This window comes from Cucurbita pepo, chromosome 12 (assembly GCF_057944985.1).
Source record: "Cucurbita pepo subsp. pepo isolate OVF chromosome 12, ASM5794498v1, whole genome shotgun sequence".
Classification (NCBI taxonomy): Eukaryota; Viridiplantae; Streptophyta; class Magnoliopsida; order Cucurbitales; family Cucurbitaceae; genus Cucurbita; species Cucurbita pepo.
Genome location: NC_141809.1, coordinates 8,633,256 through 8,705,344, shown reverse-complemented (window position 1 = coordinate 8,705,344; position 72,089 = coordinate 8,633,256). Strand labels below are relative to the sequence as shown.

Here is a 72,089-nt window from a genome sequence, read left to right as displayed (position 1 = left end):
GCAGTATCAAACTTTATATTCCAGGATTGAGATGCTTGCTTCAACCCATAAATGGATCTTTTAAGCTTGCAAACCCTTTGCTCGTGATCTTGTTCAATGAACCCCTCTAGTTGAGCCATATAGATACTCTCTTCAAGATTGCCGTTTAGAAAGGTTGTCTTAACATCCATTTGCCAAATTTCATAATCATAAAATGTGGCAATAGACAAGAGTATTCTAATCGATTTAAGCAGAGCAACAGGAGAGAAGGTTTCTTCATAGTCCACCCCCTCTCTTTGGGTATAACCCTTTGCTACTAGTCGAGCTTTAAAGGTTTGTACCTTACTGGTTTGGTCTCGTTTCCTCTTATAGAATCATTTGCAACCAATAGATTTTACTCCATCTAGTTGATCTACAAGTTCCCAGACTGAATTGAAGTACATTGACTCCATTTCAAGATTCATGGCTTTAATCCACTGATCTCTATCTTCCTCATTCATTGCCTGTTTATAGGTCAATGGATCCTCAACGCCAACATCAAGTATGATGACTTGAGTTTCTACCAAACCCAAGTAACGATCGGGTTGAGTTATAACCCTCCCACTACGTCGAGGCATTCTCAACTCTTGAAGAATGTGATTGACCAGAAGTGTCAGCTCCATCAACAACTCTTGTTGAAGGACCAGCTTAATCAACAACTCTTGTTGTTTTATCAGTAGCTTCTTTAGAAATCTCACTTAATACTAGTTTGCTGCAAGGTTGATGATTTCTTACGTGGTCTTTGTAACGACCCTAAATTTCCACATACTCAGAGTCGCTACTAACGTCTCATGCCCATCTATAATGCGGAAATATAACTCTTACATGAACATAGTTGATAACGTTAACTTCAAAAAAACGTTTAAAAACAACTTCTTCTCTGGAAAACTGAAATTTAGAGAAAACAAAAACAAATACAAAATAATTTAAAACAATGAAATGCAAAACAACCTATTCTAACTTAAGACTAGAAATTTAAATATGAATCTACCTTATGCACGTGCCACAGTCTCTGCTCGCGATGCCGCCGTCCTCCGTACAAGTGCGCCTTGCCTTTACCTGAAAAATGATGTGGCACACGGCCTGAGTATTTCAAAGAATACTCAGTAAGTGGCCCCACTATAGGGGTCATGCAAATGCAAACACATGCAATCATGATTTAGGGACCTATCTCTAATCATCTTAGGGGTGGCCTCCAGTCTTGGACAAATTGGATGTGTAGTACTTCCCTACACACGACTCACACGTACGAGTGTGAATCCCTAGGGCGCTCGCACACCCCCTGGACCCTCTGGTCAAGCTAATCTGTAGCGACGTCCGGAGGTCAGCTGAACCCCAGAGTGTCATGCACCTCATGAACGCCCTCATCTGTGTGCTTTTGCACCTGTGCGCATACGCGCTCATCATACGATTCGCGTCCGCACTCATCATCTCTAGGGGAAGTAGCCCTATGCTTATGAACATACAATATGCATGAGGTCCCTCTAAATCCATCATAATGTCTCTTCTGACACAACCCTCTAGTCTCATCTCTTTGTTACTCTAGGTAACACATACTCGTGAATATTTATATTAATATCATTTTCACGCTCTTAGGGTTGTGTCCTATGTCGATCTAACGACATGATGCAATATGGCACTCATCATCATATAGCATGCTCAATATGAAAAATGTCATCATATTAAGGTAAACGTCACGCAATCATCATACTCATCATATTGCCACAAAGTGCATCAAACATATCAAGTACGACATTCATCAAAATATATATATACTGAGCACATCATCAGGTATCATAACCCACACATCATCATAACTCATACATCATCAAAGTCATACATCATACATTATCATAACTCATCTACCGCATCGTACGACATAGTTCATACATCATCGTAACTCATACAATTTTTAGCCTATTCTATAGTAAGGCCACTTACCTGGTTGGCCTCAGCCGAAGTATTCCCTAATTTAATTAACGTAAGCACCCGTTCCTCGAGAGCTGCTCCAAAGGTTGCTGGAGTTCGCTTCATATCCCATCGTTCGTCACCTTTTGTTAGTATTTCACATTTTAATTAATAATCCAACTAACAATGTGAAATACGGCTCTAAAACGGTCTGAGTAAAAATCGAATTCCAAGTTTTCATTGTTTCTAAATTTTCTAAAACTCAAATTGAAAATATGTCAATATTATTTCATGCTGCTTCGAATCATTCAATCCAACTATGGTTTGTTATAATATTATATTCTCTGGATGCAAACAATAATAATTTTTCACATCTTCCATTTTCCTTCTCTTATGTTGTACCTCTTTGTTCTCTTCTCTCTGTATTTTTTTTTTTTCCTATAAATCATTTTGCAATTATAAAACAAATTTCAATCAGTTCTGTTCTCCTCTCTTTCCACTCTCCAATTAACAGAAAAATATTTTCAATCTATTCTGTTTTCTTCTCTTTCCTACAAACTACTATTATTAACCGAAGCCATTTTCAATCTATTCTGTTTTCTTCTCTTTTGCAGATGACTATCCAATCAAATAAGTCATTTACAATCCATTCTTATTTTCCTTCATAAAACTGACTATGCATCAATCAATTATGATTTTCTTCTCTTTCCTAAAAATGATGATCCATGCAATTGACAAAACCATTTTTCAATCAATTTTGATTTTCAATAAGATATCCAAAAATCTAAATAATTGAAAAAAGAGATCTAAAATAACTTTTCTATTTCGTGCAAAAATAAGAGAAGAGGAGATCTAACTTACCCATAAGTTTTCTCTCTTTCCCTTCCTATCAAATCTCCTTGGAGTGAAGCCATTGGATCCAATTTTTCTCTCCCAAAATCTTCTATCTTTCTTTTGTTTCTTTCTCCCATTTTTCTCATTCCCAAAATCTACCATTTTTTTTGTTTCTGTTTTGTTTCTTTCTTTTGCAGATCATTTTGCAGTTGGAGGTGTTGGGGAAATATTTGGGGAAGGTGGAGAGAGGGTCGATAATTTTTTTTTTTTTTTATAATTATTATTTACTTATTATTATTATTTTTTTTTTTCGGGTCGTTACAGTCTTCCTCTAAGAATGTAGCATTTGTTGATACGAACACTCTATTTTCTTGAGGGTCATAAAACAAACCACCTTTCGTCTCTTTGGGGTATCCTACGAATAGACATAATTTTGAACGACGTTCTAATTTTTTTGGGTTTTGCAACAACACATGTGCCGAACATCCCCAAATTCTGAAGTGACGTAAACTACCTTTGCGCCCTTTCCATAACTCATAAGGTGTTTTTGAAACACTCTTAGTAGAAACCATGTTCAAAATGTATGTAGAAGTCTCCACTGCATATCCCCAAAACGGATCGGGTAATTGAGCGAAACTCATCATAGACCGAACCATGTCTAACAGAGTTCTATTTCTCCTTTCTGTACACCATTTTGTTGAGGCATACCAGGGGCTGAGAGTTGAGATCTTATTCCATGTTCTATCATATAGTCCTGAAATCTTAAGTCCATGTACTCTCCTCCTCGATCTGATCGAAGTGTTTTAATAGTTTTACCTAATAGATTCTCAACCTCAGTCTTATACTCTCTAAAATTTTCAAGAGCTTCGAACTTGTGACGCATTAGGTAAAGATAGCCATACCTTGAATAATCATCAATAAAATTGATGAAATATTCATACCCTCCTCGTGCTTTGACATTCATTGGACCACAGAGATCTGTATGCACCAGTTCTAAGGTTTCTTTGGCTCTATAACCTTTTTCGGAAAACGATCGTTTAGTCATTTTACCCTCAAGACAAGACTCACATGGAGGTAAAGAGTTGTCTTCTAACTCATTTACAAGTTCTCTTTTAACCAATCTCTCAATCCTATTGAGATTAATGTGGCCTAGTCTTAAGTGCCAAAGATAGGTATTAGGAGAAATCTTTTGTCGTTTATTTTGAGTTTCAGCTGTTTTAAACATCTCGGTATTTAAAATAGCTTTTTTTTCACTCGGTTTTAACATATATAACTTGTTTTCTAGTTTTGCAGAACAAATATGAATACCTCTTTTGCAAATGAACACTTCATTGATTTCAAAAGATACTTTATACAATTGCTCTAATAAACAAGAGATAGATATTAGATTTCTTTTTATTTCAGGAGCAAAAAGTACATTATCTAATATAATGAATCTATCTCCAAAAAAAACAACTTTAAATTTCCTACTGATCTTGCTGAGACAACCTCTCCTGTTCCAACCCTAAGTGTTATCTCGCCGTCCGCAAGCATTCTCCAGGAGCTAGTTTCCTGGTAAAAAGAACAAATATGATTAGTTGCCCCTGAATCTAGTATCCAAGTTGAGTTGTCATACTCTACTAAAAATATTTCTACAACGAGTAAATCATATTTACCTTGTTGTGTCTTTTCGACTTTCTTCTCTGTAAGGTATTTTGGGCAATTTCTCTTCCAGTGCCCATTTTCGTTGCAATGGAAACATTTTCCTTTATCTTCTTTTTGAATCTTGTGTTTGCGGTTAGTAGGAATCTTATTTTTCCCTTTACCCTTCTTCTTCATCAAAACACTTTTTAGAAGTTAAAAGGTCCAGACTTATTTTTGGAGGACGATCCTCGTAGTAATTTCTTTGAGATAACAACATTTGCTTCTCCTATTTGTTCCTTGTTCGTTAAGAGGGACTGATAAGTCTGTAGCTCATTGAGAAGAGCAGTCAAGTTATATTCTATTTTGTTCATTACCACATTGGTGCGGAACTGGAAGAAGCCCTTCGGGAGAGACATCATGATAAAACTGACTTGAATCTTCTCATCAATGATAGCTTCATTTTCTTCTGCCACATTGAAATGGATCATCATGTCCAGGACATGTTCTCTAATTGAGGTCCCTTCTTTCATACGGCAGTTGTAAATGTATTTTATGGCTTCATGTCTAAGGGAGAAGGACGGTTGTCCAAACATCCCTTTTAGAGATTCCATAATCTCTTTAGCAGTACCCATAACATCGTGTTTCTTAGCCAAAACATCAGATATGCTGGCTAGAATGTACACTCGGGCTTTGTCATTTGCCTTTATCCATCTGTCATACGCATCCCGAACTGTTCGGTTTGCATTTGAGCTGGGGTTTGGAGGACACTCCTCAGTTAAAACAAACCTTAAATCATCAATTACCAGTATTGTGTTTAGGTTTGATTTCCAAGTTGCGTAATTGTCGCCGTTTAATTTCTCAGAAGCGAGTAATTGTACTATTGAGTTATGCTGTGATATAAAGAAAATTCTATTAGTGATTTGACTTAATCCTGTTTAATCCAATCAGTTTTAGCAAATGTAATGTACCCAAAAATTATTAATTTGCAACGATACTTTAGTGAGTTAGAGCAACTGCTACCGAGGGGCAGTCAATCACTCATTCACTAAATCAAGACATTCTTGACTTAAACACAAGTCCCAGAATAACTCTTGTTTCTACAGTGTTTTTAGTTATCGTTATTTTGGTCAAGAATATACTAACTCTTAGTAATTCTTCGTAAGTGTGACCCACCATTTTCAGACCTCAAAGATCGGTCTCAACAATGCTATCGAATGAAAAAGCCAAAGTTGGGAACGGATCTAAGAAATCCTATCCATTTCTGGAGTTTGCGTTGTTTCGACTCCCATGTTACGACCCTCCGAATGGGTAGTTGCTCTAGGGCAACATGCAGGCGGAACATAGGAATCTCACGGTGCAACCTAGTGGTGGAGACCATAGGACGTGTTGATATACTTCCTTCTCCCACTTACTATAAATACTTTCTCTATTCACCTTGTTATTGACTCATGCAAATACCTTTCGAATGGAGGACGCTCCCAGGGCGACACGAGGCCGAGCATGAATCTCACGGTGTGAATTTTTCAGAGAGCGTGAAAAGGAAAACAATGTATCTTATATACCTTTTTCCTCCCACTAAGTATTTTAGACAGTTGGGTATACTCATTACTCAAGTATATTCCGGCTAATTAAATATAACCTAAGTCTAGGTGATTTTTCCAAAACTTACATCACTCAAGCATGCTCATAAAACTGGGCTAACTAAGCTCAAGTCCTGGTCCGATCTCTAAGTAGTAGGTGTTCCGTAAACCGTCAACTTAAGTACCTCAAGCCTTAGACAAGATCGTGCCAGGTGAGCTTTCTCGTAACCACAATTTTGTAAGACATCGACCTATTTTAACTTTTAAAATTGATCGTGCTCGGTTCTTAACCCTAAGTGAGCATGCACTTATCTTTATTATAGATTTAACGTCTATCTCGTTTTATGACGTTGAAAATAACCTATAACATGCATCTAACATGCTTTATATAACAATTATATAATCATCCATTCCATGCAATAATATAACAATTTATATCTATTACTCATGGAACCCTAAACATGCATACTATACATTATAACACTTATAACATACTTGGAATGCATGAAACATGCTTAGCCTATGGTGGGATTTTAAATCTATATGACATACTTTATGCATATACATTTTCTATTTAATTAAACCATACATTCATAATGCATAATTAATTAAACACGCTAAAGTGGATTGGTTTTGGCATTTTAAAACAAACAATTAACTAAATTATTACATTAATAATTAAAAACAACTTGAACCACTCGTGAGGATCACAAACTTGAAAACTAATTCCCTTCTTGAATAATCTTAAAAATCTAGCATTTTAAACCCTTTAAAATTAAATTTAATAGATTACTCAAAATTCTAATCATATTAGAACAAATCATAATCATATTAGGTAAATATCATGAATTCAATTTAAGAAATAAATATCCTAATTTAATTTCCAAGCATAACAATTATACTCGAATGCATAAAGAAAATACATCCTAATTAAGAAATCATCTTATTTCTATAAGAAAACAACCTAATAAAAAAATTTCAAATATAATATTTATATTTAAAAAAACAATTAAAATGCATGATTATGCTTAACCTATAATGGGATTTTAAACTAAATGACATACCAGATGCATTTATTCAATCAATTTAAAACATAGAACATATGCATAATTAAATTTTAAAAAAAAAATCAAAATTGACCGGCATATCTGGCATATCCTAGAAATTGAAAATGAATTAAATTACAATAATTTAGATGGAAGACATATCTTGATGTTCAAGATCTTTTATGTTTGGAACAATTCCAAATTTAATAAAACTAGATTTTAAGATCTTTCCTATGGTAACCAATTCCAAATCTAATAAAATTAGGGTTCGAGATTTTGTCGATTGATGGTGTTAATATAACACATGCGCAAGCAATTTGGATCTTAGGCACTTTTAGAACATAAATTATAGTAAATAACTACCATGTTCATAAGTATTAAAACTTAATGAGTTTGAATACTAACCTTTTGTAGTTCAAATTTCTTTTTCATCATGAATAGGTTTTGAACCACCACTAGTGTCTTCTCCACTATCCTACGGTCTTAGAACGGGATTGTGAAATCCGGTGAGTGACTAAACTTGGGAGAGATTTTGTATATATGAAGAGAGTGTTTGTGAGAGGTTTTTCTCAAGGTTTTTCACCAAGAAGAAGAAGACCTTCCATGTACCATGATCACTCTATTTAAAGAGTCATGTTTGCATGTTCATGCAAATTTGAGATCACCAAATTTTGACACTCAAAATTCCACTCAAATGTTTCGGATTATGTGGCAAGCATGCATGTTTCAGTTAACCAAATTTTGACACCTCAAAATTCCACTCACATGGATTTTTCCATTAAATGAAGTCAACATTTTACATTTCTTCATTTTAATTCAACAATTAATTTGAATAATTAATTTCAAATTAAAGTAACATTAAATGATTAATTAAAGTATTTAATTAATATTTAATATTAATTCAAATGCCAATCCCAATCAATTCCGACACATAATTTGATTATCAGATTCTCTCGTTTTGTTTAATTCGTAAATAAAACAAAACTGCGGTTAAATATATCGTATATATGTAGTATATTTCCTAATTTGAATTCAAACACTTCGAACTCACTCGTCACACTGTTCTATGGTTTAGTCCGATATGAGCTAGCAGAGGGACCTAATGGACCTATAGATCATGGGCTCCAACGATCCAAGATTAACCGGTTAAACTCATTAACCATGTTAACCAACACTCGTTAACTACTAGGACAATCCACTATAGACTAGTAGTTGCACTCCCCTCACTATAGATATATTTCTGTCCATTTGATATAACCATGATTAGTAAGTCGATCCTTCACAGGTTGTTCATAACTAGAGCTGGGTCAATTTACCGTTTTACCCCTAAAGTTACTTCTTGTTCCTTATGTCTCACTGATCCTCTAATGAACAATTGGTTTCTGGTCCAACAAGTAAACCGAATCCCTCTCAGGCCAATGAGAGGGTGGGGCCCCTTGTTCAAGACCTGGAGTCAGTGCTTAAGGGAACTACCTCTCTTCTATCCCTGAAAGTGGGTAAGAGTGAATTCCATCTTGCACCCCACGTCCTTAGCCATTCACCCAGTCTTACCCCTGAAATGGGAGGCCTATTGAGTCGGCGAACTAGAAACACTCTCACCCATGCAAATCTAAGGATAATTCCGAATAAACAGGAGTTTATGGTTAGCTCAGGATTAAAACCGAGTTACCTAGCTTATCGAATGAAAAGAAAATCAGTCTCAACAGTAAACGACATTATAAAGTGAGAGTTGTTTTCTTCATGGTCCGATCTTATGCAATACTCATTGCATAGGACGCCCCCACTCACATGTCTCCATATGTACAATTTAGTGATCACATTGTTTATATCATATACAAAAGTGGGTCGCATCCATAGTGTCCCTAAAATAAGGTACTCAACCTTATCCTTATACTATAGATTATTTTGACTATATACTTGAACTTGATCCACTCTTATGTCTCTACATATAGTTCAAGTAATCATACTATAGCCAGAGTGTTCTTTGTTTATTGGATTTAGATTAATAATCGTAAAGTTCACTTTATTCAATAACAATCTTTATTGAATAAACAACAATAATAGCTTTATTGAAAATATAATATGTTTTTGTTTACAAACTATGAGTTTTAGGACATAAAACCCAACACCGATATGTAACTATTCCATATGTAATAAAATTAGGGTTTGAGATCTTTCTCTCGTATGGAACTATTCCATATGTAAAAAAAATTAGGATTATTTCGTGGTTGGAACAATTCCAAATAGAGAACTTTTCCTATTCGAACAATTCTAAATATACATATTTTACTTTTAGAATAATTCTTAAGATAGTTTTTTTAAAAAAAAAAATTTGGAACAATTCCAAATGTAGTAAAATTAGGCTTTCAAAACTCTAAATTGTACTGCGAATGGATGAACGTGGTCATGGCCGCCGCTGTCACTTTTCAATTTACAATGAACCTAACCGTATACATTTGTCTAACAAATCGGTAAATCTAATGCCACACTGATATGCCAAAAACAATCAATTTTACAAAACAATATTACATATATCTTATATATGAGAAATCAAATACCCACTATACTACTTTTAATTCAAAATAAAAATCAACAGGCTCTATACCAATGGAAGGGAACGAACTCTTCAATGTTCCCCCAATCTTGTTCACTCGTTACATGAACTAGGCATATGTAAATATACATTTTGATTCTTGCTTCGAGTTTATCACATTGCTTGTAAAGTTTTAAACTCGCACAAATTTTTTTGTAACTGTTTTTTCTGTTAGTTGTTCTTTCATTTTCATGCATTGCATAGTGTATTTGAGTCACTCTCGATCTTTCGATGCCTCAAAATTTGGGGTGTAACAAAATAGGTCTCTTAGGTATGTATTTCATAATACAATTTTACATACAATGTATATCCTAGTCGTTTTTCTTTTTTCCTTTCATAAAGTTAACATGGAATAAAAAACCTAAGATTTAGTGTTCGAGTATTTGTTTGGTTGTCGTTTTAGTCTTCGATACGTATTTTTTTCAAGTGGCACTCGTAACTCAGTTAGCTAGAGCACTTGTTTCGTAAGCAAGAGATCTTGAGTTCAACTCTCAACAAGAGCATAAATAAATTCAATGTTGTTAGACTGAATTCTAAAATTTTACCAAAGCTTTAGGTTCTAGGTAGGATACATAATATGTATTTCAAATGATGATAGAGGGGAGAATGAACGAAATAAGGTGTCTTAATTATGCCACAAAAACTTCTTGGTGGATCATGAGTTTATAAACGAGTTTTTTCTTTTCTCTTTATCCTTATGGTTTTGGGGTTTCTTGGATAATATTAGATTGAATTCCAAGAGTTTCACAACATATCTATTTTATAATACAATTTTATTTGATTTGGGTTTACATTATAAAGACAAATTAGTATTTTGCTTATTTTTCTCATTCCTATAAATATGTCTCTTTGGTTTGTATTTTATGATACAATTCTATGTACAGTGTATTGTAGTAGTCTTTTCTGTTCTCTTCCCTAGTTGCTTGGGTGTTTATTTGTTTTGGCAATTCAAGAATTAATATGTTTTTAGTTTCAAGTAGCTCTTGTAGCTCAGTTGGTTAGAGCACCCGTTTAGTAAGTGGGAGGTCTTGAGTTCAACTCTCAACAAGAGTATTATTGCCCTCTAGTATGTTTCCACCAAAAAAATACAATGCTTGTAACAACTTAGCCACGATAGGCAACAAAACATAACATGCAAAACCCACCCCACGATAGGCAACAAAACATAAAAAAATCCTATTTTAAGTGGAAGATAACACATTATTTTAGTCTTCGATACGTAGATTTTTGAAGTTGTTCTTGTAGCTTAGTTGGTTAGAGCACTTGTTTTGTAAGCGAGAGGTCTTGAGTTCAACTCTCATCAACAGCATAAATTCATTTGTTCTCTTGACTTAGCTTTCTTATTGTTTTTTGGTTCTTAGATAATTAAGATCTAAATATCTTATTTTTCAACAATGTTGTTTGATTGAATTCTAAAAGTTTTAGAACATTGGGTCATTTGGTATCATAGTTTTAGGTTCTAGGTAGGCCAGCAAACACAGTATATGGCCATTAGAGACAAAAAGTGAAGAAAATGAAAAATAAAAAGAAATATTTGACGCGGATAGAGACTAAAAAGAAAGATGATTCTAGTTTTTTAGGAGAACAATGTTTTGTATACAAAAGGTACATATACAGAAACTTGGAAGTAAAAGAATTTTCTTTCTAAGGGGAGCACTCAAACTAAGTGTATCTACCTTTTCGATTGAATTCTTGCAGAAAATTAAAATGCTTATTATAAAGCAAGTTTGAATAATTAATTTCAACTCGTGCCAATATCTAACTCATGGAAAAAAATAAGACCAATGGGCTGCACAGGAAGCGGCACTCCCATTTCACTTTTACATCCATGCATGACCTAAAGATAAAAGGGAAGACCTCGACAAGATTAAAACCACGGAATGAAAATAATTTTAAGTTTGCATTACAAGGAAATCAATTGAATTCGATGACGAATCCTCTTGAAGAATGGGAGAATGAACGAATAATGTGTCTTAATTATGCCACAAAAACTTCTTGGTGGATAATAAGATTGTAGGTTACGTGTTTGAATTTAGAGATGTTTTATAGTATTTTTTTCACTTTAGAATATTATATTAAAATTTTAAGTTAAAATTAATTAATGGACGTTATGGTATTGATGGACAAGACATTTACAACATTTCAATGGACTATATATTACTTTAAAGGTTTATTTTCAAGGTTATAAATAGTAAGTTATGTTATTAGTATAGTACAAAGATTTTGGATATTAGAATGAAAGTTGAATAGTATGTTTCTTTACCCATGAACTTGTTCTTTTGCATTTCTTGTGTTTAGATTTACGTGCTAGAGTTATGCAAGTAGTCTTGACCGAGTTATTCTGTGAAGCGATTCGAATCATGAGTTTATAAATTAGTTTTTTTTTCTTTTCTTTTTACTCTTTATCTTGATAATTGAGGTAATCGGTTCAAAAACTTTCTCTTGGATTGATTGCTTATCGTTTTGTGGTTTCTTGGATAATTTAGATCTAAACATCTTGTTCTTCAACAGTAATATTAGATCGAATTTCAAGAGTTTCATAACATATCTATTTCGTAATACAATTTTATTTGATTTGGGTTTACATTATAAAGACAAATTAGTATTTTGCTTATTTTTCTCATTCATATAAATATGTCTTTTGGTTTGTATTTTATGATACACTAGCTTGGGTGTTTATTCGTTTGGTGATTTAAGAATTGTTATGTTTTTTGTTTCAAGTAGCTATAGTAGCTCAGTTGGTTAGAGCACCTGTTTAGAGCATTATTGCCATTTAGTACGTATTCTCCATGATTGTGAACCAGTACATTAAATAGTATAGAGAATATTTCTTTCCGTCAACAAAAGAGGGTCGTTCCCCAAATGTCCATATACAACATGAACGTTATATGTCGTAGGTACCTGTTTATATGTTGAATTCTTGTAACAACTTGAACCCCAACAAAAGCCACAATTAACTTTATTATAATATAAGATTAAAGCCATTTTCGATCTTGCTTCCACTATTGGTACAACAATTAGTATCATATTTTTGTGGAGCATTTCGGCACACAACAAGTGGAATCAAAGCGTGGTTGTCGTATTTCGAGAATTCTAAAAGTTTTTTACCCCCATCAACCATGAAACGTGCTCACAATCGTGCTTATCTTCTTGAAAATCAATTTTCAAGAATTGTGTTTTTCTACTTTCATCCAAATTACTTGTTACAAATGGCAGAGTCATCTGATATTAAATCAGAACGTGAATCGAGAATTTTGAGTTCTAATCTTGAAGTAGAAAATTTTGATGGAATCAATAATTTTTGTGTTTGGTAAGGCGAAGTTACTGATTTGCTGGCCATGCAAGACCTTCCTGCTTCTCTCGTAGAGGAGATGCCTGAAAACATGACAGACGCAGAATGAAAACATGACAGACGCATAATTATATATGACTCAAATTTGATCTTGGTTATAACATCTGTGAAGATGAAGCTCAAAGATTAGAATTGAGAAGTTTGATCAATCCGATTTGGTTTCTAGAAGATGCAGATGGAAGATTTTCTGTACCAAAAAGATCTCCATGAATCCCTATTGGGGTGAAACCAAATATCATAACCACAGAGCAGTGAAAGCTCATGGATCGGCAGGCCTTAGGGTTAATTTGGTTGACACTGTCCAAAAATGTGGCGTTTAACATTATCAAGGAGAAGACAACGTAAGTTCTATTGAAGGCGCTATTGAATAGGTACGAAAAACCGTTGGGTATGAACAAGGTGTATTTGATGAGGAGATTTTTCAATCTATAAATGTCTAAAGGTAGTTCCAGTTGTGGATCATATAATGAATTCAATATGAGTTTAAGTCAACTAAATTCAATGAAAATTAATTTTTGAAGATGAAATTAAAGAACTGATTTTGATGTACTCTTTACCTGATTTGTGGGATACTATTGTTGTCGCAGTTCCCAAATCTCTAATAAGTTGAAGTTTTTTCTCGACCATGGTTTGATGATTCTAGCTTGTAATTTTTCTCGAACTATATGACAATCTATTTTTATGTGTTTCGTACGTTTATGAAAAACTGGATTGGCTGCTATCTGTAATGATGCTTGATTATCACAATACAATAATGCTGGTTTGGACAGTGGAACTTTCAAGTCTTGAAGAATGTATTTTAACCAAGCTAACTCTAAACAAGTATTTGCCACAGCTCGACACTCGGCTTCTGCTGATGATCTGGACACATTGGTTTGCTTTTTAGACTTCCAAGGAATAATTGAATTTCCAAGGAAAATGCAGAACCTAGAAATTAACGGTCTGGAAGTTCGACAACCGCCCCAGTCTGAATCGCAATATGCTTGTAATCTTAAGTTGTTTTCAGATGGTAGTACAAGTCCTTGACCAGGAATACCTTTGATGTATCTCAGAACTCGAAGAGTTGCCTCCCAATGTGGTTTTCTTGGTTCATGCATAAATTGACTAAGCACACGAACTGAATACACTATGTCAGGCCTAGTAACGGATAAACATATTAATCTTCCAATCAACCGTCTGTATTTACTTGGATAATTCAACTTCTCCCCTTCTGTTAAAGAAAGTTTCAGATTATGCTCCATAGGAAATCTTTCTGGATGTGCTCCTGTAAGACCTGTGTCTTGAAAAATGAATGCCTATAATATATTACAAATTCCCTAAATCTTTGATAAGGAATTTCTCGAGTAAACAAGTCTTGAGATGTTGAATTTCTTTGAAAAATGTCTAGAGCATACTTGCTTGATCCTCTTAATTTCAAGTCCTTGAATCCTTTGGATCTTACATGGGGCGCTTGTTATTTTTGGAGCTAATTTCCTTTATTTTTTTTGGGGTGTTACATCATATCCCATCACTTGGCTCCCCAAATCGTATTTATCAATCACAGTTTTATACATGATCCCAAGATGAATTGGTTAACTCTTTACTAGTCTCTTTGTCGTACATCTACGTATCATGAATACATGATCCTAAGATGAATTGGTCCTCTCTTTCTTATAACATTTTCCATACTACACCAAACATAATTATTTCATTCATAAGCGTCGTAAACAAAACCTTAAACCAAACCACCACGAAGAAATCTAGATCAGCTACATAGGGTTCATTTGAAATAGTTCTTACTTTCTTTCATTAAATGACACAACAATTTGATAACTATTTGACAAACCCCGTTTATTGTTCTTTATAATCTAAAATGGTTTAGAAATTTTGGAAACTCCTCGTTCTCAATTTGTTTAAAAAAATAATGACCCTTTAAATTGTTATTTTACCGTCTACGATCGAGTTGCGAAATGCCTTCTTAGGGTAAGTCCGTATTTTCCTCCTCTAATATGTCATTTCTCAAGGAAAATGTATATATTATTACCTTATGACATGATGTAAAGTGCCTTTTGTATCATATATTTGTTTTATCATTTCCTTATATAAACCCAACATTTTCTATTAATTTCTCCCAAAGTTGGGAACTAAAATAAATGGGACTACTACCCCGTGACTGTCTTCTAATAATAATTGGTTGTGAACTTGATTCGATGGACCTCCCTGTACATTGTGTTAGCATTTTCAAATATTGTCCCAGTCGTACATTTTCAACCATACAACGTCACGATTTTGTCACACTCATGAAAAATCTTTTTTTTGCCTGACTTTATGGCTACATTAGACTTTAGACAAGGTTGGTCACTAACCGAACATGACTTATATAGAAACTAAACTTTGTTCAATCATACATGTAACAACTCTAACCGACTTGCCTTTACTCTAGGCCAAGCCTAAGGCTCTACCTCACCTTTACCCTACCTCAAAATCCTTCTAATGCAATGTCCCATCTGATATAGTTGTTTTGATTATCAATCGTGACCAAAATAAGTTAACAAATGTTCATATTATAATTTATGTCGATAGGTAATTAACATCGTTTATATTTCACTCGTACTAATCATGTCAAGCTTTAAAAAAAAAAAAATAATAGTAATCCCAGATAAACAACATATCAAAAATATTTATTTATTTAAATATTAAAATCAAACTTTCAAATTTATGGATACATGAATTTTTTGCCTGACCAGTTGTAGCAAATATCATAATTATCGGTTTTATAGTTGAACATACAGACATTTTCCTCACTCATATGCCACGAACATAGAATACTTTCACAATTATCTCTATCTCTCTTATCTATGTAGACATTGAAGTAATGAAACGAGCTAGGCCATTTGAAAGGAACAGTAAAAAAATGTTGTGCCCCATAAGTTTGGACGAAAATTGAAGTCGTAGCTGGCCAAAGGAGTCAGCATGTGGACTCCCAAGTTATCATTGCTTGATTTGCAGTGAACAGCGAGCTGATTTTTAGATTTTAGAGCATTTGTTATCTTGACCATAATCTTTGGGTTTTGGAGGAATGATCCTTCGATGGTAGTCACTTGGTTAGCAAAGAATAATGAAATTAAGAGAGAAAGTGCAAGTGTTGAAAATAAACTCATGTGGTTGAAATGGGAGAGAAAAAGAGATGGGTATGAACACATTTGTTTGTGCATGATTTGTTTCACTCTTTACAGTTGAAAAGGAGTGTAATGGAAGATAACCGTTGATACGGTAATAACCCAAAAATAAATAAATAAATAAACTAACCCATTTGTTTGTATTTCTAATTCTTTCTTTTCTTTTTTTGTAACATATGGTTTTGTGAGAAGAAGTTAGTTGAGTATTTTAGGGTGGTAGGTATTGGGAGAGGGAAGGGATTAGTTATTATTAATTAATTCTTTTATTAATTATTTTTTTTTACTGTTGTTAAATAGTTTATAATAAAAATAGAACATTGATAACTGTTATTTTTTAAATCGAAAAATATATGATTGAAACTGCTATTTCTCTCTAAAATCTTTAATTAAAAAAGTAAAACTATAATATGAAAATTAATTTTATGTTATGGTCATTCGGGTCCTTCACCTAGACTAATTTTCATAGTGTTTCATGACCTAGCCCAACGAGGCTTTTATCTGGTCATCATATGTAAGGACCGGTCTGACTCGATACTCCAAAAAGGTGAGTAAACTTTCACGAAATAAAACAAACAGTATTTAAAACATAACATTACTTAAAACAAAACAGTGTTCATACATGAGTAATTAAAACACAACATAATAGTTAAAACACCGAATAAGGAACGAACACAAAATATTTCAAAACAAATGGGTTGAAGACGACGGGTGAGGCTTGTCTATGACACCTGCTTCGGAGTCCGCTCCCAACCTCGACTAGCTCCTTATTACCTAAAAAAAAATGCAAAATAAGGAAGGAGTACAAGACTCAGCAAGTAGCCTACTTGTAGGCTCTTTATCGTGTCCTTGATATGCTAGGACACCACACTCTTTCTTTTCTTGTTCTTGTTTCTTTTGTAAGTAATTAGGCCGGTTCTATTTCTGACTTGGAGTTATGTTAAAGAATGAGAAATAGAATTGGAACAGAAAGTTACATCTTCATTAATATTCACAATGTTTAAATAGGATACAAGCTACCGACGAATACCTAAAATTAAGGGAAAATATTAACTAACTAAATCTTGAGAGTCAAATAAAATATACTACTAATCAAATCATAAAATAAAAAAAATATTAATTAAGAATGTATAAGATATATTCCAACACTAATTATTATAATATATTCTCCTAATATTATATCTTAATACTCCCCCTCAAGTTGGAGAGTGTCTGTCAATCACACCGAACTTGTCTTTCAAAAATTCGAACTGACGTCTTCCCAATGTTTTAGTGAAAATATCTACAAATTGCATTTTAGTCGAAACATAACATGGTTTGATGATTACAGCTTGTAATTTTTCTCGAACTATATGACAATCTATTTCTATGTGTTTCGTACTTTCATGAATAACATGGTTTGATGATACTCAGCTTCTGCTGATGATCTGGACACATTGATTTGTTTTTTAGACTTCCAATGAATAATTGAATTTCCAAGGAAAATGCAGAACCAAGAAATTGATCATCTGGAAGTTCGACAACCGCCCCAGTCTGAATCACAATATGCTTGTAATCTTAAGTTGTTTTCAGATGGTAGTACAAGTTCTTGACTAGGAGTACCTTTGAGGTATCTCAGAACTCGAAGAGCTACCTCCCAATGTGGTTTTCTTGGTTCATGCATAAATTGACTAAGCATACGAACTGAATACACTATGTCAGGCCTAGCAATTGATAAATATGTTAATCTGCCAATCAACCGTTTGTATTTACTTGGATCATTCAACTTCTCCCCTTTTGTTAAAGAAAGTTTCAGATTTTGCTCCATAGGAAATCTTTCTGGACGTGCTCCTGTTAGACCTGTGTCTTGAAAAATGTCTAGAGCATACTTCCTTTGGGAGATAAAAATTTCTTTTCTAGACCTAGAAAATTCAATGCCTAGAAAATATTTCAAATTCCCTAAATCTTTGATAAGGAATTTCTCGATTAAACTAGTCTTGAGATGTTGAATTTCTTTGAGACCGAGTATGATTATGTTCCAAGGCTGCAATTTCATCATTCATAGCCTGCTGCCATAATGGGTCATCAACTGCCTCATCATAGGTTTTAGGTTCTGTCTGGACTGTAATAAGAGCTAGAAAACCACGTTGAGTAGGAGAAAAACGAGAGAATGAAAAGTAATCATGAAAGGGATACCTGGTGCCAATGTTCAGACTTGAGCTAGAGGTTAAATGATTGGCTCCAGAAGACATCTCATTATCATTATAACAAGCTGGAGGCTGTTTTGTACGAGTAGAACGTCAGAGTGGAACTGATGTATCAGGTGGGATAAGATTAGAATTAGTGGGTGTATCTGGAGAAGGAATAGAAGGCGGAGGAGACAACAAAGTAGTAGGTGAAGGAATAGAAGGTGGGGGAGGACTAGAATGGATGTTTGAGTAGGATGAATCATGAAGTGGTAAAATGGGAGTTGAAGGAGCTAACGTCAAAGTTTGTGAAGCTGATGAAAAAGGAAAATCATCGTCACAAAATTGAACATCACGACTGATAAAAAAAAAAATCTTAGATTGCATGTCACACAACTTGTAACCTTTGTGACCACAAGGATATCCTACAAAAACACAAGGAATTGCCCGAGGTTCAAATTTTTGCTTAGGGTGTGTACTACAGTTGCATAACACTTACAACCAAAAACTTTAAGATGGTGAAATGTATGTGGTTCTTTGTATTGTGCTTCAAAGGGTGTCTTGTTGGATAACAATGGTGATGGTGTTCTATTTATAAGATAAACAGCAGTTAAAATGGTGTTCTATGTAGAGTGCATCTAACTTTAACTCGGCCTGATATTTCTTCTGCAGTTGGGGTTATGAGTCGGTACATGCAAAGTCCAAAGAAACCTCATTTGGATGCAGCTCGACGGATCTTGAGATATGTCAAAGGTACAATCGACTATGATCTTTTGTACAAAAGAAAAAAAGGCTGCAAGCTAGTTACAGAATTGCCCTGCCACCAAACCTTGCCGTCGTGCACAATGTGTTTCACGTATCCATGCTGCAAAAGTACACTCCAGACCATACTCATGTAATCGAGCATGAGATGCTTCCCCTTCAGGAAGATCTGTTTTACGAGGAGAAGCCTAGCAGAATTTTTGCTTGAGACACTAGGCGGTTGCGCAACAAAGATATTCCCTTGGTAAAGGTCTCATGGGGTAACTATCGTGAGGAAGAGGCAACATGGGAACAAGAAGAGGTTGTGAGGAAAGCTTATCCCGAACTCTTCCAAGAGATAGCTACTTTCGGGGACGAAAGTTCCTAAGGAGGGGAGAGTTTGTAACACAAAGAAAAAAAGGGGGGGGGGGGGGGGGGCTAAGTCAACTGAGGGGCAAAAATGTCATTTTTCCCCTCCAACCCTAATAGGGGTCCAAGGATATCCCCGTCACACCCCCTGAAAAAGAAAAAAAGAGTTAGAGAGAACTTTGAGAGGAGTCAACCGTGAAGTTTAACGGACCACAGTCGGAATCCACCTTCGGAAGAGACTTGTACAAGGATTGAGAGGTTAGTGAGGCCGACGCTCCGTCAAGACCCAAGAACATTTCACGAGGTAAGGTTATGAACGACATTTCTCAGATCTGAGCTTTTCCTATGTGAATCGAGTCCTAAAATGCTAAAATATTCACCTAGGAACAACTCTATGCACGATCAGTGAAGAAGTTTGGCCAAGACCTCAACCCGAAGGCGGAGATCCGAGAATCGTCTGAGAACGGTGAGTGAACTTTCGACGCTCTTAACTCGTCCGATAGTCAAGAAAAAATTACAAAACAATACTACGATGTACCCCGTAACATGATCTAGAATTTTGCCTAAGAAATCATATTGATTCGATCTACAGATTAAAAGATATGAAAATCGGAAAAGGGGACTGTGTTACGGATTTCAGAGGACAGAGAAGAAAAAGAAAAAAAAAACAAAAGAGGTCGGTCGGCGAGTGGCGAAGGGTGGCGTGACAGGCGCCGGACACGCGTCGACCGTCGGCTGGAGCAACGCAGCTCCAGCGAGGCGACAACACATGTCACTTGCAAAGCCAAGCCAAACTGCAAACGCGAGCCGAGCCGAGCCGAACCGGACCGGCCGACCCTGTTAAATTAAGATTCGAAGAGAGCCTACAAGTAGGTGTCTTACTGAGTATAATTTTTATACTCATCCTTGCTATATTTTCCTTTTTCAGGAGCGCGAGGCGTCGATCAAGGGCGGGCGTGATGGAGACGGGGATTGTCACAGAGGAACGGGTTGTCCGGGGGCGTCAATCTAGTCTTTATTTTGTGTTTGGATACTTTCAAAATTTATTTCCAAACTTTCATGTGTTTTGTTGTTTGTCGTCCAAAAACTTTATTGGAATTTAAGGATTTTCTTTATTTCATATTTAAATCACTTTGTGCATTTGTGCGTTGTCGTAAGTCACGGGGGTTGCGACAGCATACAAACTACAATAAGAAATCAAGACATTAAAGAAGTTTAGATGTATTTCTGGTCTCACGAAGAATATAAACTCTATTGATTAGTTGGATAGCACATGTTATGCACCAAAGTTTGGAAAAAGTTCGTGAAAGATTGTGAAGGGTTCCATGGTAGTAGCACATGACACAAAATATGAAATTTATACGCAGAGTGCATAAACATGGTTGTTGTTAAGTGGAATCATGAGGGATGATTAGACGGTGAGAACCTACAACCCCGAACCATGAAAGACTCAAGGAGTCAGGAATTATGAGAGTGGAGACTTGAGTCCCTACCAAGACCGCCTAACCACCCTTGAGACCTAGAAGGCCACCTTAGTACCTCGGGATGTAGAAGAAAGATTTCTAAACTGATAGTAGCTGGTATGGCGTTCAAGTAGTTTCCACTCACCTTTCCACTCTTGTACAATACCATCAAGCGAGGTGTTACATTGGTTAGGATTGTGATACTCAGTGGTAGATTGACTATTCTGCATGGTGGGTCCATCCTATGTTGATCATGCGGGTTGTTGGGTTTTATGTCCTAAAACTCATAGTTTGTAAATAAAAACATATTCTATTTTCAATAAAGTTATCATTGATGTTTATTCAGTAAAGATTGTTATTGAATAAAGTGTATTTTACGATCGTTAATCTAAATCCAATAAACTAAGAATACTCTGGCTATAGTATGAGTACTTGAACTATATGTAGAAACATAAGAGTGGATCAAGTTCAAGTATATAGTCAAAATGATCTATAGTACAGGGATAAGGCTGAGTACCTTATCTTGGGGACACTATGGATGCGGTCCACTTTTGTATATGACATAAACAATGTGATCACTAAATTGTACATGCGGAGACATGTGAGTGGGGGCGTCCTATGCAATGAGTATTGCATAAGATCGGACCATGAAGAAAATCACTCTCACTTTATAATGTCGTTTACTGTTGAGACTGATTTTCTTTTCATTCAATGACCTAGGTAACTCGATCTTAATTCTGAGCTAACCATGAACTCCTGTTTATTCGAAATTATCCTTAGATTGACATGGGTGAGAGTGGCTCGAGTTCGTCAACTCAATAGGCTAGGGACGTGGGGTGCAAGATGGAATTCGCTCCTACCCACTTTTGGGGATAGAAGAGAGGTAGTTCCCTTAAGTACTAACTTCAGGTCTTAAACAAGGGGCCCCACCCTCTCATTGGCCTGAGAGGGATTCGGTGGTTGGATCATAAACCAATTTTTCATTAGAGGATCAATGGGACATAAGGAACAAGAAGTAACTTCAGGGGTAAAACGGTTAATTGACCCAGCTCTAGTTACCAACAACCTGTGAAGGATCGACTTACTAATCATGGTTATATCAAATGGACAGAAATATATATATAGTGAGGGGAGTGCAACTACTAGGCTATAGTGGAGTGTCCTAGTAGTTAACGAGTGTTGGTTAAAAGGGTTAATGAATTTAACCAGTTAATCTTGGATCGTTGGAGTCCATGATTTATAGGTCCATTAGGTCCCTCTGCTAGCTCATATCGGACTAAACCATAGAACAGGTGACGAGTGGGTTCGAAGTGTTCGAATTCAAATTATGGAATATACGCTACATATATATATATTTAACCGTATTTTTGTTTTATTTACGAATTAAACAAAAAGAGAGAATCTGAGATATTTAAATAAGATTTAAATATTTTAATGAAATATGTGTCGGAATTGATTGGGATTGGGATTGGCATTTGAATTAATAATAAATATTAATTAAATAGTTTAATTAATCCTTTAATATAATAATTTCAAATTAGTTATCGAATTAAAATGAAGAAAGTCAAAATGTTGTCTTCACTCCTGGAAAAATCCATGTTTGAGTCAATGGAATTTTGAGGTGTCAAAATTTGGTTTAACCAAACTTGCATGGTTGCCAAATAAACCCCACAAATTTTAGTATTATTTTTAGTGTCAAAATTTGGTGAGCTCAAACTTGCATGCTTGCCACATAATCCCAAACATTTGAGTGGAATATTGAGTGTCAAATTTGGCGATCTCAAATTTACATGAACATGCAAACATAACTCTATAAACAGAGTGATCAAGGTACATGGAACTTCTCCCTTTGAAAAACCTTGGGAAAAACTCTCACAAACTCTCTCTTCATATATACTAAATCACTCCCAAGTTTAGTCACTCATCGGATTACACAATTTCATTCTAAGGCCGGAGAATAGTGGAGAAGACACTAGTGGTGGTTCGAAACCGATTCATGAGGAAAAAGGAATTTGAACTACAAAAGGTTAGTACTCAAATACCTTGAGTTTTAATACTTATGAACAAGCTAGTTATTTACTATAATTGATGTTCTAAGAGTTCCTAAGATCCAAATTTCTTCCGCATGTTTTATGTTAACACCATCAATAACTTGTCAAGCTGGCTTGTATCAGAAAGTAGCACGCCCCAACCTTGGGCGATCTCATGGCCTGTGCGACAGGTTCGCCTGTTCACTCCTCCATGGACGACGAGCAGGCTGGCACTCACCATGTTCCTCACCTGGTACAAAGTTATATGTCATAGCGCCTCATCCTTAGACGTCGGATACCGCTACGAAGGTTAAATCTTCTGCCCAGGTGTGTGTACCAAGATTGTTGAAACTCTAGAGCCTATAGAGTAAGTTGGTGGTTCCCTACTATGACATGGATGCGATAAGAGCCTATAAGTATGTTGCTTACTGAATATATTTATACTCATTCTTATTTACATTTCTTTTTCAGGTCTGTGAAGCTACCGATCGTGGCGATAGGGTTCTCGGGAGCTTAGAAGTCAGAGAGGAATTGTCGACTTGAGGCGTTTTTCTAGACTACGTACATATAGTTGTCACTTAATACATGTCATATTTGTTGGGATTTATGCCTTAAAGCCTCGTAATTAATTATTTAGGTTTTTAACAATAATTTTTATTATTTTATTTATAATTTAATTGTTATCCATGGTATGAAAATCAAAGGTTATTAATGTAATCTTGAACAGTATTTGGTTGACATACAAGAGGATCGTGTTCAAGTAATAACCTAAATAGTCTATAGTATATGGATAAAGTTGGATGTCTTATCCTGGTAACACTATTGATACGACACTTTGTAATTGTTACAAATGATTTGATTCAAATCGTTCATGTGGAGACATGTAGGTGGGGGTACCCTATACAATGAGTTTGTATAAGACTGAACCAAGAAATGATTAATCTCTCTTTATAAATCCGTTAATTGAGAAGATTAATATTTCACACGATGATTATGTGCGAGTCGATCTTAATCCTGAGTGAGTTATGAACTCCTACCTGTGAGGGCTTGTCCTTTAATTTACATGGGTGAGAATTGCCCTTTAGGCCGATTCAATATGCCGATCAACATGAGTTGTTTTTAGCATATTTTGTCTTTACCCACATGTTTGTTAAGAAAATTTCAAGAGGTAGCCAAACATGATATTGTTCGAAACTAAACACGCTTAACTTTTGAGTCTTATGCTTGAAGCACCAAAGTAGGCAACATGATTTTTAGAGATAGTTTTCACTCCTAAGAGCAATTCAAAACAAGTAACTAATGTGACCATATCATTGAAGATGCAAGAAATTGTGGGGGCCATCAGATGCCAAATTTGGATTCCCAAGGTCCAAATTTTAGGTATGTGATTACATCTTAGGAGGCATGTGAGTAAGGAAAAAGCATGCTACAAAAAATGGTGTTGGTTTGTGTGGATAGTTTTCACTCTTATAAGCAATTCAAGATAAGTTGGTAATGTAGGTATGTCATGGTAGATGCACGGGAACGTCAAGGGTATCAGTTGCTAGTTGCTGAATCCAAATTTGAAATTGTGGTCCAAATCTTAGCCGGGGCACCATTTGCTATTTCCAAATGGCTTAGTTCCCCTTTTTTTTTCTTTTTCTTAAGATTTTATTCTAAACAATAAAATCAAAAGATTTTATTATAGTCATACCAGTCATTTTGTTGCTTTAAAAGTAAAAAATGTTCCGTATACCATACTTCACAATCTAAGGTAAAATTGATCTTAACCTAAATTTTCTAAATTTATGTAACTAGTGTATCACTTAAAGATCAAATCTTTAACTCCATACCCAATAAAAAAATTCTCATTATCCATGGATACTTTGAGAAAACTTTAATTTTTCAGGTCATACATTAGTTTAACTAATATAATTTAATTAACTATATATTTAAGGTTAATTCTCATCTATGCATTAATTATCTCCCACTCAGGAAAAATAATTAATCACACTCTCAACATTTGAGGTTACTTAGGATACTATTCCTCTGACTTCATATTTCAATGATATTATCATTCTTTGAAGTCTTGCATCAAATATTTGACAATTTTGTCATGTCAATATTGACATTTATCCTTAAATCTCTATTTTTAGGAGATACAAAATTATTCCAAATCTATTTAGGGTAGAGTGAAAGATCACATCAATTCATAAGGAGTAATATGTCTCCAATCTAAAAAAAATTGAGAAATCCACTCATCAATTAGTAATTTTCTTGTTTTCACAAGCTCATTACAATTTATTTAAAATTAAAGGTTATCAAACCTTCAATTCAAAAATCTATAGGTTAAATTCATTTCATAAATCAACTTTTACTCCTTTAGCAAATATTTTGCTTTTGAATTTTAATAATAAATCCATATAATAATATGTGCAGATGTATCCTCTTAGATTTCTTTTCACAAAAAGAATTCTAAATATTTATTTAACATATCTTATATATACAAAAATGAATTAGAGAATAATAATCGACTCTAGAATTACAATAGGAGAGAAAGTCTACTTCTAGCTACTTTCTCCCACTAAGTTCAACTCTTTGTCATGAGTCCTGTTTTGAAGATCTATATCTTCTTATCTATACATAATTTTCCTTTTGTAGGTCAATTCATATCGTATGAGTTTAACCACATCAAGAATATCTACAAATCTCTGGATTTTATGACTTTAAAATATTTATCCTTCGTCATCATCCCTCATAACTATTTTGAGGGTAATAAGTCCTTAAATTGGTCATCTAACATGACAATTTGAATTTTAGTAGGATTGAATCATCTCATAATTCCCCCACTACGATGAGACTTATCGAATTAATGACTAGGATCCACTTGACTCTCAAGCGAAATTAAATTGTTAACAACTTTGGTTAACTATTAAGGTCTCCACTTGGAACTATTTAATTAACACTATCTTGTTGGATGATGGGACTATGATGGAAGTCCCACGTCCACTAATTTAGGGAATGATCATGGGTTTATAAGTGAGGAATACTAACTCCATTGCTATGAGGCCTTTTGGGGAAGCCCAAATCAAAGCCATGAGAGCTTATGTTCAAAGTGGACAATATCATACCATTGTGGAGAGTCGTGTTCGTCTAACATATCTCACCTTATTATAAGTGTATGTCCTTCTATGAACTTCTTTAGAAAATTACATTTGTCATACCAATATGTTTTTCTATTTAGCATTAAATAAAATACTATTTTGTTTCTCTTTAGGAGTAGCCTACACTTAGGCATAATTTTGAACATATTTGTCTTTGCATATATGCTTGATTACAATTATTGAAGTGTTGTACACTAAGTTTACTACATTTCCATAATTCCAAAAATTGTCTCATAGACAATTTTGAAGGCAATCATGTTCACTATGCAATCTCGGTTGCATATCGTAACAAGAGTTCAATAATAGTGTATAATTTTTTTTTAATAGGTGACTATATCTAATATAGTATTGTTTTCTCCTCTTACATCACAATTTTACAAAATTGTATTATGTTGAGAGTTGGAAATAAATTCCACCTTCTATCAACTAATTTTAGTACACAATGTTCTCGTACTATTGACAGATGTCCTTCTCGTACTATCAACTAAACCTTAAACCCTAAACCCTAATACCTACCACCAAGAAGGAAAATATAAACTAACTAAATCTAGTGAATAAAATAAAATATACTACTCTTCAAATTTAAAATATCTAATATATATTCCCTAACTAATATATTCTTCAAATATTAAATGATTACCTATATTCCATAACTAATTCAAACTAGAAAGAAGTTGCACTAAATTCTAACATCTACATCATCAAGTATTTTTCAAGAATTACATATCAAGTGTAATGAAAAACAAATCTTGGTAGTAGATCTTATATCAGCTATAAGGGGTGTCATCTAGTCTCCACAAAAAATCTAGTAAATCATTTAGTTTTTTTTCCATAGAGTAATTTGGAAAATTTCTTTCACTATAAGCTAGGAACTATTTCCTATCAATAGCTTTGGTCATAAAATTTTTCTTAAATTTTATAATACTTAATTTGGAGATCATTTAAATAATTATCTAAATTTAGCTTCTATGGACTTAAACATCTCATATGTTTTTTGTCATTTTCTTATCTTTTAGTCATGACATCCAACCTATCAACTAGAAGATATGAACAAAGCTTTCTCATCACCTTTGATTCATCAATCATGTGCTCTTTGAATAATTCGATTCACATTGACAATAGGTCTTGAGAACATTGCAAAATAATTTTTTCAATATTATTTTTTCATCATAGTGCTAATATTATTTTTTCAAGTATTAAAATTTTCTCAATATGACTTATCAGTAGTGAAAATTAAACAATGGAGATGTTGAACATTATATTTGAAATATATAAAATATTATTTAATTACAAACAATCAACTATCCATTCAATTTGAGCATGAGAACAAACAATTTTATAAAATGAACCCTATAAACAATTTCTAATGCTATGGTACTTTAGTGATTTAGAACAAGTGCAGTCGTAGGGTAGGTCAAGTGTTCCTTCACTAAACTGAGACAATCTCAACCAAACATTATATCAGAATAACTCTTATTCCTATAATATTTAATTACCATTAGTTCGGTCAAGAACATCATTAACAACCTTAATGATCTATTCGTAAATGTAACCCATCATTTTAGATCTTGTAATTTTATACCAACAAGTGCCACCGTAGGGTAGGTCAAGTATTGGAAATATAATTACTATCTTATCCTTCTCAAGAGTTCACCATGATATTGACCCATGCAAACACCTTCCGCATGGGGACGGTCCAAAAGCCGCCATGAGGCCCCGCATGGATCTCACGTTATGAACCAATGATGGAGACCATAGGATATGTTGACACATTTCCTTCTCTCATTTACTATAAATACTTTCTCAAGATTCACCTTGATATTCACTCATGCAAACACCTTCGGTGGGGGGATGGTTCAAAAGCTGCCACGAGGTCCCGCATGAATCTCACGGTGTCAATCAATAATAGAGAAGGTAGGATATCCTGACATGTGTCCTTAATATCTTTATATTGACAGATGTCCTTCTCCACCTAAGTATTTTGAAATAGGGTTTTCTATTACTCAGAAAAATTAGACTAATCTCATTTATCTAAGTTTCCAATCTACCCTTTCATAACCCTTATGTTGGTTGGATTGCTTTTAATGTGAATTGCCAAGTTTTTAAACTATTAAAAAAAACTAATCACATCGTGAGCTTGCTTAATGAAATTAAATAAAATTTGACTAATTCAACTCCCAAGTCGGTTCCGAGGTATAGGTGTTCCATTTCTGTCAGCTTAAATACCTCAGCCTAGTCAGAACCTTCCTTAGACAGAGTTCCCTTGTAGTCAATTTTTTATTTAAAATTCATTCCTCTTTAATTAACTATTAATTACAAGATTAATGAATGAATTAAACTGTCTTTAGGATCCTATTGAAAACTAATTCCCTTCCGGAATAATCTTAAAAATCTAGCATTTTAAACCCTTTAAAATTAAATTTAATAGATTACTCAAATTCTAATTATATTATAACAAACCATAATGGTATTAGGTAAATATCATGCATTCAATTTAAGAAATAAATATCCTAATTTAATTTCCAAGCATAACAATTATACTCAAATGCATATGGAAAATACATCCTAATTAAGAAATCATCTTATTTCTATAAGAAAACAACCTAATAAAAAAATTTCAAATATAACATTTATATTTAAAAAAACAATTAAAATGCATGATTATGCTTAACCTATAATAGGATTTTAAACTAAATGACATACCAGATGCATTTAATCAATCAATTTAAAACATAGAATATATGCATAATTACATTTAAAAAAAAAAATCAAAATTGACCGGGCATGTCAGGCATATCCTAGAAATTGAAAATGAATTAAATTACAATAATTTAGATGGAAGACATATCTTGATTTTCAAGATCTTTTATGTTTGGAACAATTCCAAATATAATAAAACTAGATTTTAAGATCTTTCCTATGGTAACCAATTCCAAATCTAATAAAATTAGGATTCGAGATTTTTACGATTGATGGTGTTAATATAACACATGCGGAAGCAATTTGGATCTTAGGCACTTTTAGAACATCAATAATAGTAAATAACTAGCATGTTCATAAGTATTAAAACTTAATGAGTTTGAATACTAACCTTTTGTAGTTCAAATTCCTTTTTCCTCACGAACCGGTTTCGAAGCACCACTAGTGTCTTCTCCACTATCCTACGGTCTTAGAACGGGATTGTGGAATCCGGTGAGTGACTAGACTTGGGAGGGATTTTTTATATATGAAGAGAGTGTTTGTGAGAGGTTTTTTCTCAAGGTTTTTCACCTAGAAGAAGAAGATCTTCCATGTACCATGATCACTCTATTTAAAGAGTCATGTTTGCATGTTCATGCAAATTTGAGATCACCAAATTTTGACACTCAAAATTCCACTCAAATGTTTGGGATTACGTGGCAAGCATGCATGTTTGAGTTAACCAAATTTTGACACTTAAAATTCGACTCAAAGGTGTGGGGTTTATTTGGCAAGCATGCAAGTCTGGTTAAACCAAATTTTGACACCTCAAAATTCCACTAACATGTATTTTTCCAATTAAATGAAGTCAACTTCATTTTAATTTAACAATTAATTTGAATAATTAATTTCAAATTAAAGTAACATTTAAACTATTTAATTAATATTTAATATTAATTCAAATGCCAATCCCAATCAATTCAGACACATAATTGATTAAGATATTTAAATCTTATTTAAATATCTCAGATTCTCTCTTTTTGTTCAATTCATAAATAAAACAAAAATGCAGTTAAATATATCGTATATATGTAGCGCATATTCCCTAATTTGAATTCGAACACTTCGAACTCACTCGTCATACTGTTCTATGGTTTAGTCCGATATGAGCTAGCAGAGGGACCTAATGGACCTATAGATCATGGGCTCCAACGATCCAAGATTAACCTGTTAAACTCATTAACCTAGTTAACTAACATTCGTTAACTACTAGGACACTCCACTATAGCCTAGTAGTTGCACTCCCCTCAGTATAGATATATTTTTGTCCATTTGATATAACCATGATTAGTAAGTCGATCCTTCACAGGTTGTTCGTAACTAGAGCTGGGTCAATTTACCGTTTTACCCCTAAAGTTACTTCTTGTTCCTTATGCCTCACTGATCCTCTAATGAACAATTGGTTTGTGGTCCAACCAGTAAACCGAATCCCTCTCAGGCCAATGAGAGGGTGGGGCCCCTTGTTCAAGACCTAGAGTCAGTGCTTAAGGGAACTACCTCTCTTCTATCTCTAAAAGTGGGTAGGAGTGAATTCCATCTTGCACCCCACGTCCCCAACCATTCACCTAGTCTTACCCCTGAAATGGGAGGCCTATTGAGTCAGCGAACTAGAGCCACTCTCACCCATGCAAATCTAAGGATAATTCCAAATAAACAGGAGTTCATGGTTAGCTCAGGATTAAAACCGAGTTACCTAGGTTATCGAATGAAAAGAAAATCAGTCTCAACAGTAAACGACATTATAAAGTGAGAGTGGTTTTCTTCATGGTCCGATCTTATGCAATACTCTTTGCATAGGACGCCCCCACTCACATGTCTCCACATGTACAATTTAGTGATCACATTGTTTATATCATATACAAAAGTGGGCCGCATCCATAGTGTCCCCAGAATAAAGTACTCAGCCTTATCCTTATACTATAGATCATTTTGACTATATACTTGAACTTGATCCACTCTTATGTCTCTACATATAGTTCAAGTAATCATACTATAGCCAGAGTGTTCTTAGTTTATTGGATTTAGATTAATGATAGTAAAGTTCACTTTATTCAATGACAATCTTTATTGAATAAACAACAATAATAACTTTATTGAAAATAGAATATGTTTTTGTTTACAAACTATGAGTTTTAGGACATAAAACCCAACATCGATATGTAACTATTCCATATGTAATAAAATTAGGGTTTGAGATCTTTCTCGTATGGAACTATTCCATATGTAAAAAAAATTAGGATTATTTCCTGGTTGGAACAATTCCAAATAGAGAACTTTTCCTATTCAAACAATTCTAAATATACATATTTTACTTTTAGAATAATTCTTAAGGTAGATTTTTTTTAAAATTTTTTTTGGAACAATTCCAAATGTAGTAAAATTAGTCTTTCAAAACTCTAAATTGTACCGCAAATGGATGAACGTCGTCATGGCCGCCGCTGTCACTTTTCAATTTACAATGAATCTAACCGTATACATTTGTCTAACAAATCAGTAAATCTAATGCCAAAAACAATCAATTTTACAAAACAATATTACATATATCTTATATATGAGAAATCAAATACCCACTATACTACTTTTAATTCAAAATAAAAATCAATAGGCTCTATACCAATGGAAGGGAACGAACTCTTCAATGTTCCCCCAATCTTGTTCTCTCGTTACATGAACTAGGCATATTTAAATATACATTTTGATTCTTGCTCCGAGTTTATCACATTGCTTGTAAAGTTTTAAACTCGCACAAATTTTTTTGTAACTGTTTTTTCTGTTAGTTGTTCTTTCATTTTCATGCATTGCATAGTGTATTTGAGTCACTCTCGATCTTTCGATGCCTCAAAATTCGGGGTGTAACAAAATAGGTCTCTTAGGTATGTATTTCATAATACAATTTTACATACAATGTATATCCTAGTCGTTTTTCTTTTTTCCTTTCATAAAGTTAACATGGAATCAAAAACCTAAGATATAGTGTTCGAGTATTTGTTTGGTTGTCGTTTTAGTCTTCGATACATATTTTTTCAAGTTGCACTCGTAACTTAGTTGGTTAGAGCACTTGTTTCGCAAGCGAGAGGTCTTGAGTTCAACTCTCAACAAGAGCACAAATAAATTCAATGTTGTTAGACTGAATTCTAAAAGTTTAGCCTAAAGGGTCATTTTATATAAAACAAAATAATACAATTTTAATATTAGATTGAATTCCAAGAGTTTCATAACATATCTATTTCGTAATACAATTTTATTTGATTTGGGTTTACATTATAAAGACAAATTAGTATTTTGCTTATTTTTCTCATTCCTATAAATATATCTCTTTGGTTTGTATTTTATGATACAATTCTATGTACCGTGTATTGTAGTAGTCTTTTCCGTTCTCTTCCCTAGTTGCTTGGGTGTTTATTCGTTTTGGCGATTCAAGAATTAGTATGTTTTTAGTTTCAAGTAGCTCTTGTAGCTTAGTTGGTTAGAGCACCTGTTTAGTAAGCGGGAGGTCTTGAGTTCAACTCTCAATAAGAGCATTATTGCCCTCTAGTATGTTTCCAATAGACCTTGCTCCCCACAATAGCAATTAGTTGTTTAGGTCTAGAATGATACATTGAATAGAGAATATTTTATTCGGTCGAGGATTATCCATCATATTTCCTGGCAACAAAACATAAAAAAATGCTATTTTAAGTGAAAGATAACACATTATTTTAGTCTTCCATACTTAGTTTTTTGAAGTGGCTCTTGTAGCTTAGTTAGTTAGAGAGGTCATTTCGTATCAGAGCTTTATGTTCTAGGTAGGCCAGCAAATACAGTATACAAATTATATGTTGCTCAATGGCCATTAGAGACAAAAAGTGAAGAAAATGAAAAATAAAAAGAAAAATTTGACGTGTGTATAGAGACTAAAAAGAAAAATGATTCTAGTTGTTTAGGAGAACAATATTTTGCATACCAAAGGTTCAAATACTTTTCGAAGTGGCTCTTGTAGCTTAGTTGGTTAGAGCGGTCATTTCGTATCCGAGCTTTAGGTTCTAGGTAGGCCAGCAAATACAGTATACAAATTATATGTTGCTCAATGGCCATTAGAGACAAAAAGTGAAGAAAATGAAAAAGAGAAATATTTGACGTGGGTATAGAGACTAAAAAGAAAAATGATTCTAGTTTTTTAGGAGAACAATATTTTGTATACCAAAGGTACAAATACAGAAACTTGGAAGTAAAAGAATTTTCTTTCTAAGGGGAGCACTCAATCTATGTGTATCTACCTTTTCGGTTGAATTCTTGTCGAAAATTAAAATTCTTATTATAAAGCAAGTTTGAATAATTAATTTCAACTCGTGCCAATATCTAACTCATGGAAAAAAATAAGACCAATGGGCTGCATAGGAAGCGGTACTCCCATTTCACTTTTACATCCATGCATGACCTAAAGATAAAAGGGAAGACCTCGACAAGATTAAAACCACGGAATGAAAATAATTTTAAGTTTGCATTACAAGGAAATCAATTGAATTCGAGGACGAATCCTCTTGAAGAATGGGAGAATGAACGAATAAGGTGTCTTAATTATGCCACAAAAACTTCTTGGTGGATAATAAGATTGTAGGGTATGTGTTTAAATTTAGAGATGTTTTATAGTATTTTTTTCACTTTAGAATATTATATTAAAATTCTAAGTTAAAATTAATTAATGGACGTTATGGTATTAATGGAGAAGACATTTACAACATTTCAATAGACTATATATTACTTTAAAGGTTTATTTTCAAGGTTATAAATAGTCATTTATGTTATTAGTATGGTACAAAGATTTTGGATATTAGAATGAAAGTTGAATAGTATGCTTCTTTACCCATGAACTTAGTTCTTTTGCATTTCTTGGGTTTAGATTTACGTGTTAGAGTTATGCAAGTAGTCTTGACTGAGTTATTCTGTGAAGGAATCATGAGTTTGTAAATGAGTTTTTTTTTTTTATTTTTTCTTTTTACTCTTTATCTTAATCATTGAGGTAATCGGTTCAAAAACTTTCTCTTGGATTGATTGCTTATCGTTTTGTGGTTTCTTCGATAATTTAGATCTAAACATCTTGTTCTTCAACAGTAATATTAGATCGAATTTCAAGATTGAATAGAATAGAGAATATTTCTTTCCGTCAACAAAAGAGGATCGTTCCCCAAATGTCCATTTACAACATGAACGTTATATGTCGTAGGTACCTGTTTATATGTTGAATTCTTGTAACAACTTGAACCCCAACAAAAGCTACAATTAACTTTATTATAATATAAGATTAAAGCCATTTTCGATCTTGCTTCCACTATTGGTACAACAATTGGTATCATAGTTTTGTGGTTGTAGCATTTCGACACACAACAAGTGGTATCAGAGCTTTGAAGGTTGTATTAACTTTATTATAATATAAGATTAAAGCCATTTTCGATCTTGCCTCCACTATTGGTACAACAATTGGTATCATAGTTTTGTGGAGCATTTCGGCACACAACAAGTGGTATCAAAGCGTGGTTGTCGTATTTCGGAAATTCTAAAAGTTTTGACCCCCATCAACCATGAAACGTGCTCACAATCATGTTATGTAGTATGCCATGTAATGTGGGTCATGTGAGACGCCATGTAATGTAAGAAACATATATGCGATGTTAGCACTACTTATGTAATGTCATGTTAGATATGTTAAGGGACCTCATGATGTATGTCACGTGCATCGGGATTCTTCCCCTTTATGTTACGAAAGAATGAAATACGATATTTATGTTTGTCATGATATCATGCGGGCCCTTTTCTATTCTGTGGTGTTTGGCTACGTGTAACACGTTGTGCTCGACCAAGTCAGGTCCAGGAGGTATGTTTACGAGCTCGCCTGGTGGGTCCATGTACACGTACATGGGTCGTGTGTGAAGGAGTACCACACACCCAACCCTACCCAGAATAGGAAAGCGCCCAAGGCTATGAAAAGTTTATGAAAAGAGATAAGAATGTTTTGGATCTATGAATGATTACGAAATAGAAGGTTATTTATGATGAGCTTACGCTTAATCAGTTATGTATACATGAGTGACGTCACTAATTAGGTTAAAGAAAATTAGGGTTGTTACCGTTGTTAAACCTTAACTCTTAAGGTTAAATTGGTAATCATCTCCATCGATTAAGCAAATTATGAACTTGTTGTAAATTGTCATAATTTTTTTTTATTTAATTTAGTTATTAACTCTCATCCCATGTATAGCTGTTTTGGTTAAATAAAAATATTAATTTAGTTATTTAATCTTTAACCATTTTAAGTAATATCTTATTTATTTTGGTTATTAATCCTCATTTAGTATATATATAACATTCATATTCTACATGAATTATCCCTATATAAAGGGTTTGTCTAGGAGATTGAGGATATCGGAATTTGATTGAGTTTGTGTGTCACATTGTATTTTGAGTGACATTTTGGAGAAACTTTTTGGTATGAGACTTTGTAGCGTGAGAGTGAAGTATTCACTTGTAAACACTTTGATTATTAGTGATTGGTGGCTATACGTGGATGTAGGGGAATTTATTGTCTCTGAACCACATAAATCTTTGTCTTTTTGTTTAAATTTTATTAGTTGGTGTTGTGAGTACATTTGATCTTGCTTCCACTATTGGTACAACAATTGATATCATAGTTTTGTGGTTGTAGCATTTCGGCGCATAACAAATGGTATCAGAGCTTTGAAGGTTGTATCATTTTTGTACAAGTGGTATCAAAGCATGGTTGTGATATTTGGGGTATTCTAAAAGTTTTGACCCCATCAACTACAAAACATGCTCACAATCGTGCTTATTTTCTTGAAAATCAATTTTCAAGAATTGTATTTTTCTACTTTCATCCAGATTACTTGTTACAAATGGCAGAATCATCTGATATTAAATCAGGATGTGGATCGAGAATTTTGAGTTTTAATCTTGAAGTAGAAAAATTTGATGGAATCAATAATTTTGGTGTTTGGCGCAAAGTTACTGATTTGTTGGCCATGCAAGACCTTGATGCTTCTCTCGTAGCGGAGATGCCTGAAAACATAATGAAAACATGACAGATGCATAATTATGTATGACTCAAATTTGATCTTGGTTATAACATATGTGAAGATGGAAAGCTCAAAGATTGGAATTGAGAAGTTCAATTGATCCAATTTTGGTTTCTAGAAGATGTAGATGGAAGATTTTCTGTACCAGAAAGATCTCCATGAATCTCTATTGGGGTGAAACCGAATATCATAACCACAGAGCAGCGAAAGCTCAAGGATCGGCAGGCCTTAGGGTTTATTTGGTTGACACTGTCCAAAAATGTGGCGTTTCACATTATCAAGGAGAAGATAATGTAAGTTCTATTGAAGGCGCTATTAAATAGGTACGAAAAACCGTTGAGTATGAACAAGGTGTATTTGATTCGAAGATTTTTCAATCTACAAATGTCTGAAGGTAGATCTGTTGTGGATCATATAAATGAATTCAATATGATTTTAAGTCAACTGAGTTCGGTGGAAATTAATTTTGAAGATTAAATTAAAGAACTGATTTTGATGTCCTCTTTACAGTTGTGGGATACTGTTGTTGTCGCGAACAACCGTTCCCAAATATCTAATAAGTTGAAGTTTAATTAAATTTGAGATTTAGTTCTCAGCGAAAGTATTTGAAAACGGAAAATTAAATTGGAGATTCTTAAGGCAATGCTCTTAGTGTTGATCAAAGGGGAAAAAGTAAATGAAAGAGCCCAAACAAACAAGGACGATGAAAATCAAAGAACCGAAAAAAATCTCCAAACATGCTAAACGTAACGTGTTGCAATAATTCTTATTGTGGACAGCTCGATTGAATCTTGGATTTTGGATTTAGGCGCATTATTCCATTCTACTCTAAGTAAGAAATTGTATCAAAATTTCAAATCCGAATTTTTTTTTAAGGTGTATCTTGCCGACAACAAAAACCTTGATGATTGAAATGAATGGAGATGTCTGCAAACAAACTCGAGTAAGAAATCAGGACATTAAAGAAGTTTAGATATATTTCTGGTCTCAAGAAGAATATAATCTCTATGAATTAGTTGGATAGCACATGTTATGCACCAGAATTTGGAAAAAGTTCGTGAAAGATTGTGAAGGGTTCCATGGTCAGCACATGACACAAAATTTGATATATACGTAGAGTGCATAAACATGGTTGTCGTAAAGTGGAATCATGAGGGATGATTAAATGGTGAGAACCTACAACCCTGAACCATGAAAGACTCAAGGAGTCAGGAATTATGAGAGTGGAGACTTGAGTCCCTACCAAGACCGCCTAACCACCCTTGAGACCTAGAAGGCCACCTTAGTACCTCAGGATGTAGAAGAAAGATTTCTAAACCGATAGTAGCTGGTATGGCGTTCAACTAGTTTCCACTCTTGTACGATACCATCAAGCGAGGTGTTACATTGGTTAGGATTGTGATACTCAGTGGTAGATTGACTATTCTGCATGGTGGGTCCATCCTATGGTAGAACATTGAACACGCAAGTAGTTAGAGGTTAACCTGCACATAAGATTCTTCCTATCGGAGGATTTCCTATGGGAGGATGTTGATCATGCAGGTTGTTGGGTTTTATGTTCTAAAACTCATAGTTTGTAAATAAAAACATATTCTATTTTCAATAAAGTTATCATTGATGTTTATTCAGTAAAGATTGTTATTGAATAAATTGTATTTTACTATCGTTAATCTAAATCCAATAAACTAAGAATACTCTAGCTATAGTATGATTACTTGAACTATATGTAGAAACATAAGAGTGGATCAAGTTCAAGTATATAGTCAAAATGATCTATAGTACAGGGATAAGGCTGAGTACCTTATCTTGGGGACACTATGGATGCGGCCCACTTTTGTATATGACATAACAATGTGATCACTAAATTGTACATGCGGAGACATGTGAGTGGAGGCGTCCTACGCAATGAGTATTGAATAACATTGGACCATGAAGAAAATCACTCTCACTTTATAATGTTGTTTACTGTTGAGACTGATTTTCTTTTCATTCAATGACCTAGGTAACTCTATCTTAATCCTGAGCTAACCATGAACTCCTGTTTATTCAAAATTATCCTTAGAATTGCATGGGTGAGAATGACTCGAGTTCGCCGACTCAATAGGTCTCCCATTTCAGGGGTAACACTAGGTGAATGGCTGGGGCGTGGGGTGCAAGATGGAATTCGCTCCTACCTACTTTTGGGGATAGAAGAGAGGTAGTTCCCTTAGGTACTGACTCTAGGTATTAAACAAGGGGCTCACCCTCGCATTGGCCTGAGAGGGATTCGGTTTACTAGTTGGACCACAAACCAATTGTTCATAAGAGGATCAGTGGGACATAAGAAACAAGAAGTAACTTCAAGGGTAAAACAGTTAATTGACCCAGCTCTAGTTACGACGAGTGTTGGTTAACAAGGTTAATGAATTTAACTGGTTAATCTTGGATTGTTGGAGCTCATGATCTATAGGTCCATTAGGTCCCTCTACTAGCTCATATCAAACTAAACCACATAACAGTGTGACGAGTGGGTTCGAAGTGTTCGAATTCAAATTAGGGAATATGCGCTACATATATACGATATATTTAACCCTTTTTTTGTTTTATTTATGAATTAAATAAAAAGAGAGAATCTGAGATATTTAAATAAGATTTAAATATTTTAATCAAATATTTGTCGAAATTGATTGGGATTGGGATTTGAATTAATATTAAATATTAATTAAATGGTTTAATTAATCATTTAATATTACTTAATTTGAAATTAATTATTCAAATTAATTGTTGAATTAAAATGAAGAAAGTAAGAAGGTTGGCTTCACTCCATCGAAGAATCCATGTTTGAGTTAGTGGAATTTTGGGATGTCAAAATTTGGTTTAACCAAACTTGCATGATTGCCAAATAAACCCACAGACAAATTTGAGTATTATTTTGAGTGTCAAAATTTGGTAAACTCAAACTTGCATGTTTGCCACATAATCCCAAACATTTGAGTGGAATATTGAGTGTCAAAATTTTGTGATCTCAAATTTGCATCAACATGCAAACATAACTCTATAAATAGAGTGATCAAGGTACATGAACTTCTCCCTTCCAAAAACCATGAGAAAAACTCTCACAAACTCTCTCTTCATATATACTAAATCCCTCCCAAGTTTAGTCACTCACCGGATTTCACAATCCCGTTCTAAGGTCGGAGAATAGTGGAGAAGACACTAGTGGTGGTTCGAAACCGATTCGTGAGGAAAAAGGAATTTAAACTACAAAAGGTTAGTACTCAAACATCTTGAGTTTTAATACTTATGAACATGCTAGTTATTTACTATAATTGATGTTCTAAGAGTGCCTAAGATCCAAATTGCTTCCTCATGTGTTATATTAACATCATCAATAACTTTTCGAGCTGGCTTGTATCGAAAAGTAGCACGCCCCAACCTTGGGCGATCTCATGGCCTGTGCGACGGGTTTGCCAGTTCACTCCTCCATCGACGACAAGCAGGCTGACACTCACCATGTTCCTCACCTGGTACAAAGTTATATGTCGTAGCGCCTCATCCTTAGATGTCGGATACCGCTATGAAGGTTAAATCTTCTGCCCAAGTGTGTGTACCAAGACTGTGAAACTCTAGAGCCTATAGAGTAAGCTGGTGGTTCCCTACTCTGACATGGATGCGATAAGAGCCTATAAGTATGTTGCTTATTGAATATATTTATACTCATTCCTATTTACATTTCTTTTTCAGGTCCGTGAAGCTACAGATCGTGGCGATAAGGTTCTCGGGAGCTTAGAAGTCACAGAGGAATTGTCGACTTGAGGTGTTTTTGATATGAACCAAGAGACATCAATCATACAATATACTTCAATGTAGCATGAACTGAAACATCTTTTGATAATTTTGACAACCTAAGGCAAGAACACTTGATTGAGATTCGAATCACTCCACAAGCAAGATCGATCATGTCTAGCTTGAATGACTCTTGTTGATCAAATATCTCAAACACTTATTTGAGATTCGAATCACTCCACAAGCAAGATTGATCATGTCGAGCTTGAATGATTCTACATGCAATCTAAACTACATAGAATTGCAAAGAAACTTAGCCATTGGCTAAAGAAAAGCACAAATGCTTCTTTCTATATTTCCCAAGTCTACTTACAAATACAACATACATGGCTTTATATAGCCTCAAAATGAAACTATTAAAGACATTCCAAGAGTTGTAACATTCATACTTAATGGCGATAATTAACCATTATGTAATTGTAACCTAAAGTAAATTAAAAGTCTTAAATAACAATCAAACTTCATTCCTCTTCAATGTGGCATGAATTGCTTGATAATTTTGACAACATTTTCTTCACATCTTCATTGAAGTATATTGTATGATTGATGTCTCTCGGTTCATATCATTCTCCACTTCTTCAAGAGGATTCGTCCTCGAATCTATTTGTGAAACTTTGCTGCAAAAAAAAAAAAAAAAAAAAAAAAAAAAAGATATGGAAATATAGACGACCTCGCAACACTCTCTCACGTGTATACACTCAAGGAATTTTAGGCCACTCTGTTTGCACTCATTTACACAAATGAAGCTCTCATTCTCACCTCTCAAATTTTTTTAGTAGAGCCCAGATTGGATTTTTTTTATTTTGGGTCGATTAAAAACTATAAAGATAAAAACAAATTGAAAATAAACGCAAAGGAAACATATATCCGATCTTGAGCCTGAAGCTCTGATACCAAATGATATGATAAGGAATCAACTACAAGGGGAGTAAGATTCGGATTACCTTGTTGATCGAATATCTCAAGTCAAGAACACTTTGTTTGAGATTTGAATCACTCCACAAGCAAGATTGATCATGTCTAGCTTCAATGATTCTTGTTGATCAAATATCTCAAGACAAGAACACTTGATTGAGATTCGAATCACTCCACAAGCAAGATTGATCATGTCGAGCTTGAATGATTCTACATGCAACCTAAACTACATAGAGTTGCATAGAATGATATGAACCAAGAGACATCAATCATACAATAACTCTAAATTACTCTAAATTGCAACCCACCCAAAATTTACAACAATCAAACTTCATTCTTCTTCAATGTAGCATGAATTGAAAAATCTTTTGATAATTTTGACAACCTTCTCTTCATATCTTCATTGAAGTATATTGTATGATTGATGTGTCTTGGTTCATATCAGTTTTTCTAGACTACGTACATATAGTTGTCACTTAATACATGTCATATTTGTTGGAATTTATGCCCTAAAGCCTCGTAATTAATTATTTAGTTTTTAACAATAATTTTTATTAGTTTATTTGTAATTTAATTGTTATCCATGGTATGAAAATCCAAGGTTATTAATGTAATCTTGAACCGTATTTGGTTGACATACAAGAGGATCGTGTTCAAGTAATAACCTAAAAAGTCTATAGTATATGGATAAAGTTGGATGCCTTATCTTGGTAACACTATTGATACGACCCACTTTGTAATGGTTACAAATGATTTGATTCAAATCGTTCATATGGAGACATGTAAGTGGGGCTACCCTATACAATGAGTTTGTATAAGACTGGACCAATAAATGTTTAATCTCTCTTTATAAATCCGTTAATTGAGAAGATTAATATTTCACACAATGATCATATGCGAGTCGATCTTAATCCTGAGTGAGTTATGAACTCCTGCCAGTGAGGGCTTGTTCTTTAATTTACATGGGTGAGAATGGCTCTTTAGGCCGATTCAATGTGCCTACAATTTTAAGGACTTGACCAATCAGGGAGTTTGAAACATAATATCATGAGATGAAATTCACTCTTTTCCAGATGAGGAAACTAGATGAGTTGTTCTCTTAAGTACTGATTTCGGGACTTGAACAATGGGGCCCCACCTTCTCTCTGGCCCAAGAGGGACTTGGTTTATGATTGGATCATAAACAAATTGTTTATTAGAGAATCAGTGGTACTTAAGTTGAAAAATGTAATTACAGGGGTAAAACGGACTTTTGACCCAGCTACAATTATGAACAACTCATGAAGGATCGACTTGCTTGTAATGATTATATCAATGGAAATAACTTGTCCTACAGTACATAAGAGTGCAACTCTAGGTCTATAGTGGAGTGACCTATAGTTAATGAATGAAAATTGATTAATTAAAGAGTTTAATTAATTAATTTTGTATCGCTGGAGCTTATAATCGGTAGGTCCATAAGGTTTTCTTGCTAGCTCATAGCAACATTAAAGGTTCAATTTATTTGAAAGAATATTTGAAGTGTTCAAATTGATATTTAAAATAATTAGATATATTAAATATAAAGGGGAAAATAAATTTAATTTGAAGTGTCAAACTAATATTTATATATTAGATAAATATATTTAATTTGAAGGTTTCAAATTAATATTTAATATATTAAATATATTTAAAAAGAAAAATATATTTATTATATATGATACCATTAAATTGAAGATAGTTTTCACTCTTATAAGCAATTCAAGATAAGTTGGTAATGTAGGTATGTCATGGTAGATGCAGGGGAACGTCAAGGGTATCAGTTGCTAGTTGCTGAATCCAAATTTGAAATCGTGGTCCAAATCTTAGCATGGGTACCATTTGCCATTTCCAAATGGCTTAGTTCCTTTTTTTTTTTTTTTAGATATTATTCTAAACATAAAAATCAAAAGATTTAATTATGTAATAAGGGTTGTTTGAGTTGAATAAATTTATGATCCAATTAACTTACTTAGGCCTCAAAGATATCTCAACTCGACCCAGCTAAACTCACGAACAACAAATATCTTAAGACTTGAAAACACAAAACATAGCATCATGGATCGAGACCAAGTTTTGTTTTTATTTTCTCTCTTTTGTGATTTATGTTGTTTTTTTGGCCTTATTTAGCACGGATTTGGGCCAATTTTGATGAGTTCCTCTACATTAAACTCCTAGAACATTTAGCTACTTTTGTTATTTAATTTTTCTAGGACTATCGACATTTTTCCTAAAACTAAACTTGGTCGGGATAAATAGGTAGATAATTCAATATTAAATGTAAATTCCTAAAATACATATTAATACTTGTCACTTAATTTTCTAATCTGAAACCTAAATTTTTTCAAGTCATATCCAAAAGTTGCAACGAAAATTACATGATTGACGAAAAAGATAGATTTAAGGACACGACTTGCTAGATTAGTCACCTCTAATGTCAATTCTTCTTTAACGATAATGATGGATGTGTGCCATATGGGACGGATATAGTTAGGAGATTCGATCTAACTTATTGATTCTGTCTAAAAGATTTCTAATGGTAATTGATTTGTTTAGGGTAAAGGGAAAGAGGAGTTAGATGTTTTTGTTGGTTAAAGATTCTTTCCTTGAGTTATGGATTAGTTTTTTTTTAATAATGGTTGTTACAGTTACATTGTCTTATTTCAAATTCAAATCTAGAACAAAAAAATAAGACTGTAACCAGTTTATTATATAAGGTCGAGGTACTAAAAACAATAGGTTGTTCACGACACAAAGTCTCCTTCAAACATTCGACCATCTTATTTATTTCGAAAAGTACAACAAAAGAAACTCAAAAGAATGAGAGTCAAATGGATAGAGGCAGTCTACTTTTTTAATTAAGGCTGTCTATTATTTTGAAGTTCTCTGGCAATGAACAATTCAAGGGACAACATAAGGAGAGGAGCATATCTTGGGGTTCTGCCTTAATGAAATGATAGGTTTCACATTCGTGCATTGGGAGGAAATAGGACATTTTATTCCATTGTAAGTGAGGTCAATGTTGCTTACTTTTACATCGTCACATGGTAAGTGACGGCTGCAAATAAGTTTGATTGCCAGCGGAGTTGCAGAACTTCCTCTAATGTTCTTGAAGCTCACTATACTCATCTTAATTTTTTAAGGAATCTGAAAATTAAAATGAGACAACAAATGGTTTATTTGTGAAGTTGTAATGAAAAAATGAATCAAAGGTTCGAGAATGCGATCCATACCTACCGATTGCACTGATTCCACGGACAATACTCTTGGTCTATTAGAATAGGGTTGCTAACATTGACCATTATAATGTCCAAAAAGTGCATATTGGTGGCGGTGCCGCTAGCCGCAGAAGCTGGCCACGTTTTGATCCTGATACCATTAGTGGTGTTATTTAACGTGCAGTTCTTTACGATGACACCTTCAACAGGTTCTTCGTTAGTGTATCTTCCAAGACTTCCGATGCTTATTCCATGTCCTGGTCCACACGTCACATTGGTGACTTCAATTAGTTTGCTTCAATCTCCAAGAGAAATGCAATAATCTCCAATTGCAATTTTGGACTTTGTGATTGTGATCTTATTTGATCGACCGATGTGTATTCCATTAGTGTTGGGATTGTTTTCGGGTGCCATTATATTGATATTATGGAATGTGAGGTTGTTGCAGCCGATGATGTTGATATAGAAGTTCTTGCTATCAAGTGATGTTATTCTCTTAACGGTTGAATTGGTGATGAAGTTGAACCTCAAACTCTAAACATTTTGTATAATCAAATAATATTTTGTGAGAGTCGGTAATGATGCTAAAAATTTGAATAGAACCCAATAAAATTGAAAACTCAAAAAAAATTTTCTTTTTTCGTGGATTGTTTAAAGATTATCCTCTAGAAAATGAAGAACATTGACCAAATCGTAAATGTCAAGACATGTAAGAGGCTCTTTCAAAAACAACAAGATGCATGAGATTGAGAAGGAAAGCTAAAGGAATATTACTTACAACCCGGAGTTGGGCACAATTTATGCATTTGTGGCAATCGTTCCTTTTCCAAGCTGCCTTTCCTTGGCCATCAAAAACTCCTTCACCTGATAATGTCAATCTATCAACACGTGCAAAAGTGATCCAATTATCTCTGGGAAGACTTTTTAGTGCCTACAATGTTCCTCCAAGTTGAAAGTCAATTGGGCTATTACAAGGTCCTTCAAACTTCCCTTGCTTTACTCTAAATATCCCTCTTGGAATAAAAATTGCACTAGAACGATTGGACGTGCATGCATCCCTCCATGCATTTGCTAAAGCCTACATTTCACAACTAACAAAAACTTATAGCAAACAATTGATCAGCTCAACTAGTGATAATATTGATGTTCATATTATATATTTACCTTCATGATGTCAGTACCAGACACTATGTTACCATATCTTTTCAAAGAAAAAACAACATCGGCACTAGATTGAGCATCGACGGTAGGAGCTAACAATAGTAACATCAAAATTGTAGCGGCCAAGAAACTTGATTTGATCGTACTCATGAAGCCTTTGCTTTCTTTTCTTTTTTTATGTATATCATTTGAAAACTAGTGAGAGACAATGATATTTCGTTTTAGATTTGGAACTTTTTATGTATTTAATACAAATTGAAAAATAGGAATCAAATTGAGTTGTTTTTAGCATATTTTGTCTTTACCCACATGTTTGTTAAGAAAATTTCAAGAGGACGCCAAACATAATATTGTTCGAAACTAAACACGCTTAAAATTGTAGGCATATTATGGTAGGCATACGCTTAAAATGACTTGTATGACTATAATAAAGCAACAAAATCACTTGTCTCAAAGTATGGTATTGTAACACCAAAAAATGAAAGGAATTAGATCTAACAAGAATAAGCCGCCCATGTAAGACCTAAATGATCAAAAGGGGAGGAATTAAAGGATTAAGGAAGGATGATGATCTCAAGCAAGTCATTTTTATACCCTAACAAGTAATGTTAAGGTGTTTAAGACCTATGTAGAAAGGATTGGAAAGTAAAAGTAAGTGAAAAGGGCAAAAAGGTCATTTTACTAATTATTAAGGACCTTCCCGAATTTTTAGTTGCTTATCTAGAAAGAATTTAGAGATGCTCAAGAAAAAATGACCAACATGAGATAAAAGATTTTTAGAAAAATTATGGATTTTTCAGGAAATATAATATTAAAATATTCGGAAAGCGGGAAATGACCCAAATACCCCTGGAAGAATGTATAATTACGAAAATGGCCCTCTGATGCATCTACAGTGACCATCTGAGAAATATCTCACGAAACTCAAATTCCAGCCGTTGGATCTTCCCCAAATTTGGATATGATCTAGAAGATGGACAGATCATCACATCAAACGGCTATTTTGCAAAACCAAAGTCGGTGAGGCTCTGACTGAAGTAGATATTTCGGGCGGATTTTCCAGAAAATCTAACTGCCAATTCACGACGATTCTGGAGCTTTCAATGTCGGTTTAAGCTCGCCTATAAAGTCTGGAGTATGAGAAACAATATGGAATAAGACTCGAGCAAGGTCGAGCACCCATTCGAGAGTTATGAGAGTTTAGTTTGTGGGTCTCCTACTCTCGGGTTTCTTCCAAATTTGAGAGCAATTCTTCACCATTCCTCCTTAAACTTATTCCAATAGTTTCCAAACAAGATTACCCACAAGTTATATGAAGGAATTGAGAGCTGAAACGTCGTAGAACAAGATACCCATGATATCGGAAATCCGGCGTTTCGAGTGAGTTGCATACCGAGAACGATTTCTGAAAATTAAGGTTCCACACTCAAAGACATTCCTCCAAATCAATTCCTATAGCTTGATGAAAGGATATTTAAGAGGTTCCATGAAGAAATCGAGCCTTGAAAACTCCTAGAATCGGCTACCCGATAAGAAATCCCCTGTTTTAGCTCTGGCGAGGAAAATGATTTTGGACGAACTTTGGAGGCTAATATCTTAGGCTATGATCCAAGAAAATGTATGAAATCAATCTCAAGCTCTTCCTTGTAATAGGCTAATATCTTAGGCTATGATCCACCAAAAGGTATGAAATCAATCCCAAGCTCTTCCTTGTAATATCATCGTTAAGTTTCATGAAGAAATCGAGGGGATAAACGAAGAGATCGGGGCTGTGGAAGGCCACTTCCAGACGGCGGCGCAAAGGACGAACGTGTCTTCTTCCTGTCCAGAGGAAGAAGACGATGACGTGGCCGGTTCAGTTGAACCGGCCAAGTAAGCCCAAAATTTTGTCTTCCCTCAGTGTTTTTCAATTTTAACCCCCTTCCAGGCTAGTTCTCATGATATACCTTTATGGTTCTAGAAACTAGACACAATAAGGAGTCTATAGAAGGAAAAGTGAAGTAATTCAAATACCGGAAGCTCAAGAACGGAGGTCCTGAACATCAACAATGAGGTAAGTAGCCACCTTGGACTTTTCTTAAGAAATACATGTAGGAATCGCTTGGATTTTCATATGAACCATAAACCAAGTATTACACAAGGATCTATGAAAAAAAAACTCAAAGAACCGTAAGTTAAGGCGCTGAACCGACCAAATTGCTCGGGATTTAAGGAACATTAAAGTAACCCACTAAATGAGCCCTGATATCTATGAAACTTTAATGATGAGCATATTATAGCATGTTTAGGTTATATGTGAAATTTAGTGGTCAATGGATAAGGATAATTAGGTAAACCAAGAAACGGGGCAAAATGACCATAATGCCCTTAAGGATCTCTACCTACGGTTCATGAGCTAGATGACCTCCAAATACTATGAAACTCCACAGTAGATCTTATTGTATGATGATTGATGAGGTGGTGAAGTTTGAAAGTCACTGGAACTCGTTAAGTACCAAAACCAAGACTTAGGGGTAAAATGACCATAATGCCCATAAGGAAGACTACCTACGGGTTAAGTCCTAAATGACCTCCCAACATTATGAAATGTTGTATGAATCTTTATCTCATGATGTTGTATAAGGTAATGAAGTTTGGGAATCATTGGGAAACGTTAGATAGCGAAACCAAGATATTGGAAAAAATGTACATCACGATCCACATGACTTTACCTCCTAGGATGACTAACGAGGTACCCATGAAATAAGAAATTCCCCCATAGGTATCCTTGGTTGCTAATAAGATTCTAAGTGTACAAGGTTCCGTTGGACTATTCCTAAGAAGAACCTTTAGGTTCCAACCTTGACCCAAGACGTTATGCATAAACCTAGGATCCCCAAGAGTACAAGGAAACACCTAGGTTAATGTAGATGGTATGCTTAACAAGTTGCTAGGATCCATGCTCGGAGTAACCATTATCTCCCATCACGAAGTGTACCACGAGATTCCTATTCCTCTTTAGGTGAGATGCCCTGCTATATGTACCACGAGTAGGTTGTCATGATGGACTTATTATTTTCCTCACCTAAATGAGATGCTCTGCAACACGATATGCTAGCAGGATGCCACATTTGTGATAATGTCACCTATGCACTCATGGGGAGAAAACTAAGGGTTACTTTGAAAGTGTTTTCAGGACTAAAACACGATATATGACATGACAACCTCTAACGATTAGTTCCTGAAAACGAAACAAGAAGTCATATCCTAGCTCAAGGTCTAAATATGCTCCAAATCACCAACCATGTCCTATAAGGTTTATTTTATATGACATGAGAATAAGCTCAAGATTTCAAGTTGGTTGGAGCAAGTTTGGAATATAAGCCAAGATGGAACTTAAAGAAACGCCTAAAGAAAACATGTCAAGATTCAAGACCCTTCTAGAATCCTCTAAGGAGCCCATTATGAACTTATGACCTTCTAGAATAATTCAAGCTAGTTATTACGATGGGTTCATATGATCACGAAGGTATATAACGACTTACGCCTAAAGAAAATAAGAATCTTAGCAACTTATAAGATTAAGAACCAAGAACAAGTTATACAACCACCAAGACAAGAAGAATGTTAGGTACCACTCAAACATAAGGGACCAAAGTCCACAAGACTCAAAATTCAAGAATGCTAGGTATTACTCTAAGCATGTCTAATTGTGGCCCATAACTCCCACCATGTGGTGCTTTCTAAGGAGGATTTTTTCCTCCTCTAGGTGGGATGCCCTGCACCATGTTTGCTTTGCAGGATGTTACGTTTGGCCTCATTCCCCTCACCTAGATGAGATGCCCTACGCCATGTTATGATTTGCAGGATGCCATGTTCATGTATGCACTGATCACGCGACCTATATGGTCTATGTTATATTATGCGACCTTTATGGTCTATGCCATGTTCATGCATGCATCGATCACGTGACCTTTATGGTCTATGCCATGTTCATGCATGTATCGATCACGTGACCTTTATGGTATATCATGGGGAGAACCTATGGCCACAATGGAGCAAGAAGAGAGTAAGTTACCCTAGCCATGAATTAAGATTCTCCTAAGACCTCCCATGGTACGTCATGTGTATGACTTAGACTACGTTGCTTGGAACGTAAGAAGCCTTGAGCGTAGGTATTAAGACTGTGTCGCTTGGAATGTATGAAGCCTCAGACACAGGTTGACAAGTTTATGTCTAGTACCGTAAATCATAAGGGGAGTGTCTTGGAGAACGAATTAAGAACTTACAACAAGAACAAGAATAAGAACAAGAAAAACAAAAAGTGTGGTACCCTAGCATATCAAGGACACGATTAAGAGCCTACAAGTAGGCTGCTTACTGAGTCTTGTACTCATTCTTTATTCTCCATTTTTTCAGGAAATAAGAAGCTGGTCAAGGTCAGGAGCGGACTCTGGAGCTGGTGCCATAGACAAACCTCACCCATCGTCCTTCTACCCTTTTGTGTCGTCCCTTAACTTGTGTTTTAACTGTTATGTTGTGTTTTAAAATACTTTGTATAAACTTTATTTTTGTTTGATATGTTTTAAGTTTTGGTTGTTTTATTTTGTTGAAAAATTTACCCGTCTTTTTAGAGTCATCGAGTCAGCCCGATCTTTACAGGTATGTCCCTAAAATGGTAGATATATTGAATCGGCTAAAAGAGTCATTCTCACCCATGTAAATTAAAGGACAAGCTCTCACAAGCAGAAGTTCATAACTCACTCAGGATTAAGATCAAGTCGCATATGATCATCATGTGAAATATTAATCTTCTCAATTAACGGATTTATAAAGAAATTTTAAATATTTTTTGGTTCTGTCTTATACAAACTCATTGTATATGATACCCCCACTTACATATCTCCACATGAACGATTTGGATAAAATCATTTGTAACGATTACAAAGTGAGCCGTATCAATAGTGATACCAGGATAAAGCACCCAACTTTATCCATATACTATAGACTCTTTAGGTTATTACTTGAACACGATTCTCTTGTATGCACCCAACTTTATCCATATACTATAGACTCTTTAGGTTATTACTTGAACACGATTCTCTACTATGTCAACCACATATTGTTCGAGATTACATTAATAACCTTTATTTTCATACCATGGATAACAATTAAATTACAAATAAAATAATAAAAATTATAGTTAAAAAGTAAATAATTAATTAAGAGGCTTTAGAGCATAAATCTCAACAATCTCCCACTTGCTCTATACCCAACACCTTCTCTCACTTGCCCTAGAGAAGATGAGACATGTCTAGTAATCCTAGACATTCTAGATGACCCTCAAACACTTTAGCCTAGAGAGTCATTTTATATAAAACAAAATAATTATCATTAAAAGTCATTTTGGTCACAGCCACGATGCTTTCTCTCTCAATATCATTTTTTATAGATTGATCTTTTAAATTTCCTTCATATTAGTCTTTGTATCACTATCATCACAATGAAAGTGACAAACTAAATCACATGTGAAACACCTTTCAAATGTTTAAGAAATTATTATAGTCATACCAGTCATTTTGTTGCTTTAAAAGTAAAAAATGTTCGGTATACCATACTTCACAATCTAAGGTAAAATTGATCTTAACCTAAATTTTCTAAATTTATGTAACTAGTGTATCACTTAAAGATCAAATCTTTAACTCCATACACAAAATAAAAAAATTCTCATTATCCAGGGATACTTTGAGAAAACTTTAATTTTTCCGGTCATACATTAGTTTAACTAATATAATTTAATTAACTATATATTTAAGGTTAATTCTCATCTATGCATTAATTATCTCCCACTCAGGAAAGATAATTAATTATACTCTCAACATTTGAGGTTACTTACGATACTCTTCCTCTTACTTTATATTTCAATGATCATTATCATTCTTTGAAGTCTTGTATCAAATATTTGACAATTTTGTCAACATAATATATATGAGACAATATTGACATTTATCCTTAAATCTCTATTTTTAGGAGATACAAAATTATTCCAAATCTATTTATGTTAGAGTGAAAGATCACATCAATTCATAAGGAGTAATATGTCTCATCACTTGGCTCCCCAAATCGTATTTATCAATCACAGTTTTATACATGATCCCAAGATGAATTGGTTAACTCTTTACTAGTCTCTATGTCGTACATCTACGTATCATGAATACATGATCCTAAGATGAATTGGTCCTCTCTTTCTTATAACATTTTCCATACTACACCAAACATAATTATTTCATTCATAAGCATCGTAAACAAAACCTTAAACCAAACCACCACGAAGAGATCCAGATCAGCTACATAGGGTTCATTTGAAATAGTTCTTACTTTCTTTCATTAAATGACACAACAATTTGATAACTATTTGACAAACCCCGTTTATTGTTCTTTATAATCCAAAATGGTTTAGAAATTTTGGAAACTCCTCGTTCTCAATTTGTTTAAAAAAATAATGACCCTTTAAATTGTTATTTTACCGTCTACGATCGAGTTGCGAAATGCCTTCTTAGGGTAAGTCCGTATTTCCCTCCTCTAATATGTCATTTCTCAAGGAAAATGTATGTATTATTACCTTATGACATGATGTAAAGTGCCTTTTGTATCATATATTTGTTTTATCATTTCCTTATATAAACCCAACATTTTCTATTAATTTCTCCCAAAGTTGGGAACTTAAATAAATGGGACTACTACCCCGTGACTGTCTTCTAATAACAATTGGTTGTGAACTTGATTCGATGGACCTCCCTGTACATTGTGTTAGCATTTTCAAATATTGTCACAGTCGTACATTTTCAACCATACAACGTCACGATTTTGTCACACTCATGGAAAATCTTTTTTTTGCCTGACTTTATGGGTACGATTTTGTCACACTCATGAAAAATCTTTTTTTTGCCTGACTTTATGGCTACATTAGACTTTAGACAAGGTTGGTCACTAACCGAACATGACTTATATAGAAACTAAACTTTGTTCAATCATACATGTAACAACTCTAACCGACTTGCCTCTACTCTAGGCCAAGCCTAAGGCTCTACCTCACCTTTGCCCTACCTCAAAATCCTTCTAATGCAATGTCCCATCTGATATAGTTGTTTTGATTATCAATCGTGACCAAAATAAGTTAACAAATGTTCATATTATAATTTATGTCGATAGGTAATTAACATCGTTTATATTTCACTCGTACTAATCATGTCAAGCTTTAAAAAAAAAAAAAGTAATAATAATAATAATAATCCCAGATAAACAACATATAAAAAATATTTATTTATTTAAATATTAAAATCAAACTTTCAAATTTATGGATACATGAATTTTTTGCCTGACCAGTTGTAGCAAATATCATAATTATCGGTTTTATAGTTGAACATACAGACATTTTCCTCACTCATATGCCACGAACATAGCATACTTTCACAATTATCTCTATCTCTCTTATCTATGTAGACATTGAAGTAATGAAACGAGCTAGGCCATTGGAAGGAACAGTAAAACAATGTTGTGCCCCATAAATTTGGACGAAAACTGAAGTCGTAGCTGGCCAAAGGAGTCAGCATGTGGACTCCCAAGTCATCATTGCTTGATTTGCAGTGAACAGCGAGCTGATTTTTAGATTTTAGAGCATTTGTTATCTTGACCATAATCTTTGGGTTTTGGAGGAATGATCCTTCCATGGTAGTCACTTGGTTAGCAAAGAATAATGAAATTAAGAGAGAAAGTGCAAGTGTTGAAAATAAACTCATGTGGTTGAAATGGGAGAGAAAAAGAGATGGGTATGAACACATTTGTTTGTGCATGATTTGTTTCACTCTTTATAGTTGAAAAAGAGTGTAATGGAAGATAACCGTTGATCTGGTAATAACCCAAAAATAAATAAATAAATAAACTAACCCATTTGTTTGTATTTCTAATTCATTATTTTCTTTTTTGTAACATATGGTTTTGTGAGAAGAAGTTAGTTGAGTATTTTAGGGTGGTAGTTATTGGGAGAGGGAAGGGATTAGTTATTATTAATTAATTCTTTTATTATTATTATTTTTTTTACTGTTGTTAAATAGTTTATAATAAAAATAGAACCGTGATTGATAACTGTTATTTTTTAAATGGAAAAATATATGATTGAAACTGTTATTTCTCTCTAAAATTTTTAATTAAAAAAGTAAAACTATAATATGAAAATTAATTTTATGTTATGGTCGTTCGGGTCCTTCACCTAGACTAATTTCATAGTGTTTCATGACCTAGCCCAACGAGGCTTTTATCTGGTCATCATATGTAAGGACCGGTCTGACTCGATACTCCAAAAAGGTGAGTAAACTTTCACGAAATAAAACAAACAGTATTTAAAACATAACATTACTTAAAACAAAACAGTGTTCATACATGAGTAATTAAAACACAACATAATAGTTAAAACACCGAATAAGGAACGAACACAAAATATTTCAAAACAAATGGGTTGAAGACGACGGGTGAGGCTTGTCTATGACACCTGCTTCGGAGTCCGCTCCCAACCTCGACTAGCTCCTTATTACCTGAAAAAAAAAATGCAAAATAAGGAAGGAGTACAAGACTCAGCAAGTAGCCTACTTGTAGGCTCTTTATCGTGTCCTTGATAAGCTAGGACACCACACTCTTTCTTTTCTTCTTCTTGTTTCTTTTGTAAGTAATTAGGCCCGTTCTATTTCTGACTTGGAGTTATGTTAAGAATGAGAAATAGAATTGGGACAGAAAGTTACATCTTCATTAATATTCACAATGTTTAAATAGGATACAAGCTACCGACGAATACCTAAAATTAAGGGAAAATATTAACTAACTAAATCTTGAGAGTCAAATAAAATATACTACTAATCAAATCATAAAGTAAAAAAAATATTAATTAAGAATGTATAAGATATATTCCAACACTAATTATTATAATATATTCTCCTAATATTATATCTTAATACTCCCCCTCAAGTTGGAGAGTGGCTGTCAATCACACCGAACTTGTCTTTCAAAAAATCGAACCGACTTCTTCCCAAATTTTTAGTGAAAATATCCGCCAATTGCATTTTAGTCGAAACATAACATGGTTTGATGATTCTAGCTTGTAATTTTCTTCGAACTATATGACAATCTATTTCTATGTGTTTCGTACGTTTATGAAAAACTGGATTGGCTGCTATCTGTAATGATGCTTGATTATCACAATACAATAATGCTGGTTCGGACAGTGGAACTTTCAAGTCTTGAAGAATGTATCTTAACCAAGCTAACTCTAAACAAGTATTTGTCACCGCTCGACACTCGGCTTCTGCTGATGATCTGGACACATTGGTTTGCTTTTTAGACTTCCAAGGAATAATTGAATTTCCAAGGAAAATGCAGAACCTAGAAATTAATGGTCTGGAAGTTCGACAACCGCCCCAGTCTGAATCGCAATATGCTTGTAATCTTAAGTTGATTTCAGGTGGTACTACAAGTCCTTGACCAGGAATACCTTTGATGTATCTCAGAACTCGAAGAGTTGCCTCCCATTGTGGTTTTCTTGGTTCATGCATAAATTGACTAAGCACACGAACTGAATACACTATGTCAGGCCTAGTAACGGATAAATATATTAATCTTCCAATCAACCGTCTGTATCTACTTGGATCATTCAACTTCTCCCCTTCTGTTAAAGAAAGTTTCAGATTATGCTCCATAGGAAATCTTTCTGGATGTGCTCCTGTAAGACCAGTGTCTTGAAAAATGTCTAGAGCATACTTCCTTTGAGAGATAAAAATTTCTTTTCTAGACCTAGAAAATTCAATGCCTATAATATATTACAAATTCCCTAAATCTTTGATAAGGAATTTCTCGAGTAAACAAGTCTTGAGATGTTGAATTTCTTTGAAAAATGTCTAGAGCATACTTGCTTGATCCTCTTAATTTCAAGTCCTTGAATCCTTTGGATCTTACATGGGGCGCTTGTTATTTTTGGAGCTAATTTCCTTTATTTTTTTTTGGGCGTTACATCATATCTCATCACTTGGCTCCCCAAATCGTATTTATCAATCACAGTTTTATACATGATCCCAAGATGAATTGGTTAACTCTTTACTAGTCTCTATGTCGTACATCTACGTATCATGAATACATGATCCTAAGATGAATTGGTCCTCTCTTTCTTATAACATTTTCCATACTACACCAAACATAATTATTTCATTCATAAGCATCGTAAACAAAACCTTAAACCAAACCACCACGAAGAGATCCAGATCAGCTACATAGGGTTCATTTGAAATAGTTCTTACTTTCTTTCATTAAATGACACAACAATTTGATAACTATTTGACAAACCCCGTTTATTGTTCTTTATAATCCAAAATGGTTTAGAAATTTTGGAAACTCCTCGTTCTCAATTTGTTTAAAAAAATAATGACCCTTTAAATTGTTATTTTACCGTCTACGATCGAGTTGCGAAATGCCTTCTTAGGGTAAGTCCGTATTTCCCTCCTCTAATATGTCATTTCTCAAGGAAAATGTATGTATTATTACCTTATGACATGATGTAAAGTGCCTTTTGTATCATATATTTGTTTTATCATTTCCTTATATAAACCCAACATTTTCTATTAATTTCTCCCAAAGTTGGGAACTTAAATAAATGAGACTACTACCCCGTGACTGTCTTCTAATAACAATTGGTTGTGAACTTGATTCGATGGACCTCCCTGTACATTGTGTTAGCATTTTCAAATATTGTCACAGTCGTACATTTTCAACCATACAACGTCACGATTTTGTCACACTCATGGAAAATCTTTTTTTTGCCTGACTTTATGGGTACGATTTTGTCACACTCATGAAAAATCTTTTTTTTTGCCTGACTTTATGGCTACATTAGACTTTAGACAAGGTTGGTCACTAACCGAACATGACTTATATAGAAACTAAACTTTGTTCAATCATACATGTAACAACTCTAACCGACTTGCCTCTACTCTAGGCCAAGCCTAAGGCTCTACCTCACCTTTGCCCTACCTCAAAATCCTTCTAATGCAATGTCCCATCTGATATAGTTGTTTTGATTATCAATCGTGACCAAAATAAGTTAACAAATGTTCATATTATAATTTATGTCGATAGGTAATTAACATCGTTTATATTTCACTCGTACTAATCATGTCAAGCTTTAAAAAAAAAAAAAGTAATAATAATAATAATAATCCCAGATAAACAACATATAAAAAATATTTATTTATTTAAATATTAAAATCAAACTTTCAAATTTATGGATACATGAATTTTTTGCCTGACCAGTTGTAGCAAATATCATAATTATCGGTTTTATAGTTGAACATACAGACATTTTCCTCACTCATATGCCACGAAAATAGCATACTTTCACAATTATCTCTATCTCTCTTATCTATGTAGACATTGAAGTAATGAAACGAGCTAGGCCATTGGAAGGAACAGTAAAACAATGTTGTGCCCCATAAATTTGGACGAAAACTGAAGTCGTAGCTGGCCAAAGGAGTCAGCATGTGGACTCCCAAGTCATCATTGCTTGATTTGCAGTGAACAGCGAGCTGATTTTTAGATTTTAGAGCATTTGTTATCTTGACCATAATCTTTGGGTTTTGGAGGAATGATCCTTCGATGGTAGTCACTTGGTTAGCAAAGAATAATGAAATTAAGAGAGAAAGTGCAAGTGTTGAAAATAAACTCATGTGGTTGAAATGGGAGAGAAAAAGAGATGGGTATGAACACATTTGTTTGTGCATGATTTGTTTCACTCTTTATAGTTGAAAAAGAGTGTAATGGAAGATAACCGTTGATCTGGTAATAACCCAAAAATAAATAAATAAATAAACTAACCCATTTGTTTGTATTTCTAATTCATTATTTTCTTTTTTGTAACATATGGTTTTGTGAGAAGAAGTTAGTTGAGTATTTTAGGGTGGTAGTTATTGGGAGAGGGAAGGGATTAGTTATTATTAATTAATTCTTTTATTATTATTATTTTTTTTACTGTTGTTAAATAGTTTATAATAAAAATAGAACCGTGATTGATAACTGTTATTTTTTAAATGGAAAAATATATGATTGAAACTGTTATTTCTCTCTAAAATTTTTAATTAAAAAAGTAAAACTATAATATGAAAATTAATTTTATGTTATGGTCGTTCGGGTCCTTCACCTAGACTAATTTCATAGTGTTTCATGACCTAGCCCAACGAGGCTTTTATCTGGTCATCATATGTAAGGACCGGTCTGACTCGATACTCCAAAAAGGTGAGTAAACTTTCACGAAATAAAACAAACAGTATTTAAAACATAACATTACTTAAAACAAAACAGTGTTCATACATGAGTAATTAAAACACAACATAATAGTTAAAACACCGAATAAGGAACGAACACAAAATATTTCAAAACAAATGGGTTGAAGACGACGGGTGAGGCTTGTCTATGACACCTGCTTCGGAGTCCGCTCCCAACCTCGACTAGCTCCTTATTACCTGAAAAAAAAAATGCAAAATAAGGAAGGAGTACAAGACTCAGCAAGTAGCCTACTTGTAGGCTCTTTTTCGTGTCCTTGATAAGCTAGGACACCACACTCTTTCTTTTCTTGTTCTTGTTTCTTTTGTAAGTAATTAGGCCCGTTCTATTTCTGACTTGGAGTTATGTTAAGAATGAGAAATAGAATTGGGACAGAAAGTTACATCTTCATTAATATTCACAATGTTTAAATAGGATACAAGCTACCGACGAATACCTAAAATTAAGGGAAAATATTAACTAACTAAATCTTGAGAGTCAAATAAAATATACTACTAATCAAATCATAAAGTAAAAAAAATATTAATTAAGAATGTATAAGATATATTCCAACACTAATTATTATAATATATTCTCCTAATATTATATCTTAATACTCCCCCTCAAGTTGGAGAGTGGCTGTCAATCACACCGAACTTGTCTTTCAAAAAATCGAACTGACTTCTTCCCAAATTTTTAGTGAAAATATCCGCCAATTGCATTTTAGTCGAAACATAACATGGTTTGATGATTCTAGCTTGTAATTTTCTTCGAACTATATGACAATCTATTTCTATGTGTTTCGTACGTTTATGAAAAACTGGATTGGCTGCTATCTGTAATGATGCTTGATTATCACAATACAATAATGCTGGTTCGGACAGTGGAACTTTCAAGTCTTGAAGAATGTATCTTAACCAAGCTAAACTCTAAACAAGTATTTGTCACCGCTCGACACTCGGCTTCTGCTGATGATCTGGACACATTGGTTTGCTTTTTAGACTTCCAAGGAATAATTGAATTTCCAAGGAAAATGCAGAACCTAGAAATTAATGGTCTGGAAGTTCGACAACCGCCCCAGTCTGAATCGCAATATGCTTGTAATCTTAAGTTGAATTCAGGTGGTACTACAAGTCCTTGACCAGGAATACCTTTGATGTATCTCAGAACTCGAAGAGTTGCCTCCCAATGTGGTTTTCTTGGTTCATGCATAAATTGACTAAGCACACGAACTGAATACACTATGTCAGGCCTAGTAACGGATAAATATATTAATCTTCCAATCAACCGTCTGTATCTACTTGGATCATTCATTTCTGACTTGGAGTTATGTTAAGAATGAGAAATAGAATTGGGACAGAAAGTTACATCTTCATTAATATTCACAATGTTTAAATAGGATACAAGCTACCGACGATTACCTAAAATTAAAAAATTAAGGGAAAATATTAACTAACTAAATCTTGAGAGTCAAATAAAATATACTACTAATCAAATCATAAAGTAACAAAAATATTAATTAAGAATGTATAAGATATATTCCAACACTAATTATTATAATATATTCTCCTAATATTATATCTTAATACTCCCCCTCAAGTTGGAGAGTGTCTGTCAATCACACCGAACTTGTCTTTCAAAAATTCGAACTGACGTCTTCCCAATGTTTTAGTGAAAATATCTACAAATTGCATTTTAGTCGAAACATAACATGGTTTGATGATTACAGCTTGTAATTTTTCTCGAACTATATGACAATTTATTTCTATGTGTTTCGTACTTTCATGAATAACATGGTTTGATGATACTCAGCTTCTGCTGATGATCTGGACACATTGATTTGTTTTTTAGACTTCCAATGAATAATTGAATTTCCAAGGAAAATGCAGAACCAAGAAATTGATCATCTGGAAGTTCGACAACCGCCCCAGTCTGAATCACAATATGCTTGTAATCTTAAGTTGTTTTCAGATGGTAGTACAAGTTCTTGACTAGGAGTACCTTTGAGGTATCTTAGAACTCGAAGAGCTACCTCCCAATGTGGTTTTCTTGGTTCATGCATAAATTGACTAAGCATACGAACTGAATACACTATGTCAGGCCTAGCAATTGATAAATATGTTAATCTGCCAATCAACCGTTTGTATTTACTTGGATCATTCAACTTCTCCCCTTTTGTTAAAGAAAGTTTCAGATTTTGCTCCATAGGAAATCTTTCTGGACGTGCTCATGTTAGACCTGTGTCTTGAAAAATGTCTAGAGCATACTTTCTTTGGGAGATAAAAATTTCTTTTCTAGACCTAGAAAATTCAATGCCTAGAAAATATTTCAAATTCCCTAAATCTTTGATAAGGAATTTCTCGAGTAAACTAGTCTTGAGATGTTGAATTTCTTTGAGACCGAGTATGATTACGTTCCAAGGCTGCAATTTCATCATTCATAGCCTGCTGCCATAATGGGTCGCCAACTTCCTCATCATAGGTTTTAGGTTATGTCTGGACTGTAATAAGAGCTAGAAAACCACTTTGAGTAGGAGAAAAACGAGAGAATGAAAAGTAATCATGAAAGGGATACCTTGTGCCAGTGTTCAGAATTGAGCTAGAGGTTAAATGATTGGCTCCAGAAGACATCTCATTATCATTATAACAAGCTGGAGGCTGTTTTGTACGAGTAGAACGTCAGAGTGGAACTGATGTATCAGGTGGGATAAGATTAGAATTAGTGGGTGTATCTGGAGAAGGAATAGAAGGCGGAGGAGACAACGAGGTAGTAGGTGAAGGAATAGAAGGTGGGGGAGGACTAGAATGGATGTTTGAGTAGGATGAATCATGAAGTGGTAAAATGGGAGTTGAAGGAGCTAACGTCAAAGTTTGTGAAGCTGATGAAAAAGGAAAATCATCGTCACAAAATAGTTGGATTTTATGTCCTAAAACTCATAGTTTGTAAATAAAAACATATTCTATTTTCAATAAAGTTATCATTGATGTTTATTCAGTAAAGATTGTTATTGAATAAAGTGTATTTTACGATCGTTAATCTAAATCCAATAAACTAAGAATACTCTGGCTATAGTATGAGTACTTGAACTATATGTAGAGACATAAGAGTGGATCAAGTTCAAGTATATAGTCAAAATGATCTATAGTACAGGGATAAGGCTGAGTACCTTATCTTGGGGACACTATGGATGCGGTCCACTTTTGTATATGACATAAACAATGTGATCACTAAATTGTACATGCAGAGACATGTGAGTGGGGGCGTCCTATGCAATGAGTATTGCATAAGATCGGACCATGAAGAAAATCACTCTCACTTTATAATGTCGTTTACTGTTGAGACTTATTTACTTTTCATTCAATGACCTAGGTAACTCGATCTTAATTCTGAGCTAACCTTGAACTCCTATTTATTCGAAATTATCCTTAGATTGGCATGGGTGAGAGTGGCTCGAGTTCGCCAACTCAATAGGCTGGGGACGTGGGGTGCAAGATGGAATTCGCTCCTACCCACTTTTGGGGATAGAAGAGAGGTAGTTCCCTTAAGTACTAACTCCAGGTCTTAAACAAGGGGCCCCACCCTCTCATTGGCCTGAGAGGGATTCGGTGGTTGGATCATAAACCAATTTTTCATTAGAGGATCAATGGGACATAAGGAACAAGAAGTAACTTCAGGGGTAAAACGGTTAATTGACCCAGCTCTAGTTACCAACAATCTGTGAAGGATCGACTTACTAATCATGGTTATATCAAATGGACATAAATATATATATATAGTGAGGGGAGTGCAACTACTAGGCTATAGTGGAGTGTCCTAGTAGTTAACGAGTGTTGGTTAACAAGGTTAATGAATTTAACCAGTTAATCTTGGATCGTTGGAGTCCATGATTTATAGGTCCATTAGGTCCCTCTGCTAGCTCATATCGGACTAAACCATAGAACAGGTGACGAGTGGGTTCGAAGTGTTCGAATTCAAATTAGGGAATATACGCTACATATATAAGATATATTTAACCGCATTTTTGTTTTATTTACGAATTAAACAAAAAGAGAGAATCTCAGATATTTAAATAAGATTTAAATATTTTAGTGAAATATGTGTCGGAATTGATTGGGATTGGGATTGGCATTTGAATTAATAATAAATATTAATTAAATAGTTTAATTAATCCTTTAATATAATAATTTCAAATTAGTTACCGAATTAAAATGAAGAAAGTCAAAATGTTGTCTTCACTAATGGAAAAATCGATGTTTGAGTCAATGGAATTTTGAGGTGTCAAAATTTGGTTTAACCAAACTTGCATGCTTGCCAAATAAACCCCACAAATTTTAGTGTTATTTTTAGTGTGAAAATTTGGTGAGCTCAAACTTGCATGCTTGCCACATAATCCCAAACATTTGAGTGGAATATTGAGTGTCAAATTTGGCGATCTCAAATTTACATGAACATGCAAACATAACTCTATAAACAGAGTGATCAAGGTACATGGAACTTCTCCCTTCGAAAACCTTGAGAAAAACTCTCACAAACTCTCTCTTCATATATACTAAATCACTCCCAAGTTTAGTCACTCATCGGATTACACAATTCCATTCTAAGGCCGGAGAATAGTGGAGAAGACACTAGTGGTGGTTCGAAACCGATTCATGAGGAAAAAGGAATTTGAACTACAAAAGGTTAGTACTCAAATACCTTGAGTTTTAATACTTATGAACAAGCTAGTTATTTACTATAATTGATGTTCTAAGAGTTCCTAAGATCCAAATTGCTTCCGCATGTTTTATATTAACACCATCAATAACTTGTCGAGCTGGCTTGTATCGGAAAGTAGCACGCCCCAACCTTGGGCGATCTCATGGCCTGTGCGACGGGTTCGCCAGTTCACTCCTCCATGGACGACGAGCAGGCTGGCACTCACCATGTTCCTCACCTGGTACAAAGTTATATGTCGTAGCGCCTCATCCTCAGACGTCGGATACCGCTACGAAGGTTAAATCTTCTGCTCAGGTGTGTGTACCAAGATTGTTGAAACTCTAGAGCCTATAGAGTAAGTTGGTGGTTCCCTACTATGACATGGATGCGATAAGAGCCTATAAGTATGTTGCTTACTGAATATATTTATACTCATTCTTATTTACATTTCTTTTTCAGGTCTGTGAAGCTACCGATCGTGGTGATAGGGTTCTCGGGAGCTTAGAAGTCAGAGAGGAATTGTCAACTTGAGGCGTTTTTCTAGACTACGTACATATAGTTGTCACTTAATACATGTCATATTTGTTGGGATTTATGCCTTAAAGCCTCGTAATTAATTATTTAGGTTTTTAACAATAATTTTTATTATTTTATTTATAATTTAATTGTTATCCATGGTATGAAAATCCAAGGTTATTAATGTAATCTTGAACAGTATTTGGTTGACATACAAGAGGATCGTGTTCAAGTAATAACCTAAAGAGTCTATAGTATATGGATAAAGTTGGATGTCTTATCCTGGTAACACTATTGATATGACAGACTTTGTAATTGTTACAAATGATTTGATTCAAATCGTTCATGTGGAGACATGTAAGTGGGGGTACCCTATACAATGAGTTTGTATAAGACTGAACCAAGAAATGATTAATCTCTCTTTATAAATCCGTTAATTGAGAAGATTAATATTTCACACGATGATTATGTGCGAGTCGATCTTAATCCTGAGTGAGTTATGAACTCCTGCCTGTGAGGGCTTGTCCTTTAATTTACATGGGTGAGAATTGCCCTTTAGGCCGATTCAATATGCCTACCATTTTAGGGACTTGACCAAATAGGGAGTTTGGAACATAATATCATGAGATGAAATTCACTCCTTCCCATACGAGGAAACTAGATGAGTTGTTCTCTTAAGTACTTATTTCGGGACTTGAACAATGGGGCCCCACCCTCTCACTGGTCCGAGAGGGACTTAGTTTATGATTGGATCATAAACAAATTGTTTATTAGAGAATCAGTGGTATTTAAGTTGAAAAATGTAATTACAGGGGTAAAACGGACTTTTGACCCTGCTGTAGTTATGGACAACTAGTGAAGGATCGACTTGCTTGTAATGATTATATCAATGGACATAACTTGTCCTACAGTGCATAAGAGTGCAACTCTAGGTTTATAGTGGAGTGACCTACCGTTAATGAATGGAAATTGATTAATTAAAAAGTTTAATTAATTAATTTTGTATCATTGGAGCTTGTAATCGGTAGGTCCATAGGGTTTCCTTGCTAGCTCATAGTAACGCTAAAGGTTCAATTTATTTGAAAGAAAATTTGAAGGGTTGAAATTGGTATTTAATATATTAGATATATTAAATATAAAGGAGAAAATAAATTTAATTTGAAATGTCAAACTAATATTGAATATATTAGATATATTAAATAAATTGAGAAAATATATTTAATTTGAAGGTTTCAAATTAATATTTAATATATTAAATATATAAAAAAAGAAAACTATATTTATTGTATGAGATACAATTAAATATTAAATCAATTAATGTATGATACATTAAATAAAAATATATTTAAAATTTGAATGAGATTTAAATTAATTAAATATATATTAGGATATCTTATAATATTTAAATATAGTTTGTATAAGGTATTATATCCTAGTAATATTAAATATGTAAATATATTATTGACAAAAATTCTTGAAGAGTCTCTATAAATAGACTCTCGGGTTGAGCCAAACACACCAATCTCTCTCTCTTTCTCTCAAAAATGAAATTACATCTCGAGAAATTTCTCGAAACCGAGTACATCTTAGGAGGCATGAAACGGATTACATCTCCAGAAAAAAAAAAAAAAAAAAAAAAAAAGCAAGAACCTCTTAAACCGATTTATGTAATGTTCCATGAACAAGATATGAACCAAATTTTTTAGTATGAATTTGACACCCAATGGCTCTAGCATTTGACATCTTTTGCAATATGACCACATTATTTACTCCTCATGAAGTGTTTCTAAGCAGGGAGATTATTCTTACCGATCAACATGAGTTGTTTTTAGCATATTTTGTCTTTACCCACATGTTTGTTAAGAAAATTTCAAGAGGTAGCCAAACATAATATTGTTCGAAACTAAACACTCTTAACTTTTGAGTCTTATGCTTGAAGCATCAAAGTAGGCAACATGATTTTTAGAGATAGTTTTCACTCCTAGGAGCAATTCAAAACAAGTAACTAATGTGACCATATCATTGAAGAGGCAAGAAATTGTGGGGGCCATTAGATGCCAAATTTGGATTCCCAAGGTCCAAATTTTAGGTATGAGATTACATCTTAGGAGGCATGTGAGTAAGGAAAAAGCATGCTACAAAAAATGGTGTTGGTTTGTGTGGATAGTTTTCACTCTTATAAGCAATTCAAGATAAGTTGGTAATGTAGGTATGTCATGGTAGATGCAGGGGAACGTCAAGGGTATCAGTTGCTAGTTGCTGAATCCAAATTTGAAATCGTGGTCCAAATCTTAGCAGGGAAACATTTGCCATTTCCAAATTGGTTAGTTCCTTTTTTTTTTCTTTTTCTTATTCTTAAGATTTTATTCTAAACAATAAAATCAAAAGATTTAATTATGTAGTAAGGGTTGTTTGAGTTGAATAAATTTATGATCCAATTAATTGCGATAGGTCTAAAAATATCTCAACTCGACCCAGCTAAACTCACGAACAACAAATATCTTAAGACTTGAAAACACGAAACATAGCATCATCGATCAAGACCAAATTCTGTTTTTATTTTCTCTCTTTTGTGATTTCTATTATTTTTTGGCCTTATTTACCATGGATTTGGGCAAATTTTGATGAGTTCTGGTACATTAAACTCCTATAACATTTAGCTACTTTTGATATTTAATTTTTCTAGGACTATCGACATTTTTCCTATAACTAAACTTGGTCGGGATAAATAGGTAGATAATTCGATATTAAATGTAAATTCCTAAAATACATATTAATACTTGTCACTTAATTTTCTAATCTGAAAGCTAAATTTTAACAAGTCATATCCAAAAGTTGCAACCAAAATTACACTATTGATGAAAAAGATAGATTTAAGGACACGACTTGTTGGATTACTCACCTCAAATTTTAATTCTTCTTTAACAATAAAGATGGATCTGTGCAATATGGGAAGTAGTTAGGAGATTAAATCTAACTCATCCATTCTGTCTAAAAGATTTCTAATGGTAATTGATTTGTTTAGGGTAACTAATTGAAAGAGTTAGATATTTTTGTTGGTTAAAGATTCTTTTCTTGAGTAATCCATTAGTTTTTTTTTTAATAATGGTTGTTACAATTACATTGTCTTATTTCGAATTCAAAACTAGAACGAAAAAAACAAGACTTGGAACAATTTTATTATATAAGGTGGTGGTAATAAAAACATTAGGTTGTTCACGACACAAAGTCTCCTTCAAACAGTCGACCATCTTATTTATTTCGAAAAGTACAACAAAAGAAACTCAAAAGAATGAGAGTCAAATGGATAGAGGCGGTCTTCTTTTTTAATTAAGGTTGTCTATTATATTTGAAGTTCTATGGCAATGAACAATCCATTGGACAACATAAGGAGAGGAGCATATCTTGGGGTTCGGTCTTCCTGAAATGATAGGTTTCACATTCGTGCATTGGGAAGAAATAGGACCTTTTATTCCATTGTAAGTGAGGTCAATGTTGCTTACTTTTACATCGTCACATGGTAAGTGACGGCTGCAAATAAGTTTGATTGCCAGCAGAGTTGCAGAACTTCCTCTAATGTTCTTGAAGCTCACTGTACTAATCTTAATTTTTGAAGGAATCTAAAAATTAAAATGAGACAACAAATGGTTTATTTGTTAAGTTATAATGAAAAAATGAATGAAAGGTTCGAGAATGCGATCCATACCTGCCGATTGCACTGATTCCACGGACAATACTCTTGGTCTATTAGAATAGGTTGCTAACATTGACCATTATAATGTCCAAAAAGTGCATATTGGTGGCGGTGCTGCTAGCAGCAGAAGCTGGCCACGTTTTGATCCTAACACCATTAGTGGTGTTAATTAACGTGCAGTTCTTTACGATGACACCTTCAACAAGTTCTTCGTTAGTGTATCTTCCAAGACTTCCGATGCTTATTCCATGTCCTGGTCTGCACGTCACGTTGGTGACTTCAATTAGTTTGCTTCCATCTCCAAGAGAAATGCAATCATCTCCAGTTGCAATTTTGGACTTTGTGATTGTGATCTTATTTGATGGACCGATGTGTATTCCATCAGAGTTTGGACTGTTTTCTGGTGTCATTATATTGATATTATTGATATTATATTTGATGGACTTTAAATTTGACGTGGGTATAGAGACTAAAAAGAAAAATGATTCTAGTTTTTTAGAACAATATTTTGTATACCAAAGGTACAAATACTTTTCGAAGTGGCTCTTGTAGCTTAGTTGGTTAGAGCGGTCATTTCGTATCCGAGCTTTAGGTTCTAGGTAGGCGAGCAAATACAGTATACAAATTATATGTTGCTCAATGGCCATTAGAGACAAAAAGTGAAGAAAATGAAAAATAAAAAGAAATATTTGACGTGGGTATAGAGACTAAAAAGAAAAATGATTCTAGTTTTTTAGGGGAACAATATTTTGTATACCAAAGGTACAAATACAGAAACTTGGAAGTAAAAGAATTTTCTTTCTAAGGGGAGCACTCAATCTATGTGTATCTACCTTTTCGGTTGAATTCTTGTCGAAAATTAAAATTCTTATTATAAAGCAAGTTTGAATAATTAATTTCAACTCGTGCCAATATCTAACTCATGGAAAAAAATAAGACCAATGGGCTGCATAGGAAGCGGCACTCCCATTTCACTTTTACATCCATGCATGACTTAAAGATAAAAGGGAAGACCTCGACAAGATTAAAACCACGGAATGAAAATAATTTTAAGTTTGCATTACAAGGAAATCAATTGAATTCGAGGACGAATCCTCTTGAAGAATGGGAGAATGAACGAATAAGGTGTCTTAATTATGCCACAAAAACTTCTTGGTGGATAATAAGATTGTAGGGTAGGTGTTTAAATTTAGAGATGTTTTATAGTATTTTTTTCACATTATAATATTATATTAAAATTCTAAGTTAAAATTAATTAATGGACGTTATGGTATTGATGGACAAGACATTTACAACATTTCAATAGACTATATATTACTTTAAAGGTTTATTTTCAAGGTTATAAATAGTCATTTATGTTATTAGTATGGTACAAAGATTTTGGATATTAGAATAAAAGTTGAATAGTATGCTTCTTTACCCATGAACTTGTTCTTTTGCATTTCTTGTGTTTAGATTTACGTGCTAGAGTTATGCAAGTAGGCTTGACTGAGTTATTCTGTGAAGCGATTCGAATCATGAGTTTATAAATGAGTTTTTTTGTTTTTTTTTCCTTTTTACTCTTTATCTTAATCATTGAGGTAATCGGTTCAAAAACTTTCTCTTGGATTGATTGCTTATCGTTTTGTGGTTTCTTGGATAATTTAGATCTAAACATCTTGTTCTTCAACAGTAATATTAGATCGAATTTCAAGAGTTTCATAACATATCTATTTCGTAATACAATTTTATTTGATTTGGGTTTACGTTAAAAAGACAAATTAGTATTTTGCTTATTTTTCTCATTCATATAAATATGTCTTTTGGTTTGTATTTTATGATACACTAGCTTGGGTGTTTATTCGTTTGGTGATTTAAGAATTGGTATGTTTTTTGTTTCAAGTAGCTCTTGTAGCTCAGTTGGTTAGAGCACCCGTTTAGAGCATTATTGCCCTTTAGTACGTATTCTCCATGATTGTGAGCTAGTACATTGAATAGAATAGAGAATATTTCTTTCCGTCAACAAAAGAGGATCGTTCCCCAAATGTCCATTTACAACATGAACGTTATATGTCGTAGGTACCTGTTTATATGTTGAATTCTTGTAACAACTTGAACCCCAACAAAAGCTACAATTAACTTTATTATAATATAAGATTAAAGCCATTTTTCGATCTTGCTTCCACTATTGGTACAACAATTGGTATCATAGTTTTGTGGTTGTAGCATTTCGGCACACAACAAGTGGTATCAGAGCTTTGAAGGTTGTATTAACTTTATTATAATATAAGATTAAAGCCATTTTCGATCTTGCCTCCACTATTGGTACAACAATTGGTATCATAGTTTTGTGGAGCATTTCGGCACACAACAACTGGTATCAAAGCGTGGTTGTCGTATTTCGGGAATTCTAAAAGTTTTGACCCCCATCAACCATGAAACGTGCTCACAATCGTGTTATGTAGTATGCCATGTAATGTGGGTCATGTGAGACGCCATGTAATGTAAGAAACATATATGCGATGTTAGCACTACTTATGTAATGTCATGTTAGATATGTTAAGGGACCTCATGATGTATGTCACGTGCATCGAGATTCTTCCCCTTTATGTTACGAAAGAATGAAATACGATATTTATGTTTGTCATGATATCATGCGGGCCCTTTTCTATTCTGTGGTGTTCGGCTACGTGTAACACGTTGTGCTCGACCAAGTCAGGTCCAGGGGGTATGTTTACGAGGTCGCCTGGTGGGTCCATGTACACGTACATGGGTCGTGTGTGAAGGAGTACCACACACCCAACCCTACCCAGAATAGGAAAGCTGTGTGAAGGAGTACCACACACCCAACCCTACACAGAATAGGAAAGCTCCCAAGGCTATGAAAAGTTTATGAAAAGTCAAGGTCCCGCTCATATGATGCATGTGTTTGCATTCCTAACCCCAATAGTGGGTGACTTACTGAGTATTTCATAAAATACTCCAGCCTCAAGCCACGTGTTACCTACATTTTTAGGTAAAGACCCTACATTTTTTTTTTCGGGTAAAGGCATGGCAACAATGTACGGTTGACCAAGCTTGAAGCTGAGAACACATGTAAATTGGAGATGGGATATTTTTAGGAGTTTACCCTTGGACTGTTTTACGTTACAGTATTGCTTTATTTTGATTTATTTTTAAATTCATTTAGCTTTATTTAGATTCATTTTTAAATTCAGTTATTTGAAGGTGGAGATGGGATATTTTTAGGAGGTAAGAGCTTTATTTAGATTCATTTTTAAATTCAGTTATTTGAACGTGGAGATGAGGTATTTTTAGGAGGTAAGCCAATGTACGGAAGCTGAGAACCTTGGAGATGGGATATTTTTAGGAGTTTACCATTCGATTGTTTTAAGTTACATTGATTTATTTTTAAATTCAGTTATTTGAAATTCTAATTCATTCTTAAATTCAGTTATCTGATAGTTTATTTTTGGAGATAAGGTTGTTTTGGAGCGGATTCATTTTTAAATTCATTTATTTGAAAGTTTATTTTTGGAGCGGATTCATTTTTAAATTCATTTATTTGAAAGTTTATTTTTAGAGTTAGGGTTGTTTCAAATTCAGTTATTTGAAAGTCTAGATTCATTCTTAAATTCAGTTATCTGAAAGTTTATTTTTGGAGATAAGGTTGTTTGGGAGCGGATTCATTTTTAAATTCAGTTATTTGAAAGTTTATTTTTAGAGATAAGGATGTTTTGGTTCGATTACGAAATAGAAGGTTATTTATGATGAGCTTACGCTTAATAAGTTATGTATGCATAAGTGACGTCACTAATTAGGTTAAAGAAAATTAGGGTCGTTACCGTTGTTCTCAAAAAAGTTGACTCTTAAGGTTAAATTGGTAATCATCTCCACCGATTAAGCAAATTATGAACTTGTTGTAAATTGTCATAAATTTTTTTATTTAATTTAGTTATTAACTCGTTTTGGTTAAATAAAAATATTAATTTGGTTATTTAATCTTTAACCCTTTTAATTAATATCTTATTTATTTTGGTTATTAATCCTCATTTAGTATATATATAACATTCATATTCTACCTCAATTATCCCTATATAAAGGGTTTGTCTAGGAGATTGAGGATATCGGAATTTGATTGAGTTTGTGTGTCACATTGTATTTTGAGTGACATTTTGGATAAACTTTTTTGTAAGAGACTTTGTAGCGTGAGAGTGAAGTATTCACTTGTAAACACTTTGATTATTAGTATACTTGTAAACACTTTGATTATTAGTGATTGGTGGCTATACGTGGATGTAGGGGAATTTCTTGTCTCTGAACCACATAAATCTTTGTCTTTTTGTTAAAATTTCATTAGTTGGTGTTGTGAGTACATTTGATCTTGCTTCCACTATTGGTACAACAATTGATATCATAGTTTTGTGGTTGTAGCATTTCGGCGCATAACAAATGGTATTAGAGCTTTGAAGATTGTATCATTTTTGTACAAGTGGTATCAAAGCCTGGTTGTGGTATTTGGGGTATTCTAAAAGTTTTGACCCCATCAACTACAAAACATGCTCACAATCGTGCTTATTTTCTTGAAAATCAATTTTCAAGAATTGTATTTTTCTACTTTCATCCAGATTACTTGTTACAAATGGCAGAGTCATCTGATATTAAATCAGGATGTGGATCGAGAATTTTGAGTTTTAATCTTGAAGTAGAAAAATTTGATGGAATCAATAATTTTGGTGTTTGGCGCAAAGTTACTGATTTGTTGGCCATGCAAGACCTTGATGCTTCTCTCGTAGCGAAGATGCCTGAAAACATAATGAAAACATGACAGACGCATAAGTATGTATGACTCAAATTTGATCTTGGTTATAACATATGTGAAGATGGAAAGCTCAAAGATTGGAATTGAGAGAAGTTCAATTGATCCAATTTTGGTTTCTAGAAGATGTAGATGGAAGATTTTCTGTACCAGAAAGATCTCCATGAATCTCTATTGGGGTGAAACCAAATATCATAACCACAGAGCAGCGAAAGCTCAAGGATCGGCAGGCCTTAGGGTTGATTTGGTTGACACTGTCAAAAAATGTGGCGTTTCACATTATCAAGGAGAAGATAATGTAAGTTCTATTGAAGGCGCTATTAAATAGGTACGAAAAACCGTTGAGTATGAACAAGGTGTATTTGATTCGAAGATTTTTCAATCTACAAATGTCTGAAGGTAGATCTGTTGTGGATCATATAAATGAATTCAATATGATTTTAAGTCAACTGAGTTCGGTGGAAATTAATTTTGAAGATTAAATTAAAGAACTGATTTTGATGTCCTCTTTACAGTTGTGGGATACTGTTGTTGTCGCAAACAACCGTTCCCAAATATCTAATAAGTTGAAGTTTAATTAAATTTGAGATTTAGTTCTCAGCGAAAGTATTTGAAAACGGAAAATTGGAGATTCGTAAGGCAATGCTCTTAGTGTTGATCAAAGGGGAAAAAGTAAATGAAAGAGCCCAAACAAACAAGGACGATGAAAATCAAAGAACCGAAAAAAATCTCCAAACATGCTAAACGTAACGTGTTGCAATAATTCTTATTGTGGACAGCTCGATTGAATCTTGGATTTTGGATTTAGGCGCATTATTCCATTCTACTCTAAGTAAGAAATTGTTTCAAAATTTCAAATCCGAATTTTTTTTTAAGGTGTATCTTGCCGACAAGAAAAACCTTGATGATTGAAATCAATGGAGATGTCTGCAAACAAACTCGAGTAAGAAATCAGGACATTAAAGAAGTTTAGATATATTTCTGGTCTCAAGAAGAATATAATCTCTATGGATTAGTTGGATAGCACATGTTATGCACCAGAATTTGGAAAAAGTTCGTGAAAGATTGTGAAGGGTTCCATGGTCAGCAC

The 72,089-nt window shown here is 34.0% G+C and overlaps 2 non-coding genes and 2 pseudogenes across 2 annotated transcripts; 2 read left to right on the top strand and 2 right to left on the bottom strand.

Moving 5' to 3' along the window:
• The first annotated feature begins 10,581 nt into the window (after positions 1-10,581).
• On the top strand, positions 10,582-10,655 carry TRNAT-AGU (transfer RNA threonine (anticodon AGU)). Its single transcript has one exon. It is a non-coding gene; the product is annotated as a tRNA-Thr (tRNA).
• Positions 10,656-32,206: 21,551 nt separating this feature from the next.
• Positions 32,207-32,280, top strand: TRNAT-AGU (transfer RNA threonine (anticodon AGU)). Its single transcript has one exon. It is a non-coding gene; the product is annotated as a tRNA-Thr (tRNA).
• An 11,205-nt stretch (positions 32,281-43,485) lies between these two features.
• On the bottom strand, positions 43,486-45,113 carry LOC147789957 (exopolygalacturonase-like; annotated as a pseudogene).
• A 21,141-nt stretch (positions 45,114-66,254) lies between these two features.
• On the bottom strand, positions 66,255-66,611 carry LOC147789956 (polygalacturonase pseudogene; annotated as a pseudogene).
• Between the last annotated feature and the right edge of the window lie 5,478 nt (positions 66,612-72,089).